The following is a 50,789-nucleotide window of genomic DNA, read 5'->3' on the forward strand; positions in this document are numbered from 1 at the left end:
GTCATTATATGTTTTAAAAAGATTATGCGTCTAACGTATCAATGCTACTACCGTGAACACTGAATTGACACTTGCGAGTATTTGACAGCTTTCATGTTTGACATGAAATCACGCGAACCTGTAGCCACGCCTCACTCCTGTGTTCGTCCAATCAGCGTTGAGCACAAATGCCAAGTTGTTCCTGGAACGTCATCAGTATTCTGATGACTGAAGATTACGTGGTGAAGTTAGTTAGCCAGTTGCTAACCCCGACAAAAACAGCACACACAGATGTAACGCCTGGAGAAATAACGTTATTTGCGTTAAACGTGCATTCTCATTACAATAAAAAACAGCTATTTCAGGGTATATGGAGTTTTTACGGTAGGTTTACGCTTGTCTGTTTGTTGGTTTAGGAAGGAAGGTGCACGACAGCTAACATCAGCTAGCTCTTGTTTACAAAATATCTTATATTTCTCCGCTTTACGTTTTTTATTTGACAGTTTTGTTTAGATGTTGTCATGCACTGTCAGCATGTGATAGAGAAATGGTTTTGACATCAAGCTTACGTGTCATTATCAAACCTGACACTGGTTAGCTTACTACAGTGTAGCATATCAAGCAATGTCAACATTGAGACTTTTTGTCCTGTAGTATATTATAAAGCATCGAAACGCATTAGAATTTTGTTTGAAGTTGAAGTTGATATTTCTGGATAACGCTACTGTATTGCCAATGTCTTGCGTGAAAACAGTGCACCTGCTTTAAATAAAGTATACGTTAAGTATTAATATAAGTGTAATACTCTTTTGAAATGCCACTTCCACTACTACATAAACAGGAGTACCCTCATAATACACAGGCACAGATGTATACTATACAGTGTTGTGTACTAAGCAATTCAGTCTTCTTGGGATGCAGGTTTCTCATTTTATTCAGAAAAGTATCTTCTGGTTAAAAGCCTTATTTGATTGTATTCCTTTGACGACTGGACCAAGTAAATTTCTTCTGCTAAAGTAATTCTAGTGTTGTGACTGTCTCCACAGAGTCAAAGCAGCAGAGAGTAAGCCCAGAATGAGATGTGCGCATGCCGTGGATATAACCCGTTCTGCATTACGAAGACCCTAAAGTGTCTCAGAGCGTCTTTCAAACCATTGCTTCTCACACACGGATATAGGCTACATTAACACTAGGGAAATGTTTGCAAAGTTGAAGAAGAAGCTGGCAGAGGAGGCCGCCACTGCCCCTCGTACAGGCCGCATCCCTCGCTCCATGAGTAAAGAGTCCATCACTTCTGTGGGTGCAGATTCAGGCGATGACTTTGTGAGTAGACCTTTCTACTTTCTACTTTTGTGTAACTCTTGGTTCTTTGTGATCTTCATATCTTCAGTCTTCAATGTCTTCATCATGCAATTTTTGCATTATTTGCATTATTATATTAGATCTTTGTGGCGTTTAGACCAATTAAGTTAATTGATCTGTTGCAAAAAAAGAAGAAAAGATGATGATATCTGAGTCACACTGATATATTACTGCATAATGTCTAATTACTACCAAACAATAATGTATTAAACTTTGATAAGATTTATAATGTTGATTAAGATTTTTTAAATAATTTTGTAAGAAGTCCCTTATGCTCATCAAGGATACATTTATTTGTTAAATGTTTATTTTATTTTTAGTGTAACTTTTTTTGTAAAACAAAACAAAAACTATATACAGTAAAGTTTTATAATTTTACTGAATTTTATAAGATACAGTAAAAGCGGTTATATTGTAAAATATTATTACAAATATTTCTCAACAGTTAACATTTAATTTGTTCTAAAATGTAATTTATTCCTGTGATGGCAAATCTGATTTTTCAACATCATTACTCCAATCTTCAGTGTCACGTTATCTCAGAAATAATTCTAATACCAAAATTCTAATAACTATTTTTATCAATGTTTATAATTGTTTATAGCTGCTTATTTTTATTGTGAAAATGGATGCTTTTTTAGGGTACTTTCATGAGTAGAAATTTTAAAACAACAGCATTTATTTGAAATAGAAAATCATTTTTGATCAATATAAATGGGATGCATTCAAAAAAAAAAAAAAAAAAAAAAAAAAAAATATATATATATATATATATATATATATATATATATATATATATAATATATATTAATAATCTAACGCTACAGTATGTTTCTCTTAGGCTTGTCTGAATGACTGATTTTTGAAATATTATTCTAATCCAAAACCTTCCGAGTCTACTTCCAAGTCAAGTAAAGTACCAGCTGACATGTTTTGATTGGTGGACATAGTAAATACCTAAATATTTCCTATTGCAAAAGTAGAATGGCCTAGTAAAACAGTATGATAGTTATTTCTGTTTCAAATGTCTAGCTTATCTACAGTATCCATTCTAGAGAAAGTCGTATGACTGTGTACTGGCTTTGTTTACACAGTGCTCCACTTGAGTAACCTGCTAGTATGTCTAAGGCCCTGTTGACACCTGGTATTAAGATGCGTTTTGGTCGATCAGGTCACAAGTAGGCGAGGGAGGCAAACCTAGTTTTCTAATTTGTCTCTTTTGTCCACGTTTGTTCACTTCTGTCCTGATTTATTTGAGGGGAGGGTCTACGGGTGGGTAAATCTATGGGATTCTATGGGATTATTCAGATCTTTCGATCTAATGGGCAAAATAGGCTTGCGCTATTTACATTTGAACGCATACAGAGACAACGGCAATACAGAGCGCAGCAACTTTCTGTTTATGCTCTGATAGTGTGTGTGTTAGAAATCAAGAATGTTGAAAGAAAATGCTTGGTATGCTTTTTTGTCTTTAAACCAAATTTGGGTCTTCAGCTGGCAAAGTTTAAATCCCATCTGGGTGCTAGCCAGGAAAGTAGGTGGTCTTTTGTGGCTGTTTGACTTTCTTCTTTCTGCTGAACGCAATCTGAGTTATATTAAAGGGTGAACTAACAAACAAAAATGAAAATGCTGTCATTAATTACTTACCCTCATGTTATTCGACACCTGTCAGGCCTCTGTTCATCTTTGGAACACAAATGAAGATATTTTTGTTGAAATTTGATGGCTCAGACAGGCCTTCATTGACACCAATGTAATTTCCTCTCTTAAGACCTATAAAAGGCACTAAATATATTGTTACGAAACCTGTCTCACTACAGTGACTCTACAATAATTTGTGATTTTAAAGCAAAGTTTTGAACGTTATGAATCAGCGTATCTTCATTTATGTTATGAAGATTAACGGAGGTCTTACGGACCGAACGACATGAGGGTAAGTAATTAATGACAGAATTTTCATTTTTGAGTGAACTAACCCTTTAATAAATATATCCTAATGCTTCCAACATCCATCAATAATTAACATACTCCAATAATATCAGAATCAATGGGGTTTTGTAATCCATATTTAAAACTTTATAAAGTAAAATATCTAGCTTTTACCAGACATCCTTCCGTATTCAACTTACGAAGAAAGTGTAATGCATCTCGCATAAAACTCTTACGCTACGTTCTAGTGATGCATTGTGCAAGTTCGCTTTTTTTGTAAGTTAAATATGGAAGGCAGTTTGCCGGCAGCTAGATACTGCCTCAGAAAGCCTATATTAACCTCCGGGAGCCATGTGGAGTATGTTTATTATGGATGGATGTGCTTTTTGAGCTTCAAACTCACTGCCATTATAAAGCAAGGAAGCATCAGGATGTTTATTAATATAACTCAGATTGTGTTCATCAGAAAGAAGGTCATATACACCTAGGGTGGCTTGAGGGTGAGTAAATCTGGGATAATTTTCATTTTAAAATGAACTAATCCTTTAAAACCAGGTGTAAAAAGGGCCTAAGGTTATTACTAAAGGGCTATGCTATGCTGCTTTAGAAACCAGCAGTGATATTTTAGAAAATGCTAAATAATACCACATGCTTTGACAAACCAGTGTAACCTGACACTCTTGTCCTCTAGCAATTAATTGCAACACACTCAGGGTTAGGTTCAGGTTGTCTTTCGGCCTAAATAATTAAAGCCTTGAGGCTTGATGGAGAATGACAGTATCAGTAACAGGTCTAAATCAAAGCCACCCTTATAGGCGTTTTATGGAGAGGAACTGATGTGTTTGGACCCCAGGGACAATGTAAATGTTTTAATTGTTAAAGTAAAACCCTAAGTGACTTACATGCGTGCAGTTTAACTTTTGGGTATGTCTCCCTTCTGTGTTTTATAGTTCTTATGAAGGATGTGCATATTGGTAATTTCTCGAATAATATTGTTTTGTGTTTTTTCATTTCATCAAATTTGTGTGTCAAATTTAATTGCTCATGCTCATTTCTACAGTTTTTACAATTTTACATGATCCTTGCTTTCCTCTCATGCTCTGAGTTCATTTTAAAAACTCTTAATGTAGTTTTTAGCAAATCTCATAATAAATATCCATTGTTCTTACAGTCAATCAATCAACTTTATTTATATAGCGCTTTTACATTGACGATTGTTTCAAAGCAGCTTCACAGTGTTAAACAAGACAATATTGTTACAAAATTTGATTTGGCTGTATAGTCGTTCCGGAGAAAACGGTGATGTTATTAGCTTATTTTAATTTATCATATAGCAACAACATCTCGATGTGGGTCTGGCTTGTCAGGCTAACTGGCCAGAGTTTTGGGACCGCAATAGATGTGATAGAGTATAATGTGTTTAGAGCTCGCTCAAGTACTGGGGAGCTTAACCATTTATTGCTTTGTAAGTAATAACTTAAGTCAAGTAAATACTATACAATGTGTATATTTTTTTTGCTGTATAGCCTACATTCTTACATTTTAAAACCGTTGATTTTATTTTTACACAGCATTATACAATTTTAGTATTAGTCACTTATCAGTTATTGTCCATAACATTTAAAATAATTAATACAACAACAACAAAGAACTATAAATAATATATAATTCAGTATTAAATGGTAATGGGTGTATTCCTATTTTTTTCTATGGTGCTTTTAGGATGATGTGTCTTCATCTGTATCTTTCGCTTTCAGGCGTCCGATGGCAGCAGCTCCAGAGATGACGTCTCTTCTCAGATTCAGCGCAGAAACGATCAGATTCGAAAGCTGGAGGCCAAACTCTCAGGTATCGCCAATATAATACAGTGAAACTCATGTAAACGCATCAAGAGAAAGAGACTGAAAGAGGGGGAAAATATGAAAGGCCACCGTGACGAAATCAGTGAGAAAAGGAAAAACTAGATGCAGGCTGTTATTTGTACACCCTTCTCACTTGCCTCTTACGTGGTGGATCTATTTCAGTCTGTAGCATTTGCCACAATTGAAATGTATAAAGCACATAGCATTTGATTTGCCACATTCATCGCAGAGTAAACCAGGCATGAATGCAAATGACTCCACTGTAACAGCCTGGAAAAATCAGCATAAATAATAGATAACTGGCTCTCACTATCAGCCTGCCATGGTATGCAGTTACACATAGCCTGATCTAGAAACGTCTTTAACCCTAAATGAGAAGTGCTAGATAAGATGATTGCATAATTGACCTGCTGATGTATTTAAGTTTAAAGGTCAGAGGTCAGCAGTGACAGGTAGCTGTCATTATACAGCCTCACAATCAGTCTGGTTTTCTCATCTCAGAAAATCATTCTGTTTTTCCCTCCATTTGTTTATCTTCTCAATCATGTTTATCCCTTTGTTTTCTCGTCCCTGTTTTTTGTCCCTCCTCCTGCCCTACCCGTGATCCTCCCCCTCATCCTCCTCTGCCTCCCTCCGGTCGTGTGTTTGTGTGTGTCGGTATCCCATTCCCCAACCCTAGACTACGCTGAGCAGCTTCGGCTAATGCAGAAGACCAAGGAGAAGCTTGAGATTGCATTAGAGAAGTATCAGGATTGTACGTACCGTTCTTTTCCTCCCATTTTCACCTCTTCCTTCTTTTGGCTTTCTCTCCTCTGCTCTGTTTCCCATTCGTTTGTCTGATTCTTTTACACAAACATGCATTCTAGCTGCATATGATCAAGGTTGTAAGGTTGTTTCTTGATCATAAACCCCCCAAAAAGAAGTTAAATGGTTTATTCACCTTTATTCAATCATTTCATCACAAACCTCTTGGTCTGTGTGGTAAGTTAAGCTCTATCAACAGCATTTCCAATCATGAATATTACAACAGAAAATTATTTCTTCCCTCATTTGTTTAAATTAAACTGACAAGTGCAGGTTCACACATTAGAGGTGGGCAAAGATATTGTTTTTTTAATCTAGATTAATTTTGAAATTAATCTAGATTAATTTAGATTAAAATGGTTCATCTGAATTCTGCCGAAGGCTTTCAGAATGTGTGTGCTACCCAAATAATAGGTGCATTTTCATGGAGCACTGTAATCGGTTTAAAAGTCCAGTCCGAATGAAAATGCACCATATAAACACATCAATCGGAATTAAAATGACCAAACCGAATGAAATTGTTATCAGTCTGAGAGGGGCGGGATAAACCTTTTCATAAACCGATCAAATGGAAAAAAAATCACCATGTAAATGACCTGACCTGATTACTTTTGAGTGTGCGTCCTTATGTGACGTAATACACAGCGCACGCCTTCACGTCTGAAGATGTCAAGACGGACATGTTGACATACTTTTTGTGTGAGTTTGTCCGTTCAAGTGCAAGACTTGAAAGATAACTCAATATTTGCGCACTGAGACACAAGATAAATCTTCTCGCAGTGAGTTCTCACTCGTGTCTTCTGGCTCTACACCCGGGTGATGATGGTGAAATAACTGGTCATATTCGAACATACGGCAGCACTTGCATGCACTGAACAGTTTACAAAGAGAGACCACTTTGCCCACGTTTTTCTTTTATTATCGCTGTTGTTGTAGTGTATCACTGAGAAGCCAGCATGTGTATCCATCGACAGAAACATACATAAAGCATTATTTTCAAGTTACAACCCATATTAAAGATGCGTCATCAGATGTGAGATGAACTGCGGTGCAAGTGCGTGCCGGCACCTTTTACACGGCACCCCTGCTCACGTCAGATGGCACCACAGGGTTGGGAAACTTTGGTATAGACCCAGCTCCCAACACAACTTTGATAATAGATTAATGGCGTTATTTTTTTTATCGCCAGATAAGAGTCTCACGTTAACGCAGCATGTTAACGCTAATAACGGCCCACCACTGAGATATATATATATATACACACACAGACATGCATGCATATACAGTGAGGAAAATAATTGTTTGAGCACCCTGCTATTTTGCACTTAGATATCATGGAGGGGTCTGAAATTGTCATTGTATGTTCATGTCCACTGTGAGAGACTTAATCTATAAAAAAAATCCAGAAATCACAATGTATGATTTTTTTCAACTATTTCTTTGTATGAAACTGCTGCAAATAAGTATTTGAAAACCTGAGAAAATCAATGTTAATATTTGGTACAGTAGCCTTTGTTTGCAATTACAGAGGTCAAACCTTTCGTGTAGTTTTTCACCAGGTTTGCACACACTGCAGAAGGGATTTTGGCCCACTTCTCCACACAGATCTTCTTTAGATCAGTCATGTTTCTGGCCTGTCGCTGAGTAACACGGAGTTTGAGCTCCCTCCAAAGATTCTCTATTGGGTTTAGGTCTGGAGACTGGCTAGGCCACGCCAGAACCTTGATATGCTTCTTACAGAGCCACTCCTTGGTTGTCCTGGCTGTGTGCTTTGGGTCATTGTCATGTTGGAAGACTCAGCCTCGACCCATCTTCAATGCTCTAACTGAGGGAAGGATGTTGTTCCCCAAAATCTCGCAATACATGGCCCTGTTCATCCTCTCCTTAATACAGTGCAGTCGCCCTGTCCCATGTGCAGAAAAACACCCCCAAAGCATGATTCTACCACAATTTTGTCTGTAGTGTCTTTGGACAGCTCTTTGGTCTTGGCCATGTTAGTAGTTGGATTCTTACTGATTATATGGGGTGGACAGGTGTCTTTATGCAGCTAACGACCTCAAACGGGTACATCTAATTTAGGATAATAAATAAAGTGGAGGTGGACATTTCAAAGGCAGACTAACAGGTCTTTGAGGGTTAGAAATCTAGCTGATAGACAGGTGTTCAAATACTTTTTTTGCCGCTGTATCATACTAATAAATAGTTAAAAATCATATATTGTGATATCTGGATTAAAAACATTTTTTTTTTTTTGATTATTTCTCTCACAGTGGACATGCACCTACGATGACAATTTCAGACCCCTCCATGATTTCCAAGTGGGAGAACTTGCAAAATAGCAGGGTGTTCAAATACTTTGATAGTTTTCCTTTTCAAATAGTTTTCATCACTGTTTATATATATATATATATATACACATACACACACACACACACACACACACATTGCGAATTGCAACCGCCCACCCCTCACCCCTCCGATTTTGAAGCACATAGAGAACTTGTCTGTTTATGGCTGCTGTAGAAACATGGCGGTGCAAAATGGCGATTTCACTGTAAGTGTATCCGCAGTGTATGTAGATAGTAATAGCTCATTCTAAGGTAATAAAAACGTAACGGTTCATTATGTAAGGTTTTCATACTCAACTGAAAACATTATGTATATTATATTGCATTTCTGTCAATAGAGCCGCATAAATATTACACACTGCACCTTTAAGTGAAATTGATTATTTGGGTAGTTAAATATCTGATTCACCTTTACAAAGATAAGGTCAGTAATTGATTCTATCACACTAGCTGTTAATAATAATTATTAAAACAATTTAATAAACTGTAACAACACTATATTAATAAAATGCCATTTGATACTGTTACCATGCACATCACATGTTTTTTTATGCTTAAAAAAGGGATGAGTCAAGGACTCTTTTTGGTAAATTAATCAATAATATGCCAATAATAATAATAATAATAATAATAATAAATGCTGTTGGTGGAGCTTGACTTGATCCTGAAACATTATTCTTACCTCTTGCTTTGGGAGTTTTCAGTGCCTGGGAAAGATGTATTGTTGGGGTCATGGCATATAGAGAAAAGTCCTCAAAAGTTCTTTGCCACTTTTGATGACATTTTATTTCTTCAACAGATTGTGCCTATAACAAGGTACATTGTCATGATCCGAAAGCACTGACATTTCTAGACCCAAATTTAGAGGATAAATGCAGCTTACAATTGAAATGCATAAATGCATGTACTAACAATGTGTTTTACAGCTTTACTACCAAGGACATCTGGAAATTAAGCAATGTTGTTGTTCTTTTCATTTAATTTAATGAAAATGTGCTAACATTAATGCAACACTAACAAAGATAAAAATTAATACATTATGTATTGATATTTAAAATATTTACATATATTAAGTCTAGCATTACCATCTGTGATAACACCTAACCGTGGAGGTATACTGTTATGGCTGATTTAAGAGTTTCAGGAATATTCCCTGCTTACTTTTAAACATTTGAATTGCTGAATAATTCATTTATGTGCTTTAACAAACATATAAGCTGCAAATTTCTACTTTTAAACCCTAATGATCTCTTTTCTGCTAAGCTTTCATTATACAGTACGTGTACTATAAACATGTTTGGTGTTCATTTACACACACTGAGGGACGCATTTGGAGTATTGTCTGTGGAAACGGACTGTTTACCACAGATGCGGCCCATTGGGATTTTGTTGAAAATTATCCTGATCATTTGTCTCAGGAGGATTTCGGAAAGATTTTAGTTTTTTTTTTACTTATTTTTGTTTTCAATCAGCGTCCATGCGCAAACTTCAGGACCAGAATGAAGTTTTTCAGGCCAACAGAGCGAAGATGGCAGAAGGAATGGCCTTAGCGTTAGAGAAGAAAGACCAGGAGTGGATGGAAAAGCTGGCTTCACTGGAGCAGGTTAAAATGCTTTGTGACGTATTGGATAAAGTCGCATCTAATATCTTAATAATTCATAATTGCTTCGTCCTCTTTCTCTCAAACAGGAGAAGTTGTCACTGACCGCTCGGTTAGACGAGATGACAGAGCAGAGTTTAAGTCTGTTTCAGAAGAGAGATGATCTGGATGAGCTGGAGGGCTTTCAGCAGCAGGAACTGGCTAAAGTCAAACACATGGTCAGCAGAGTAAACCTTGAGTATCCTTTTATTAGTTGTTTATAGCAAAAACACATACTTTGAAAAAATTACCTTCCTACACATTTCAGCATTCAACAATAATTTTTACTCTGATACTTATCTAAGTTAAAGGAATATTTCATTTAACACCAAGCTGTGTCGGAAAACTTGAGTAGCTTATATTCATTGCAATATAGCCAACAAGAACAAATTCCTCCCAAACGATTTAATTAGCCTGATTGTAAGTGGGCATTTCTTCTGCAGCTCCTGAAGCGAGAGGAACAGCTGAGTCATCGGGAGAAAGAGCTCAAATTGAGAGGAGAGGAGCTCAACACAGCGAGACTGACCTTGAGCCGAACCCAAGACAAACTGTATGAACTGGGAGAGGAACACGAGGAGATGTGCAGGATCAACTCACAGCTACAGGCTCAAAGGTGTGTGAGGAAGTACAGAAGAACTTAACTTCCCTAATGCCAAGGGTGTTATATCTCAATTAGAGCTGCATGAATAAATTAAGAATCACGATTTTTTTAGTTAAAGGGGGAGTGAAATGCTGTTTCATGCATACTGATCTTTTTACACTGTTAAAGACTTGGAATCCCATACTAAACATAGACAAAGTTTCAAAAGTTAAGGTGGACGTTTGATGGGAGTATTTCTTTGTCAAAAATACTACTTCCGGTTAGTCATAAGTTTCGGCAAGTTTTTTGCGATCATGCGTCCCCTTTGACGTTAATGGGGGCGGAATTTCCTTGTATGGGCCGTACGGACAATTCTACCGGAAGCGCGTGAGAGAGAGCGAGGGAGAGAGAGAGAGAGAGGGAGAGAGCGAAAGCAACAGCCTACACCCATCAAAGCGCTGGCTCGTAGGCTGCTGCACAGGTGATGTGCACAATTACAATGTCACCAAAAAAGTGTGTTTTTGGTTGCCAGACCAAGACAGTCCTGCACAGATTCCCCAAAACCCCGCGTTAAGGCAACAGTGGATGTAATTTGCTTTTCCGGATCAGCAACTGAGTTGCGCGAATGTTTATATCTGTTCGCTGCATTTCGGTGCCGACTGTTTCATAAACAAGGCCCAGCTTGACGCCGGCTTTTCCAATCGCCTAATGCTGAATGATGGAGCAGTCCCAACGTTAGAACCGCAGGCGGTGAGTGAGACTGCTTCAAATGTTTGTGTCTTTGCCTATGCTCATCAAGTAGCCCAAACATGATCACGTATAGTTAATTGATCAATGGAGCATGCGATGTGTAGTGCGTGTACATTTGTTTAGCTGGCCACTATATGTGTAACTTTATGTTTGTGTATTGTAAAAGCACTCCAAACAACAATACACAAAGAGTGGGGAAATATGTTGAACTAAATAAGCGCGCTTCTTCATTCAAATGCGCTACTATTCCGTGTCTATCTATGTAAACACTAGCCTGCGGTGCAAAACCAGTCCGCTTGCTAACGTTACAATTGTCTACACAAACCACGCGTAAACACACAAACACACGTGCACAACTGCACTTCCCACATGTACACCTTCAAAGACAAAAATACGACGATATAATTCAAGTATAAATATGTAAATAACACAAGCCGCTAAGCATATTATATAGTTAGTGTATAACTTGTACCACATACAGACGTCCTGCTCTAGTCGTTTTTGCTGCTGCTCCTGTTCAACTGCAGCCTCTGGGTCTGATTCCGGATCATAGATGTATGGCTGTATCTGATTAAAAGCCATATTTTTATTTTGAATAAAGTTTTTTTCCCGCTGTTAGGGGGAACAGCTTTACGACACACTCGACTCAACTCACAGCGCGCTGCTGCACACGTCATTATTTAGCTCCGCTCACACGACACGCCCCCACCCGCTCTGCTTTTTTCGGAAAGACTCGGAACAGCGCATCTTTCTTATATAATTATAAAAAAAATAAAGACTTTTCGGAGATATGCAGGATGCAATGCTACTCTGTAGGTACTCAAGATTGACATGACACTGACTGAAACTGAGTGTTTCACCCCCCCTTTAAAGATTGGGATTATCAAGCGATTCTGTAGAAAAAACATTAGAAAACAAAATAATTTACTAGTGGTTCTGACAAAATTATTTGAATGTAGTAGTCATGTCTCATCCATAATGATTTGTTTCATTATTGGATGAATCAGCATTTGTGAATGAATCATTCAATGACACACTTTTTAAAACACTCATAGCCACCTCCTGTCCTGGCACAATAAGCAATGACTTGTCAAAACACTTTTTTTTTTTTTTTTTTTAAAGGTGATTTGCTCTATTTTGATCTCTCATAGATCTTGGATAGAAATTCTTCCTTCTGAAAAAGAGATTGCATTTAGATTGTGCTTATTTCATAATTTTGTCTCGCTGTCTCTCTCAGGGATGAGTTGTTGAGTGAGAGAGCGGAGGCCGAGAGGAGAGAGCAGGAGTTACAGCAGCTCATCCAGCAGGTCTCACAGGATTTCCAGAAGGTGGGCACTTGACAACTTTCAGCTCAACATCAGCACAGATGACACTCAGAAGCCAAGAAGGTTACTTTTGGGAGCATATAGTCACCACTCCCATATAAGTGTTTTCATTTCTTTCACTTTTATTTATACATGATTTTATGCATTTATAAGTGTTATAGCATTGCTCATGATGTATTATTATGAAGGAATCTTGTTTTATTATTATTCAAATCAATTATTTGCATTTCATTATTTAGTATAGTTTCATTATTTTATTTTTATTGCTTGTATTTTGTCTTTATTTTATTGCTGACGGTTTACATCTCTTGTACAATTGTTTTATCAAGCAATAATTGCATTGTGACAGTCCTTGACCATTTTTTACTAAAATTAAAGAAAAATGAAAAAGAAACTTTAAGATAATCTGTTGTATAAATATTTAAACCCTTTCTTTTGCTTCCTGAAGTAAAGTAAAATTGTTCCTGAAGTAACCATACACTCCAGATGAAACAGCCAATGTCTATTTAAAGAAACAAACTGGCATATGGTTTTAAATATGTTTTCATTTTTTTTTAATGGTATGATACAAATCATTCCCACATGTAATTGTTTCTTTTGCTTTCCAGGCACAAAGCAGTGCAAAAGCACTAGAGAAGTCAATGGAGCAACTCCAGTCTGAACACAATAAGCTAAAGCTACAGCATGAGCAGCACAAGAGCAAGGTCTGATTTACTCAGCAAAGAATTCAGTGATACTAATAATGTAAAGCGTTCACTCTCATTTGCAAGTGAAAATTACTGTCTGAGACTGACAAATTATTCAGGCGATCATGTGAGTGGCATCCAATCAAAACATGTAGGCTATGTAATTACATCAGAATAAACACTCCCTTATTTTATATATATATATATATATATATATATATATATATATATATATATATATATATATATATATATATTAATGAAAGGGAATATATTATTCCCTTTCATTGCTCTGCATATAGCTGTTTTTGTACCCATAAATGTGTCCTGTACCTATGCCCTGCTGTTAAATTATATGTTGAGTGCTTCTCATTTCTTATTGTGCATCCTCGTTTCCTATCCTCGTGTCTTAGCTCCACCCTCTTAGGAAGCGAGGGAAGGATATACCTGTGTGTCCTCGCTCATGACTCCCCAGAAAGCTTCCTCGCTACTCGTTTCTCTCCTCCTCGCGGTGCAATTAGAGAATTGATATGTCCTTCAAGATGGCTCAGTTCGATGTTTTTGGGTCACGGGCTTGAGGACAGAGGAGCGAGGAAACGAGGAAGCATCAGTTTGAGTATTGAGAAGCACCCATAGTGTGTTAATGGATTGACCTATATGCAATTCAGTTTCATTGACACTTCGGTATAACACTTTGTGTGATTGGTCAGGTTGCAGTGACCGAGGAGGAGCGAGAGCGTCTATTGGCTGATCTGCAGGAGAAGGCCGCCTCCTTAGAGAGAAGACTAGAAGCAAACTACTCTCAGGATGAACACCTACAAGAAATGCTCAAAGAGGTCAGAGGACACATGTTTATACATGCATTATACTGCAGTTTGAGTCATCTGAATAATATCTGCATGTTGTGTGTGTAGAAGTCTTTATTAGAGCAGAGGTTAGAAGAGGTCAGAGGACAGTTACTGGAGACGAGAACAAATCACACAACAGCAGTCAGTTCACTGGAGGCCCAGGTAAACAGCATCTAACCTTGTGTGCCTGCTCTACATCATTACATATTGTTTTTAAAATTTTGATTTTCAGGCCAGGAAAAGTAATGTAAATAAGTAAAATCTTAAATAAATAAATAAAACATTTAAATAGCCTGTATTTAATGTGTTTTTATTTCATGTTGCGTTTGGTTCAGTAAATCTTTTTTACACAAGACACATTATACTCTACCATTTAAAATGTTTTTCATTGAAGTCTCTTATACTCACTAAGGCTGCATTAATTTGATCAAAAAGTACAAATGAATGGCATTAATTTTGTGAAATATTTAATATTTATTTAATTGATTATTATTATTTAGTAATATTTTAATATATTTTAAATTGTAATTTATTCCTGTGATTTCAAAGCTGAATGTTCAGCATTATTACTCCAGTCTTCAGTGTCACATAATATAGCAACTCATAATGCTAAAACGGCACATAATGTAGTGTTACATATCTATTACATATTGCATATCTATTACATTATTATTTTAATTAAATATTCAAAATGTAATAATTAACGTAATAAAGTAATGTAATTGATATTTAATACATTATAAACTTACCAAAAATTGTCATATCGTCATAATTCTAGTAGCTTTTAAAACAAAAAAAATAGTATTCCCTTGGGAAAAAAATGTAAGTCTTAAAATTACCTGCGAAATACGAAATTATTATTACAATTATGTACAGGGGTTATCAAAAGTATACACATCCCTGTTAAAACTTGGTTTGGTGATGTGATTGCAAGAAAGAATATAATATCTATATATTTTTTGAAAACCATTTTTTAAAATTGTTTTCTTTGATCAATCAAAAGTTCAAAAGAAAAGCATTTATATGCAGTCTTAATAACATTTTAAACGTCTTCACTGTTATAATTTAATGTGCCACCTTTAAAGTATTAATGTCCTTTGAAAAAGTCTTACTGACCCCCACTTTTAAACGGTAATGTAGAAAGTATTCAAAGTATCCAGTAAATGCTTTTTTTTAATATTAATATATATATATATATATACAGAATCGAATCATTATTCAAATCATATTTCATTGTTAATTGAATCAAATTTAATTTAATTAGCAAAAACCCTTTGGAGTGGAATCAAAAATCTATGGATTGTGAATCAGACCGATTCACTGTACTGTATTGTTAATTTGTTTCCAGATCTCTCGGCAGACCGCCAACATCACAGATCTGCAGACTCTGATCAAGCACAAAGATGATTCGTCCAGGGCTTACAAAGAGAGGACAGACGCACAGGTCAGAGCACTGTGATTCTCCAGTTAACCCTCTCTTCACATGACCGTGGCTGTGTGATCTGAATGATGTCTGTGTTCTGTCAGATCTTAGAGCTGGAGCAGAGACTGTCTGACTGTGCTGAGAAGATAAAGAGTCTGCAACAGCAACTTGAAGACAGTGAAACGCACACAGAAAAACTGGTACATTATATCAGCCAAAGTCTCACCAAACGTCCAAATAGCCGGTTCAGTTCTGTTTATGGGTTTGTCGCACCTACCAACTGTTTTTGCTGAAATGTCGCCCTCTTCTGTCAGAGATCTGTCATACATACTGGGACGCCAGTATAAGACGAGGAAAATATATTCAGTCTCTGTTAAAAGTCAGCTTTATTGTTAATCCTTAAAATCCCTTAGAGTTTTGACCTTTGACCTTTGGTCCCATAGCAAGTGGAGTGGGCAGAGGAGAGAGAGCGACTACAACAGCAGGTCTCAACACAGAGACAGAGAGGCTTGGAGAAAACAGCCAGACTGGAGGAGGAACTTCTTGCACAACAGAGGGAGAGAGAAACCGAGGTCAACAAGCATCAGGACAACCTGGTTTGTAAAGCATCACTAGTGATTCTTTGACTAACAGAAACTTAACATGGGAAGAACATTATAAAACGTTTGTCTAATGTTTGTCTTTCTCTCAAGCGGTTACTGGAGGAGGAAAAGGCTTCACTGATGAAGAGCAAAGCTGAGGTTGAGAGTACTGTAGAGAGGCTGACAGCAGAACTCGAGCAGTCTAGAGTGAGAATCATCTGCATCTGCACACACAGATTCACATGTCTTCACAGATCCACTCTGTCACACTACCAATCCCAATGTTTCGGGTCAATAAGAATTTTCAAATGTTTTTGAAAGAAGTCTCTACTCTTATCCTCTCCAGGGCTGCATTTATTTGATAAAATGCAGTAAAAACAGTAACATTGTAAAATGTTTTTACAATTTAAAATAATGGTTTTCTTCATTAACTCTTACCCCACCGGGTTTTTTTTTTTTTTTTTTTTTTACAATTTTCACCAAAATGTTATAGTCCATAGAATATTTTGTTTTATAAATCTGAGTCTCTTCTTTTAAACAAAATTTTTTTTATTCTAGCTTCATGCATTCCTTTTTTATCAACACTTGAATATGGGTGAGTTTCATAAAAAAAAAGCAACATTTTGAACAAAAAAAAAAAAGATTTGAATGATACACAGAGTACTTACCCAACATGATCATCATTTTTGAGAGAAATTGTGAAGGTGAATGCATATACAAACAAGCTCTCCGTTTAGGATCCGAACAAATATAACCCAAGCCTCTTTGATGACGTGCATGATTACGTTACTGTTGATCATCTGTCCGTCATCGTCTAAAGCCCGCCCTGATGATTTCATTGGTCCGAACACTTTCTGTTCGGGGATAATTACTACCCTCTATGGATCGAGTCCAGACCGAACCGCCCAACCTAAAAATGTTGTGGGTGGTGCTGAAAAAGTTTGGCTGGCATCCAGTCTAGACAGTCTCATTTTTATCAAAAACTGCATTCAGCGTCAGATTCAGAGCGATGCTCAAACACAGATAGTGTAGATCGAGTTCATCAACACTCCAAATGCTTGCAGAGTCCTATAGCTCGTCCTGGGTCAACATTCCATTAAGTAACATTAGATAGTTTTGATGTATGATGTTAAATGTTGATGAACACGTTATTTTGCATATGCATCTGCTAACATACGATCGCTTGTTTTGCTTCCTCATGTGTGTTTTGCTCAGGAGAATCGGTCCTCATTCAGAAGACGATGATAATGATTCGTAATCGCGCCCTCTAGTATCTAACGGTGAAAACACGGAACCCAGAAAATTCTGTGTTTGGCCGGGAAGCTTTTTCTCACAAATAATGTAAAAAATTTGTTTTTTGGCGGGGAAAGAGTTACTATACATTTTAAAATGCTGCATTTTTAACATCAATACTTGTCTTCAGTGTCATATAATCCTTCAGGAATCATTCTAATATGCTTATATGGTGCTCAAGAATGTTGAAAAACATTTACAATGATATTTATTTTTATTTTATTTTATTTTCAGGATTATTTAATTAATAGAAAATTCAAAAGAACAGCATTTATTTGAATATATATAACTTTTGTAACATTATACATGTCTTCACTGTCACTTAAAATCAATTTAATGCATCTTTGCTAAATAAAAGTATTAATTTCTTTCAAAAAAGAATCTTATTGCCCCCAAACTTTTGAAAGGTAGTGTAAGTTAAAAAACGAAGCTCAGTACAGCTAATATTATAAAGCGATCCATCAAAATCCCTACTGGTTGACTGTCTGCCCAGCCATACTGCCCAGTCCTACTGTCCATGTTTTAAGAGGTATTTTGTGAGCTTGAGTCATGTTGCAGACCAGTATAGCATTTGTGTGACATTAATTTGTTTGTCACAGGCGGAATTGAGCAGCAGGCAGACAGTCAGTGTTGAAATTGCCAAAGCTCTGGAGGAAACCAGAAAACAGAGGGAAGAACTCCAACAGCAGGTTAATTCATTGGCATATTCAAATATGCATACTTGTTTCGCTCAAGTTTTGTAGCTGTTTTACATAATTTATTGCTTGTCTTTTATAGGTCAGCAAAATGACAGAGTCTCTCGAGAAGGCGGAACAGGAAGTGAGTCGTCTTTCTCAAGATTTAGGGGCAAAGGAGGAAGAGCTAAATGCATTGATGGAAGGTAAGGGGTCAGATGTGTTTTGGCACCAGGACAGGATTGGCCAGTTATTGCAAAAATAAATAAATAAAATGAAATAGGGCTGGGCGATATCTAAAAAAAATATATATCTTGATATTGTCACATTTTTTTTGGTGTTTTTTCAGCATCATTACTCCAGTCTTCAGTGTCACATGATCCTTCAGAAATCATTCTAATATGCTGATTTATTATCAGTGTTGGAAACAGTGCTGCTTAATATTGTTTTATAACCTGTGATACTTTTTTTCAGGATTCTTTGAATAAAAGTTTGGAGTCAGTATTTATTTGTTTTTGTCTTTTTAAGAAATGAATTATTTAATACTTGTAAGCAAGGAATCTCATTGCTGTAAATATTCTTTTTAACTTTTTATTCATCCCTGAATCCTGAAAAAAATATCACAGGTTCCAAAAAACATTAGGCAGCACAACTGTTTCCAACATTGATAATAACTGAGTATCAAATCAGAATATTAGAATGATTTCTGAAGGACAATGTGACACTGAAGACTGGAGTAATGCTGACAAATTAGCTTTGGATCACATAAATAAATTATAGTTTAATATTAAAATAGAAAAATATTATTTGAAAATAGTAATATTGTGAAGAATGATTACAATATTTTCTTTCTATATTTTTGATCAAATAAATGCAGGCTTGATGAGCATAAAATACTTCTTCTAAACTTTATATCTCAAAACATTTTTATATTTTCAACCAGTCAGTAACCTTACTGATTTTGACTAAACTTCTGATAATGATTATAGAGATTCTCAAACCTTAAAAACATAAAACATTTCATATTGAAATGTTTCATTTTATGTCTTGCTTTATTTCGATTCAGATATGACCAAAAGTAAGGTTGTTTAGTGAGTGAGTCAGATGTTAATTCAGTTACTGCTGATGTTTTAGTTAAAATATGTTAAAATTATTTAAACTGGTGCCCCTATTATACTATTTTTAAAGATTCCTAATTTAGTTTTGGAGGTCTCCAACAACAGGTTTACATCCATCAAAGGTTTCATTTTCTCATAATATACATTGCACATTCCATAATGTTCAATGATTCTCAAACAACTTAATAAATGAATCAGTCTCTCTAAATCCCTTCTTTCGTACTCTGCTCTGATTGTTCAAATGGCCCAGTATGTTGTTAATGAAAGTTAAACATCCATTACCATAACTGAACTCCAGCTCTGTCAGGAGGTTTCCAAAAGCTCAGCGATTGTATACACTGTGAAGACAGTAATGAGGCCTGATGTAACAGTTAAGTTTGCAAAACAAATCTTGCTCCATCTTTTATCTTTGCTCAAAGAAGTAAGAATGATAGAAAAGCTGCATTAATAGACACAGATTTAGGTAATATTGCAGCTCACAGCTGATTTACAGTAGTATTTCAGTAAGATAGTAATAACATGAGTTGGCCACTTAGCCAGAGACCTACACAATATGAAACACAAAGCCAGCTCAGTAAGTGGATGGACGTTATACTAATGTTTCTTCTTGACATCACAACAAAATGGTTTGCGTTTCGTTTGAAAAAACGTTTTGTTTATTTGATAGTCGGCTCTTACTTTTGAAAGACAATAACTTAATATACGGTGCACTTTCAGATTTAAAACTTAGCTAGATGTTTCATTCACTTAGAACTATGTTACAGACTACATGAAGGGTAATTGTCAAAAATCCATAATAGGGACACTTTAAAAGAACCATCTTCAGAACTTCAAGTATAATGCGCTCTATAATAGTTAGCATTAAAAAGCTTATGTTTCTTATTGTTTGTGCTTGTGTGTGTGTACAGAGCTGAAGGCAGCTTGTAGTAGTCTGTCTTCTCTTCAGTCCGAGTGTGAGTCTCGTCGTTTGGAGGCTGAGGAGAGAGCGCGAGAACACAACTCTCAGCTGACTTCACTGCAACAGGAAGTCCTCGCACAAACACAGCAACTTTCTTCGTACCAGTCACAGGTCAGTGTGTGTTCTTTTAACCGCCTGAGCTGCCTGTTGCGGTTAGACGCATTGTCTTGCGAATTTAATGTTTTTGTATTTACTCATCTCTTTGTGTGTGACAGGTGTCTGATCTCGAGGGTGAGGTGTTGAGATTAACAGCACATGTAGACGAGTGTGATGGCGAGCAGAACGGGACGATTACTGCAAGTGATCTTGACCAGTTGCAAAAGGTCAATAAAGATATGGAGCAACAACTGGCTGAAAAGAACAAGGTGAGAGCAAAGAAAACAACTGAAACAAAAGAATATAAGTTCTAAGAAGAGAGAAGAGATTTTAAAGTGCCCCTATTATTTGTTTTTGGATATTAGCTTTCATGTTTGATAAGGTAAAAGCTCTGCAAAGTTTTAAAGGTCAAAGTGCATACTATGTGAGTAGGAACCACATTTGAATTTGAACTTAATTTGTGACCATTAAAAAAAAAAGGGTTCTATATAGTATGAATGATTGTAGTATGAATGTAATTCTGGACATACTACATATGCCATGTTGTCATTATCATGTGACATAACAGCATCAGTTCTACTCTATTCACTTCTATTAAATCCTTTCCCATGGCCTCATGGGATAATAAAGTGTACACTGTATGCGCACTTCAGAATCTCGTAGAAGTAGTAGGCCATTCTGGGTACTTTTCAACTATTGTTTTTCGAATACAATGAAGTCGGACATGCTACTCTTTTGGTGTACTGTTTTTCATATACTATATAGTAGGGACGTATTCGATTTCAGACGCAGTTTTATTTATATGCATAGATAAATACATATATATAACGTATTTTCCAGACTATAAGTCGCTCCGGAGTCGCACTGGACTAGTATAAGTCGCATTATACTGGACTATAACGCCAGCTTCACACCGCACATGCAAGTGTCGGCAGGCTAGAAGCAGTGCGGAGAACGGGAGCCGTGCGCGCTGTGCATTCACACCGTCTATGATTTACACACTGGCAGCGTTTGTCTCATGCGGCTGAGCCTCTCCCGGCATCTGTGGACGCGTTCCTCCAGCTCTGGCCATCTTGCTTTCAGTCCGCAATTAGCATTTTCTGTTTTCTTCATTACATTTAAAGTAACTTCTGCTTTTTGCTAGTCTCTCACAAGTTTCTCAATCACTCCAAACTTTCTTTCTGCTGCTCGATTACCGTTAGCATATTTTACTAACTGCAGTTTGAAATTTGCAGAATAGGATTTTGTTAGTGTTCAGTAGGGATGCACCGAAATGAAATTCTTGGCCGAAGCCGAAACCGAATAATAATGAAATGCTTGGCCGAAGACCGAAGGCCGAATACCGAACGCGGTGTTTCGCATTTTTTCCATTTATTTGGCAATTTTTTTTTACCATTACAATAATTAAATAGTAAAAATTTCCTTTTTACTATTTTGTGTTGCTTTTCAGAGAAATAAATCAAATAACAAAAATACAATTTCAAAATATTTATTTAACACTGAATTTTTTTTAACATTCCAGCAGATATTATACAAACTAAGCACAACATAACTTAAAATAAATAATTAGTAAAATAAAAAACATATTTTTATTTGGCCATCTTAGAAGCCCCCCTTCTTGAATAGCCTATGTTAGGCCTATAACTGACTGCTGAAAGAATGTAACTCTGTATGTCTACAACAACTAATGTGCATTGAATAGTGCAAAAAATGTGGATGAACCCACAACAAATAAATAACTGTCTTAGACATAAGCCTACTTAGCCTACTTCTTCAGGAAAAGTGGCAGGTTCTTCTTTATGAAAAGTAGCTTCTCTGCTTTCTCACATGAAAGTCGGTTCCTCTTCTCATCGATGACATGAGATGCAGCACTAAACAGTGCTTCCACACTGCTGACATGTTTGCTGCATAAAGCACGCAGCTCTCACTCTACGTGGGTTACTTTTTGATCGCGTCATTAAAAATGTCATTGTTCGGCCAAAATTATTCGGCCTTTTTACTTATTCGGCCGAATGCCGAAAGTGCTTTTTTTGGCTATTTTCGGCCGAATAATTTCGGTTGCCGAATATTCGGTGCATCCCTAGTGTTCAGTCTTTCTCAGTTGTTGTCTTTAAGTTAACATTTCAGTTAACAGTTTTTTTCAGTTTTCATTTGTTTTCTCCAGGGGTAGGTTAAAGGAGAAACATAGAATGCCCTCTCGGGGCTGTAGACGTAGCTAAATGTTTATTCTTGTCAGTTAGTATGAATTAAATTTGATATACAAGTTGCAGGACCAGCCAAACTATTAAAAAAGTGAGACTTATAGTCCCTAAATATGGTATATGTATGTTATATATATATATATATATATATATATATATATATATATATATATATATATATATATATATATATATATATATATATATATATATATATATATATATATATATATATATATATATACAAATACAATGTGTGTTTGTATGTATGTATGTATATATATATATATATATATATATATATATATATATATATATATATATATATATATATATATATATATATATATATATATATATATATATATATATATATATACAAATACAATGTGTGTTTGTAACTATACACCTATGCAACGGTTCGGTTCATATCACGGTTTTGGAGCCACGGTTTGGTTCAGTTCTATTTACTGTGGAGTCATGGTTCATGACGGCACTACCAATAATAACACTAGGTTCAATTTTTAACTTAATAACAAAAACAATAATTAAAATGTATACATTGGCTTTACGTTTTCTTTAGAGCAGTTTGCATACCTGAGTAAGTACAGTCTTAGTACCGAGTACAGTCTCCACTGTAGACTTGTCAGAAATAATGTACTCATATATTTAAAAAAATCTTTTGTTTTTTTTCTTTCTTTTTTGTCAGACAATAAAGCAGCTACAGCAGAGGCTTGCAGAACTGAAGAGGACACTACAGAAAGAACTGGTACATGTGCATTTTCAGATGTATTATTTAATGTACTGCACATTTCATGTCAGCTGTCAGTAAACATTTCCTCATGTGTTTATGCAACAGAAACTGAAACCAGATCCTGACTCTGAGATGAAGGAGAGACTCCAGGAGGGAAGGCAGGAGAGACTGGCCGATAAGACGGTTTCAGAGACACAAATGCCCTCCACAGCTGCATCCCCAGCTACAGGACTCCTTCAAACCCCAGGCCTGCCTCCCATCACCCCTAACACCACAGTCACCAACAGTTCAGACCTCACGGACACAAGAGAGATCAACTTTGAGTATCTCAAGCACGTGGTGCTGAAGTTCATGTCATCCAGAGAAGCAGAGGTGAGGGCTTGATTGGTTTTAGATGACTTGAGAAAAACAATGTACACTACTACACTACCATTCTAAAGTTTAGGGTCAGTAGAAGGGCTGCAACAACTAATCAATTAAATCTATTAATCAATGATAATGGCAACGAAGTTTATTATCGGTTAGTTGCATCTGTTTACATAGGGAATAACCCATTTCTGTGGACAAAATGCATATGGGGTGGACACTAGGGATGGGAATTTTAGTCTTTCTCATTTCCATCATCGATAGGTCACCACCTATGATCATAGGGTGATATCATCACCCAATAATATCGGACACTGTATTTGAGCTGAAACTGTGAATACACCACCCTGCAGAGCTTTGCTTGCGGATTAATAAACTCAAACAAAGGCATCCTATATGAGTTAGCCTAAACAGCTAACAAAACCACAGATAATTTACAACGCTATTAGAATCATGTTCTCATTATAATGACATCCATGTACATGACAGGTTGGCGCTGCACGTAATTGTATTTTTCATGATCAAAGTGATCAGCGTTTTCGAATCCATAATGAGAAACAACTTTACATAAAAAGTTTTCTACTGTTTAAAAATATGAGAACAAAATACCACTGCAGCATTATTAATATCATCAATGATTTTTGAAAAAGAAATAGCCTAAAAAGAATATGACCGCCTCAAATAACCCAAAGTCGATAATGTCAGGCTGTTTGCATTTGAGCTGAAACTGAAGAGAATGTAGCCAATATAACGACAGCGTAGGGCTGGACAATAATTCAATATCAATATATATCGCGATATAATTTTTTTCAATAACGGTGATATGATTTTTAAACACATTTCCGATATTTCGATATATACATTACAGCATTCCTCACTGACTTAAGTTCAGGGCGCAGCCATCAGAAAGAGCAGAACATGATTGGCTTCTTGCGTGATGACGTACACCACAGAAACACAGTCAGTGCTCAGCAGTAGTAGGCTGATAGATCCAATCCTTCGTTATAGATATAGCTGTATGAAATCATAAACAGGCAACGATATCGTTTTGATTATTTTACAGTAGCTTAATAAATAAATATAATTTGTTCAGTTAGCGAACAGACGCCATGAACTGAGCTCAGACCAGTGGCAGGAATCAGATTTAATTTATCACGAGTGAGAAGCTGACAATATACGGCGGAAGATTCAGTTTCAAAACTAAGTGTTAAAGTGCCTATTTAAACAAGCTTGTCATTGTACTGTACTGTTCTGTTCTGTTTTTCATTAAGAACAGTATTGATATTAATATTGAACACACCATTCAATCAGATTACACCCAAATTGATACTCATTCTAAAGTGAAAGTATAATCCATGCGGCTGCACGGGAATTCATAACGGTGTGCATGATTATGAATGCTGACTTTATTCTTTGTGAAAGATAAAGATAGAAATGCTCACAGGAAGAAAAAAAGCTTGCAAAAATTATATACAATCCACCTAATCCTGACCAAATCACAGATGTCGATCCGCACGGAACTAATATTATCACAGGACCTCGTGTTCGGTGAAATATGGTAGGCAATTTGCGGGGGAATTTTTACTTTACAAATGACAGACATGGCCGATTCGCACAGGATTAAGATCACCGACAACCTCTGCAATTATTACAAATCACCAGAGGTCCCCAGATAATACTAGTCCCATGCGAATGGGTATTACTGATATTAAACTTCAGGTTTCAGTGTGCTGCAAAATGTGCCGGAGAGGTGCCGACTAGGGGTGTAACAATACATCGACATAGATGCATCAATCTAATGTCCAACAATACGATGCCAAGGGTTAAAAATAATCCTTGTAGACTATTTATGTAAGAGGCAAGTGGCACATTTGTTTTAATACTTTCCACATTTGCACACAATGTCATGTATTAACACCAACGCGTTCATTCTCGTTTAAATTACCTTTCAAAGCTTGTGAAAGACGGTCAGACATGGCTTCACGAAAATGTATCATTTGCTCGTGTTTAAAGCCTTGCAAAAAGCAGCGTGCACTCATCTCAAACAGAGCACAAATAGGCCACGGAATTTAGTTTGCTTTTATTTATTTTTTGTGCATCAGTAGATAAAGGTCTATAGTTTTGCATAAAAGGAGAATATAGCGCTATGAATCGTTCTTCACAATTTAAAACTTAAAAGAAAATGCTCAATAAACTGCGTCTGCGAAGTGAGAGTCTTATGTTTATTTGACGGTGATTTCACATTTCTTGTTCGTATAAAGGCTAAATACAAATAAAAGGTGAACATTAATTTATTTGTACCGTTTTTATTTCTAAAATATTATATCGTTTTATAGGAGGAGGTTTCATAGACTTGGCAAATTAATTTTTCAGAAGTTTGTAGGTACAGAAATCCCTTGTGGCAGTTCTTGTTGGTTTTTCTAAAGCTTTTATATAGTTCATATCAATATCGAAATTATATCGTATCGGCCAAAATTAAGAAATATATCGTGATGTAAATTTTGGCCATATCGTCCAGCCCTAGTTTTTCCCTTTTTTTGTAAAGGCTGTTTCACTTAGTCTTTGCAAGTTCGCTGTGTAAACACTGGGTAGGTACTTCCGCCTATCCAACATGACTACGTAATGCGTTTTTAGAAAAGGCCTACCATTTCCCTAGACCAGGGGAGGGGAACGTTGATCCAGAAGAAGGGCCACTCTCTTGCAGAGGTTAACTTCAACTCTAATCAAACAACTAAATCTAATCAAGGTCTTCAGGATTACTAAAGTTGCATGAAGGTGAGTGTTCTTTTCAGGGTTGGAGCTAAACTGCAAGAGAGTGGTCCTTCTGAACCAACGTTTCCCACCCCTACCCTAGACAATACTCCTATTCTTTTTCGACTGGGATCATGTAGAGCCCTTTGAAGCTGCTTTGAAACTGCAATTTGGACCTTCAACCCATTGGTTGCAGATGAAGTTCACTATATGGAGAAAAATCCTGGAATGTTTTCCTCAAAAATCTTAATTTCTTTTCAACTACAAAAGGAATACATGAACATCTTTGGATGATATGAGGATGAGTAAATTATCGGGACATTTTGAAGTGAACTAATCCTTTAAAAGAACTTCTTTTTCAAACTCAACTCAACTTTCAAAAAGTGTTTCTGAAGGGTCACGTGAGACTGAAGACAGGAGTAATGGCTGCTGAAAAATCATCTTTGCCATCAAAGAAATAAATTACATTTTAAAATATATTCAAATAGATGTTTTAATTGTAATTTCACACGATTAGTTTTTACTAAATTTTAGATCAAATTAATACAGCCTTGGGTGCGCATAAGAAACTTCAAAAAACTTAAAACATCCAACTGACCCAAAACTATTTTTACAGTACATTCAATCATGTTTTGATTTGTAATGTTGATTAATGAAGCCACAGTGTCCTATAAAAATGTTTTGGTCCATTTATTTGCCCTAATAATCCTCTTAAAACAATCCGGCTGGTATGCGCATCAGGGCTTTTTAAACTCCTGACTGGAGTACCTGTAAGGGATGCTTTAATGAATGAGATGTTCCCTCTCTCTCTGTGTTCAGGCTTTCCAGCTCATCCGAGCCGTTTCAGTGCTTCTGCATTTCACAAAAGATGAAGAGGACATGCTCAAACAGACACTGGAGTACAAGGTGTGTAAGAGAAACCAATCTTTAAGAGTGTATAAAGGTGCTTTCTTTTCGACCCTCCTCGTACCCGGCAGCGCTCTCCTCCGCACCCGTGAGCTAACTAGGCCGCTGTGCTAAGGGAGCTAACAATGTGGGTCAGGATATCTGGCTCACCGCTCTGAATCAAACCATTAGCACTCAGTGACACGGTCAGGAATAGCAGCTGGCAGGTATTTATAGCTCAACCCACAGCAGTGCTGGAGAGCAAAAAACACATTACACTCTCTCGCTGCCCCTTTTCAAAGGTACACTGGTGTGTGAAGGATTTCGGGATTTTTATATATTTATATATATATATATAAGTTTAACTTTTATTTGAAACAGGGTTATATGTCAGTAGGGATGTAGATATTATCAGGTTGGTTTTTTTTGTAGGTGATCAATTTAATGCATCCTTGATGAATAAAAGTATTAATTTCTTACATTTTTTTTTTTTTTTTACCAACCCCAAGCTTTTAAATGTTAGTGTAAACGGTACAAATAAAAAAAAAATCATTTTCAAGCATTTTTAAATGTCATTAATTTCAAGCATTTTAAATTAAAGCATTTTCATTTTTAAAATTAAACTAATCTTATATTGTTTATTACAAAAAGTAATGTCAACTATTTTACTATAATTTTTGAATTATAAGTACTCATCTCTGGATGGATCAATCAATCCATCCATTCATGTCTACATCCATCCATCCATGGCTCTTTCATCCATATGTCCATCCATCCATCAATGTCTCTATCTATCCATCCAAGGCATGTTATCTATCTATCTATCTATCTATCTATCGATCTATCTGTCTGTCCGTGTCTCATCCATCCATCCATCCATCCATCCATCCATCCATCCATCCATCCATCCATGTCTCTATTCATCTACCCATCCATACATACATGTCTCATCCATCCATCCATGTCTCTCTCCATCCAGCCACCCATCCATTCATGTGTCTATGCATCCATCCATGGCTTTCATTCATCCGTCCATCCATCCATCCATCCATCCATCCATCCATCCATCCATTCATTCATTCATTCATTCATTCATTCATGTGTCTATCATCCAACATTTTATCCATCTTCCCATACATAGCTCTTTCATACATCCATGTCTCTATCCATCCATCCATCCATCCATCCATCCATGGCTTTAATCCATTTGTCCATCCATGGCTCTTTCATCCATCCATCTATCTATCCATCCATTCATGTCTCTATCCATCAATCATTTCATCCTTCTGTCCATCCGTGGCTCTTTCATCCATCCATCCATCCATCCATCCATCCATCCATTCATGTCTCAATCCATCAATCATTTCATCCTTCTGTCCATCCGTGGCTCTTTCATCCATCCATCCATCCATCCATTCATGTCTCAATCCATCCATCATTTCATCCATCCATTCATGTCTCCATCCATCCATCATTTCATTCATCTGTTCATCCATGGCTCTTTCATCCATCCATCCATTGATGTCTCTATCCATCCATCCATTGATGTCTCTATTCATCCATCCATGGCTTTCCTCCATCTGTCCATCCATGGATCTTTCATCATCCATCATCCATCCATGTCTTTATCCATCCATCCATCCATCCATCCATCCATCCATCCATGTCTCTTTCATCTACCCATCCATTAATCCATCCATGTCTCTTTCATCCATCTGTAAAATGGAAAAATTGTGCACACATCCAGTGAAACTTTTGCAGGTGCTAGATTCAATAAAGCATAAATCAAAGTAAACAAAAAAATCGACACACTGCTATTTGCTGCTCCCAAAATTTATTAAAAAGGACACCGTTTCGACCCAAAGGGTCTTCGTCAGGCAAACAACAAGCACACAAACGTATTCTTTATATCTGTGTGAACCATTACACCTGACCTCATTAATCAACCAATTACCCAATCGTCCAATAGTGTCACAAAAAAGGGAGATTATAACAATCTTTCATCCATCTGTCCATCCATGGCTTTTTCATCCATCCATTCATCCATCTATGGCTCTTTCATCCATCTGTCCATCCATGGCTCTTTCATCCATCCATTCATCCATCTATGGCTCTTTCATCCATCTGTCTATCCATGGCTCTTTCATCCATCCATTCATCCATCTATGGGTCTTTCATCCATCTGTCCATCAATGGCTCTTTCATCCATCCATTCATCCATCTATGGCTCTTTCATCCATCTGTCCATCCATGGCTCTTTCATCCATCCATTCATCCATCTATGGCTCTTTCATCCATCTGTCTATCCATGGCTCTTTCATCCATCCATTCATCCATCTATGGCTCTTTCATCCATCTGTCCATCAATGGCTCTTTCATCCATCCATTCATCCATCTATGGCTCTTTCATCCATCTGTCCATCCATGGCTCTTTCATCCATCCATGTCTCCATCCATCAATGTAATTATCCATGTCTCCATCAATCCATGTCTCTTTCCATCCCTCTATAAATCCATCCATGTCTCTTTCGTCCACCCATCCATCCTGTAGCAGTTAATTCCTTATCACAATGTTCTGAAATACTTCTTGTTCACTGATAAAAGGAGGTGGTCAGGTGTTTGAATGGTGTGTTTGATTGATAGAAGCACTCTTTGAGTCTAAAGTTTTGTGTGTGTTTCAGATGTCGTGGTTTGGTTCCAAGCCCACACCCAAAGGTATCATACGGCCTTCCATCTCAGGAACCTCAAGTTGGAGCTGAGAGACAAAAACGTCTCAGAGACAAAGTGAAAGAGGGAACTGAATGATCTCGGTAGGAAACTACTGACGTCCGAAAGGAACGATTGCCGAACTCTGCAGTTTCAATCTCTGCCTCAGCAGTTCCTATGTAGCTCATGCCCTTTAAAGAATGGGACACAAAAACAACTAAGTCCATTTTTTAACTCAACTAATGCAGGGACTAAAAACAAATGTTTTATGGATGTTATCATTCTGTGACCTTGGAGTTTCATCTTTTAAGTAATGGTTAAATGACCCCCATCTCCACTGTAGTTTTATCTACTTACAAAAAACTACAACCTTCAACTGAAGATCCTTCAACACAATAATGATTTTTTTTTATTATTTACTTTTTTGTACCACCAGCCTAACCTTGAGCTGGTGTTCAATCATAACTTTCACTCACGAAGAAGATGATCATCTGCCCCTTTTCCTCCAGAAGTGGACGTCAGTGAAAATCAGGAATGGGATCAAGATATACTGTTGTGATTTTGAATATGTGGAAGCATCTTACTTCAATCTGCCTTGTTTATGTGTAAATTACAATAACGTACATTCCATACAAGTATTTATATATGAATACCTGTATATAAGTAATAAGAGGATTTCTAAATCAGTGGACACCTAAGTTATGTTTTTTTTGGTCGTCACACACATGCATTAGTCTCAATATTGTTCATGAGTGTGTATGAGATTCTTCACTGTGGGCTTGAAACTGTAATATAGAGGCATATATGCACAGACTGAGGAAACAAGCATGCATGCCTTATACTGAATGCTTCGATTGGACTTTGGTTTTGAGTGTATATTGAAGCATTTTGAGTACACTTGAAGCCTTAATGTTCAAGGCTAAAATACTATCAACTGCATTTATATTTCTCTGAGAATAAGTCGATAGAAACATCTTTCCATATTATCTGTGAAAACCAAGTCGTTTTTGGTCAGAGCCAGTGTTTTGCTGTCAGAACGATGTAATTTTGTGTGTTTTAACACTTCAAGGCCAGATCAGCAGTAAGGTTAACCACTCTAAATGACAGAGTCTTCTGGTAAAACAGCTGGATGCTCAACATGTGTTTCCTGTTTTTACAAAAAGAAACCCAAAGAATTTCTGTTTTATGTGAAGAGAATTTGCTGAGCTGTAAACGAAGGTTCACTAGGAATAAGATGGAAGATCCATATTCCATAATGCACTTTTCTACAACTGTATTCATGTTTGTTTTGATGTTATGATACTTAAGGCATCACGCCAGTGTCCATTGCCTCTGCTTTCAGCAAAATACCACTACATCCTTACTTTGGTTTCACTTTATGGTATGTCAGGATTATCAAAACTTGATAAATTCAAATCTTTCTCAGCGATTTAGTCTGAAGACTCATTTGTGCTTCTGTGTGGTCACCAGGGCTGACTTTAGCGTTTTTGTTCTAATAGCGGATCTGAAAGTGATGAGACAAAGCCTTTCTGAATCATTTTAGTGCAGAACTAACAGAACAATGATTAAGGATGAACATTAACATTCAGTTTCACTTGAGAGATTATAGATCAGAACTACTACACATACAGTCTTGTTCAAAATAATAGCAGTACAATGTGACTAACCAGAATAATCAAGGTTTTTCGTATATTTTTTTATTGCTACGTGGCAAACAAGTTACCAGTAGGTTCAGTAGATTGTCAGAAAACAAATGAGACCCAGCATTCATGATATGCACGCTCTTAAGGCTGTGCAATTGGGCAATTAGTTGAATTAGTTGAAAGGGGTGTGTTCAAAAAAATAGCAGTGTGGCATTCAATCACTGAGGTCATCAATTTTGTGAAGAAACAGGTGTGAATCAGGTGGCCCCTATTTAAGGATGAAGCCAACACTTGTTGAACATGCATTTGAAAGCTGAGGAAAATGGGTCGTTCAAGACATTGTTCAGAAGAACAGCGTACTTTGATTAAAAAGTTGATTAGAGAGGGGAAAACCTATAAAGAGGTGCAAAAAATGATAGGCTGTTCAGCTAAAATGATCTCCAATGCCTTAAAATGGAGAGCAAAACCAGAGAGACGTGGAAGAAAACGGAAGACAACCATCAAAATGGATAGAAGAATAACCAGAATGGCAAAGGCTCAGCCAATGATCACCTCCAGGATGATCAAAGACAGTCTGGAGTTACCTGTAAGTACTGTGACAGTTAGAAGACGTCTGTGTGAAGCTAATCTATTTTCAAGAATCCCCCGCAAAGTCCCTCTGTTAAAAAAAAGGCATGTGCAGAAGAGGTTACAATTTGCCAAAGAACACATCAACTGGCCTAAAGAGAAATGGAGGAACATTTTGTGGACTGATGAGAGTAAAATTGTTCTTTTTGGGTCCAAGGGCCACAGGCAGTTTGTGAGACTACCCCCAAACTCTGAATTTAAGCCACAGTACACAGTGAAGACAGTGAAGCATGGAGGTGCAAGCATCATGATATGGGCATGTTTCTCCTACTATGGTGTTGGGCCTATTTATCGCATACCAGGGATCATGGATCAGTTTGCATATGTTAAAATACTTGAAGAGGTCATGTTGCCCTATGCTGAAGAGGACATGCCCTTGAAACGGTTGTTTCAACAAGACAATGACCCAAAACACACTAGTAAACGGGCAAAGTCTTGGTTCCAAACCAACAAAATTAATGTTATGGAGTTGCCAACCCAATCTCCAGACCTTAATCCAATTGAGAACTTGTGGGGTAATATCAAAAATGCTGTTTCTGAAGCAAAACCAAGAAATGTGAATGAATTGTGGAATGTTGTTAAAGAATCATGGAGTGGAATAACAGCTGAGAGGTGCCACAAGTTGGTTGACTCCATGCCACACAGATGTCAAGCAGTTTTAAAAAACTGTGGTCATAAAACTAAATATTAGTTTAGTGATTCACAGGATTGCTAAATCCCAGAAAAAAAAAATGTTTGTACAAAATAGTTTTGAGTTTGTACAGTCAAAGGTAGACACTGCTATTTTTTTGAACACACCCCTTTCAACTAATTGCCCAATTGCACAGCCTTAAGAGCGTGCATATCATGAATGCTGGGTCTTGTTTGTTTTCTGACAATCTACTGAACCTACTGGTAACTTGTTTGCCACGTAGCAATAAAAAATATACTAAAAACCTTGATTATTCTGGTTAGTCACATTGTACTGCTATTATTTTGAACAATACTGTACACACTGGAGCTAAATTCATGTGTTAATTCAGCTTTTACTGAATCTCATTCTAAACACCAGTCAATCACAGGAGTAACAACTGGATTCTACAACCGAATTAAACCAAAATTATATGCATTGTGCACAGAACCAAAATGAACTACTTATTAATGACGCATTTAAATGCGCATCAGTCTCTCGTTTGTACGCTCAAGAAAATCACAGGAAAAGAGGTATGAGCCTTTACTTAGGTAATGTTTACACGTCAATGATGTACTAAAAACATTAAAAAAAAGTTTTTCATCCAGTCATTGTCAACAACATGGTTTTTTGAGTCATTTTCACTAATCTATGTAAAGGGATTACATAGATCAGTGAAAATGACTCAAAAAAACGTATTGTGCTGCCAGGCCAGTAATTGGTGATGTCACTTTGTAAAGACGCGTTATGCATCACTGTTTTCACAAATATGCATTTTTGTAGTTTACACAGAGATGATAACAGTACATGCCGTATTTCCTGAATTTTAGAATTAATTTTTAGAAATTTATTCAAAAAATATTGCAACTCACATTTGCCAATATTAATAATGCCATAAACTATATATATATATAAATATATATATATATATAAAGATGGAGCTTATAATAATATGGAACAGTATTGAGTATCACTATTCCTCGTATAGGATACAGGATTAAAACCTCTAACCCCATGTTTTAAACTTGATGTGTATCAATCCACATTCTGTGACATGAGGCCTAAAATTACTCTTTTTTTTTTCTGAGGAGATATATTACTCTTCTAACTGAACATACCAAAATAGGCAAAAAAGCCATAGGGGAATGATTTTAAAGAGACTTGTGTAGGCTATATGTTATTAATTATAAAAACTTATAAAAATCTAATTGCAATTGTAAAGTTAAAGGGTTAGTTCATCAAAAAATGAAAATCCTGTCATTAATTTCTCACCCTCACGTCGTTCCAAAACCCCTAAGACCTTCTTCAGAACACAAATGAAGATCTTTATGATGAAATCTGAGATCTCTGTCCCTCCATTGATAGCTACGCAAATGATAATTTGACGCATAAAAAGATAGTAAACCTAATCCTTATGAACTAAGCAGTTTAGTCCACTTTTTTTAAAGACTTGATCGCTTTATGTTATGAACAGATTATTATTATTCACATATAAATTAATCAACACACAACAGTTCTGGTAAACGGAAGCTCAAGCATGTTCGCTTGACATGCGAGAACCAATGAGGTTCATTCCCGTGTGTTAAGCATAACGTTTGCGCTTCCGCAAGAACCAATGAGGTTCATTCTTGTGTTACGCAACATGTTTGAGGTTCAGCAAGAACCAGAGAGGTTCATTCTTTGGGGATACACAGCACGTTTGAGCTTAATGTTTGGACTAAACCGCAAAATTCATAAGGATTAGTTTTATGATCTCTTTATGAACCCTTTGAAGCGTCAAATTGTCATTTGCATAGCTGTCAATGGAGGGACAGAAATCTCTGAGATTTCAGCGAAAAGATTTGTTCTGAAGATGAACAAAAGTCTTGCGGTTTGGAATGACATGAGGGTGAGTAAATAATGACAGAATTTTCATTTTTGGGTGAACTAACCCTTTAAGCGTTAAGGGTAAAGTTATAGCCATAAAATAAGAAAACAGACCAGACTGATATGCATCTTAGGACAGAATTATGTCCCTGAGAAGTATATCAGTATACTTCTATATGTAATGACCAAATAGTCAGATAATAAAAAGAAATACACTCTTAATGTTCTTTATTGCACCAGGCACTTCACAATAACCCTCCCGACGCCACACTACGAATGGACCCATAAATCCACCACCTAAATACTATATATTAAACATCATCTTTCTGTACAATAAGAAAAACTGAGAATTGGAACTAAAGAAATGCAAACTACACATCCGAGAGTGCCAACTAAGTAAAACAAGCAAATACAACTTTCATATTCGTCACAGTATGTAATGCCCTGAAACCGCTGCGCAGGGCTTATACAGCAAAGTCTCCTCATGAGACTCATTGTCCTTCTGTCCCCGTTCACAGACTGTCACAACCGCTCGCCTTCATTAGTCGAGGAATCATAGTCTTCCTTAATAACATATTTAAGAATCAATAATTTACATTAAATATCATACAATATCTCTGTTTTTGAGTGAAACAATCGATTGGCCTTGAGTGGTTTTCCCCCCCAGGATAAGATTGAGTTGTGAAAGAGGAAGTTGTCCACGTCTTAGAAAGAGAAGCAAATCCCGTGGCTGGTTGTCTCTCTGTTTCTTTCGGCTTCTCAGACAGATTTTCTCGCAGTCAACACCCGTACGATGGACCCCAGACCCCCTACACCGAAAGCCTGAGTGAGAATATGAAGACAAAAATAGAAAGAGACGTGAGATGGGGAAAAAAAAGGCTTAAAGGAGATCAAACCTCTTTATTTCAAGACCGACCTTTTCATGCCACTGGAGCAGGATGGCACTGCTGTTGTCTGAGGGCTTCTCGAAACCTCTGTAGATGTACTTCATCAGCAGGTCCACTCCGTTCTTGTCCAGAGATTTCACTGCCGGCTCAATATCGCTGCTCTTGAAAGCAGTCAGCACTCGTAACACCACTGCAAGGGCACGCTCCTGAGAGAGGAGGTGGACGAAGAACAGGAAACAAGTGTAGGTGGTGTTAAAAAAAGAAACAGTTTGGACCATTTATGGCCCTATTTACACTGCATGGTTTAAGTGACCCAATTCTGATTTTTTTCCTCTCATGCGGCACAGATCGGATATGACGTGACGTTTTAAGCAGGAAAAAAACATAAGACTGTAAAAAAATATGGACGTAGTGTCTGTCACGTCACCCATAGGATTCTGGAGAGCGTAGTTCTGAGACGAGCTGGCCGTTGCCATCTTGGCAGCGTGTCATCGCTCATCACTCCCGGTTAACTGACAATGGGCAAAGGGGCACGACGTGGGTGGAGCAGAGGTGACATTATTATGACTAACAGGCAGCAGACAAACGGCCAACCCCCTATCATTCAAAGTAAGCACACCCTTAATTATGCAGAACTTTAAGGCTTTACATAATGTAAAACAAATGAGTTATAAAAATAAAAATAAAATAAAAATCACCCCAAATCACAGTTGTCATAAAGTGCAAAATTAGCCATATAGACTAAATCCACAATTTGTACCAGGCTGTAATTTTTTTTTTCTGCTGTTAAATTGGGAATTTTAACATGGGGCTCAATGAGATTCTGCTCCCTTCTGGAGCCTGTCCCTAGTGGCCAGTCGAGGAATTACAGTTTAAGTCACTTCCTTATTGGCTTCAACAGAAACTGGGGGAGGTTGCCGTTTTTGTTTTTTTTTAACGCATGAATCCCGATATCCTGAGATCGGATGTTGATGATGCGCTTGATGATGTAAGCGGGTCGTTAAAAAAAAAATATATATATATATATATATATAGTCAACAAATCGGAATTGTGCATCAAGACCTGCAGTGTAAATGCAGCCTAAATGCATAACTAGAAAGGTCGAAATATTCAAATTTATGGGAATTAATGAGAACTAGACAGTTGTAAAATTGCAAGTTAACCCATACCAGGGAACTTAAAACATAACGGTTCATTGAGTAAGGTCTTTATACACCACTGAAAACATAAGTGGTATATTATATTGCATTTCTGCCAACAGTTCCTCATAAATATTACACACTGCGCCTTTACTGTGAATTTAGTTGAATTTCTACCCAGCGTATTTTCTGTTTCTTAATCTCATGCACACAGCACTACTTTCTGCTTTCATTTTTAATGGGACATTTTTTTGGGGTGGTTGGTAGGGGTGTCAACAATAATCGATTCGGCGATGCATCGCGATGCGGGGCATGAACGATTCAGCATCGATGCGGCAAAGTGCCATAATCGATTATGTGCAATTCCCCTTTATTCCACAAGGTGGCAATGTCTGATACCCAATGATGAAGTGACGTTTCACTCATAGTTACCTCTGACAGAAAACGAAACAATAATTATAATCTGCAAAACTTGAAATGGCTCAGTGATTTACTTCAGAGAGCAAGTACTAAACACAATCATATGTTAGTGTCACTGTCTCTTGATGATGGATGTGGTCAAGAAGCTGTCAGTGATCAAAATATTGATTTTGAAAACATTGAAAATGAGTTTGGAGAATATGCTGGAGATCGCGAATATGAGGCAGACGCTGAAAGTACTGGTAAATGAGCTCTGACGAGGACAGATGAGGATGGTATTAAACATCTGCTCAAACTGAATCCTTCCAAGCTCCAAAAGGTAACGAAATAGGTTTTATTTTATTCTTCTGTAGCTGTTACTCTAAAATCAGGAGTTTTATATATTATCACGACAGGTAGAGGTCTATCCATGTTAAATATAGATCTGGGTCGCTAACGACCTGAATATGTAAGAATGTTTGGTGAAACAGTCATGCATTTAAGGGGTAATTGCATTTTTTATTTTATTTTATTTAATTACATTTTATTTTATTTAATAACTTTTATGTCAAAGATACAGGAGACACATAGCAGCCAATACAACCTGTTGTTTAATATCTGCTTGTATTGCCTCATGACTGATGAAAAATTTGCTTTGTGTGCAGTAGAATTTTGATGCATCACAATGCATCGTAGAATCGAATTGAATCGAATCGTTACCTGGTGAATCGTAATCGAATCGAATCGTGAAGGCAGTGCCAATGCACACCCCTAGTGGTTGGGGATCACAGGGAATATGTTCAACATTCATGTTTTTTTGTTGTTCAATGAAAGAATAAAAAAGAATAATAATTTACAGTCAAATGAGCTTAACTTGTACTGAACCCGCAAGATTCCTTTTAACCATCCAGAGGACTGAATTTCACACCCCTCCAGGTAAAAGAACATTTAAGGCACACAGTGATCACAACCCATTATGCACAAATAGCCCCCCAGATAGAACAGTGCATCCAAAAATCACACTGTCCGAGTAGGTACTACATTTGAATTTACTTCACGACTGTTAAAATGTATATTCTATATAGTATGAATTTACACTCACCTAAAGGATTATTACGAACACCTGTTCAATTTCTCATTAATGCAATGATCTAATAAACCAATCACATGGCAGTTGCTTCAATGCATTTAGGGGTGTGGTCCTGGTCAACACAATCTCCTGAACTCCAAACTGAATGTCACAGCATGGCATGGTTGTTGGTGCCAGACAGGCTGGTCTGAGTATTTCTCAATCTGCTCAGTTACTGGGATTTTTACGCACAACCATTTCTAGGGTTTACAAAGAATGGTGTGAAAAGGGAAAAACATCCAGTATTCAGCCGTCCTGTGGGTGAAAATGCCTTGTTGATGCTAGAGGTCAGCAGGGGAATGGGCCGACTGATTCAAGCTGATAGAAGAGCAACTTTGACTGAAATAACCACTTGTTACAACCGAGGTATGCAGCTAAGCATTTGTGAAACCACAACACGCACAACCTTGAGGCGGATGGGCTACAACAGCAGAAGAACCCACCGGGTACCACTCATCTCCACTACAAATAGGAAAAAGAGGCTACAGTTTGCACAAGCTCACCAGAATTTGACAGTTGAAGACTGGACAATTTTTTGCCTGGTCTGATGAGTCAATTTCTGTTGAGACATTCAGATGGTAGAGTCAGAATTTGGCGTAAATAAGAATGAGAACAGACCCATCATGCCTTGTTACCACTGAGCAGGCTGGTGGTGGTGGTGTAATGGTGTGGGGGATGTTTTCTTGGCACATTTTAAGCCCCTTAGTGCCAATTGGGCATAATTTAAATGTCACAGCCTACCTGAGCATTGTTTCTGACCATGTCCATCCCTTTATGACCACCATGTACCCATCCTCTAATGGCTACTTCCAGTAGGATAATGCACCATGTCACAAAGCTCGAATCAATTCAAATTGGTTTCTTGAACATGACAATGAGTTCACTGTACTAAAATGGCCCCCAGTCACCAGATCTCAACCCAATAGAGCATCTTTGGGATGTGGTGGAACGGGAGCTTCGTGCCCTGGATGTGCATCCCACAAATCTCCATCAACTGCAACATGCTATCCTATCAATATGGGCCAACATTTCTAAAGAATGCTTTCAGCACCTTGTTGAATCAATGCCACGTAGAATTAAGGCAGTTGTGAAGGCGAAAGGGGGTCAAACACAGTATTAGTATGGTGTTCCTAATAATCCATTAGGTGAGTGTAGATAGTATGAATGAAATTAAGACGCATTACATCTGACATGTTGTTACTGTCAAGTCATAAATCATCATAGCTATTCATAAATCCTTTCCCAAAGCCTCATGGATAGTAGTGTCAGACGAACGTGCACTTCAAAATCTCAGCAGAAGTAGTAGGCCATTCGCATACTTTTAAATGCTGTGCACTGGGACATACATACCAGTTTTCTCATTCTATATAGGGAAGTAATCGCTTTTGAACACTGACACTAGGGATGGGTACCGAAAACCGGTATTAAACGGGCCCCGGGGGTGAATTTTGAAAGACCGTTGTATCGATAAGCTCGGACCTTATCGGTTCTTCTGTCGGTACTTTTGAAAATACACGTGTGGAGAAAGAGAGAGAGAGAGAGAGAGACCACGAGCAAAACGACAGAGGGCATAACTAGTCAAACATAGCCTGGTTACACTTTAGATCTGTGATAGTCTGATTTTATTTTAGATTTTGGCTTCCAAAGATTAAAATAATATTTATGTCTAGCGCAACTTATGTAGGCTAATTCCCTTTGCAGCAGTAGCCCACGCTGTCATTTCTCCATAAAACTCAAACGCAATGACAGAATCAGCACGATCAGGGATTGTTGTAAAATACAGTCTAGCTACTGTTGGTAAATTGTGGGGTGCGTTTTAATAATAAAAAGAGCGATTTGAAATTTGAAATGTGCGCAAGAGGATGTTCCCAAGTCGGCGCGCGCCCTCCGAAACAGCCCGCAACGAGACGAGCAAATTACACTTTCGGTTTCACACTCGCGTCTAAACGATCAAATGTACACAAACATCTATGTCAAAATCCCGGCTTGGAGAGTCTCTTAAACACAACAGTTTAACAGGTTTAGTTTGTGTCTAAAATGGACGTAGTTATATGGATAGTCAGGAGAAAATGTAGTGCATCTGCCTATTATCAGTCGCCTAGAGCTGCACATCTGTCTTAAAGAGGCAGTGGTGTTAATAAACATGCTGATGAATTACTGCGAATTAAACAACCAAATGCAAAGAGAAAAATCACTCACAGCTCTTGAATTAATAACTTCAGCTTTATTACGCATTATTTTGGCTATTTATGATAAACTATGCAGTGTTATTTTACTAGAATTCTTCCTGAAATTAAAGCACTGTATAGGCCTATATAATGTGTATTTTTGTTAATTGTGTGTGTGTGTGTGTGTATATATATATATATATATATATATATATATATATATATATATATATATATATATATATATATATATATATATATATATATATATATATATATATATATATCAAAAAGTACCGATAAGAATACCGTTAAAGTACCGGACCGATAAGCAGTATCGGTAAGAGTAGTAATACCGTTAAAATCTTAACGATACCCATCCCTAACTGACACAGTCTTCTTGAACATCTGAAAGTGATAGATCGAACTGTCTGACCAACAGAACTGGCTCTTACTTTCTCTGCTGGATTCTTGGAGTTGATTGGTGGATTCCTCAAGGCGATGTGAAATGCTGTCATCATGTCCCCTGTCCATCACAGTTAGTTAAGAAAAGCTGATCAACCAGTCAGTCGCTCTCAAAGAAACCCGAAGAGCATTCCTTTAAATGGAGAGTTAACCTTATTTGAAGTTTTTCTTTTGATGAGTATTAGAAAAGTTTACAGAGAAGTTGGTGTTCAGAAGTTTGGTTTGAACATATCTGGTGTCAATCTCACTGGCTAATCATGACTTATTTAAATCTGAGGGTAAAATATGTTGATTTTAAAATACTTTCTTCCATCACAGCTTGATATGAAGAGACAACTATAAATAAATCATTTGTGGGTTGATTTGGCAGAAAAATGTAAACTCTCTCGCTTTCTCTGTGGTGTATAAATGACTCAAAGTCCAACTCAAGACTTGCACCTAAAATAATAAATTGAAAACACGTAACCTGCTGCCAAGGCAAACCTTTAAACACTATTAGTACATACGCTGATGACATGAACATGCAAATCATGTCTTCAATTTATTAGTGAAGGAAAGTAAAGGAGGCCGGCGTCAGACTCAGACCTCTTTAAAGCTAGTCTAAAAATGTACCAAAAATGGATCATTCCAGTCACAAAGGCTGATGACCTGATTAAATAATGACATCACGCACAGTAGGAGGGAAAAAAGGGGGGAACTTTTTTTTTCTCAGAAACTAAATTACCGTTTACTCTCTGATTTGGCAACTCTTGGTGTGTCATTTAAAAACACATCCATCTAACACGTCAAACCTACATGACCAGGTCATATTCAAGGTTATTTAAAGTTGAATGTAAAAACAATAAACAAAACAAAAAAACATGCATGTGATTACAAAACCCGAAACAAAAATGTTCACGGATCCTAAATTAATGGCAGTGTGTTAAAAAAGTGCGTTAAAAATGCTCAGTCAATGTGTTAACATAGCTAAGGATATTAAACCTAAATATAATACATGATAAAATAATTTATAATTGATTAGGGGTGTAACAAAATATCCTGACACAATATATCACAATACAAAAATGCAACTATCGTGGCTATCGACAATCTGTATTGTGTATTAGTTCACAGGAAAAAAAATTAAAAAAAATCTGTGAGAAATTCAAGTTTACCGAGTTTTAGTGTCAGTAGTGGGTCCTGCGTGCAAGCATATTGATCTTAAATAAGCATTTTCAGCTTGATAATTATTAATATTTTTATTCAGGTGTCACCATAATGGTATATGCATAATGTGCATTTGGTACCCAGCAAGTCTAAAACTATTCATACTATTCACTATGCATTAATGTAATACCAAATTAAGCTTTTAAATCAACAGTACAATTATTAATATTATTATTATTATTATTTTTAGATTATTTTAAAATTTGTTAACATTTCTCCATATGTCTTGGAATATCGCAAAATTATATTGTATCGTGGGGTTAAGTCTATAGTGATGTCGAATCGTGACGTGAAGATATATAGGCTTCACCCCAAAAACGAACTAAACTAATTTGACGATAATTAAACTGAAGCTAGAAAAAATATATAATAAAATAGAAATAAAACCTAAATAAATCTACTTCAAGCAATTATGAATTAATAAAACAGAATAGGCATTCAGTAAAAGCAAAAACTCCACAAAATAACCTGTTACTTCAAATACAAAAAACACAGCATCAACACTTTTGAGTACACCTAAAATCATCCCACGTCACGTTCCTTGTTTGACTATTTGACAGGTTCATGAATATTAACATTGCTTCAATACCCAGAGAGCTGCCCACTCTGGACAGCATTTCTGGACACTGATGCCTAACGTTAGATACTAGACAGCTGACTGACTGGTGTAAATAATGTATGAATTACATCTAAACTAGGACGAGGTTGTTTTTTGGGTGCCGGAGATCAACTTTTCCCCTTTATGTTTTCTATAGATAATACATATGTATAATCGATGATAACAGTGAACAGAGCTGATCTGAAGGATATTGTCTGATGAGCTCGTCCACCTCGCACGCGTCCGGTCCCTGCTGCTCGCCCGCCTCGTCCTGGTCGTCCACGAATTTATTCTCGTCGTATTCATCGATGTCGACTCCCCGGAATCGTGAGGACAGGGTGTTTTTCGCCATGAGGAGGAGCAGCTTCAATTAATCATGCGCGCCCGGGAATGTGCGGTAACGGACAGGTCTGCAGCTGCACGAATGCGCGCGCGTCTCCGCTTCCCTCAGTGACAGCGACAGTGCAGAGAGCCGAAGGCACGGGCCGCCGTTAATGAGTTCATCTGTCAACAGGAAGGTGCGGCTGTTACCTCTCCCACAGCGAGAGCATCTCTTCCACACATTCCTGCAGAGCGGACAAAATCCCGACTGGAGCGGAAACGGAATTGCACACCATGGTTACGCCGTGACACGGTGTTTCCGTTTCCTGTGAGGAGACGATGGAACTCGAATTTATGCAGATTTTTTTACGGTCTATGATTAATACAGATTGTAACAAACAACACCAAGAGAAATATTCATTCCTTATCAAAGAACACTGTCACTTTATTAATTTATTTAAAAAAAATAATCAGCATCATCCTCATCATCGACATACACGCAAGCTTTAATATAATTGATTTGTTTTTATTTGATGCATGTATACAACAATCCTTTCAATAACTGTAGCCTATATTATGAATTTGGCTATTTAAATAATATAATCCTAATAATAGCATATGCTCTAATATCCTTTTTTATCGTTTTATTTTATATACAACATAGCCCATAATAATAATAATAATAATCATAACTGTACAACATGCCTTTTATAATTATATGTACATCTCCCAGTCTTTTTTCTTCATGAAATTGTCAATCCAAAACATATTTGCATGCTGAGCAGCAAATCACTATAGCCTATATTATATGATTTCTGAAGAGTCCTACACTTATATAACAGCTTTTTTATATTGTAATAATATTTCAAAATATTAGTAGGACTTCTTTGAAAACATTTAAAAATGTATTGTTTTACACTTTTGACCAGAAGAAAAATGTAGTAAATTGTTTTATGTGAAATGTTTTATCTGATGAACCTATATTATCTCCAAAGGTGTTTGGAAATATATCAAGTATGTGAAATCGGTGACAAAACTATTTAAATAATAAAAGACATTTTACATTACATATCTAAAAGTGTACTTGACTGATTTGGGGGAAAGAAATAAATTAGGTTAAATATTTTATATACAATTATGTTATAGCTTTCAATACAGTTTTCCACAGGTCACTTAAGTTTAAAGGGATAATTCACCCACAAATGAAAATTCTGTCACAATTCACTCATCCTCAAGTTGTATCAAACTTGTATAAAAGTATTTCTTCTGCTGAACGCACAAGAAGATATTCTGAAGAATGCTGGTAAACCAGACAGTTGATGGACCCCACTGACTTCCATAGTATTTTTTTCCTATGGAAGTCAATGGTCCATCAACTGTCTGGTTACCAGCATTCTTCAGAATATCTTCTTGTGCGTTCAGTAAAAGAATGCAGGTTTGGAACAACTTGAGGGTGAGTAAAGATGACAAAATGTTCTTATTTGGGTGAACTTTCCCTTTAAAGGAGCTTTTCAAAGTGTCCTGGCCAACAGCAGAAAGTGACCACTAGATGACAGCAAATGATTTCAACTACATGTCTATTAAATTTTACAGAAGGATCAAACCAGTATACCATCTTGAACAAATGTGTTTTATTTGTTTACAAGAATACTTTTGTTGTTTTTTATACTGTTTGACAAAAGACATGAGGCTTAATGATGCTATTGTCTTATAATAAAGAATTGCAATTACCGGTATTAAACTTTAAAGTAGTAAATGAATTTCTCAGGTTCATGTAAATAGAATCTAAAAAAAGATGCTAAACTCAGTTTGTACTTTAATGAAATGGTATGCAGATCACTGGGAGTGTCTGACCCAGTCTGTTCTCATTCATACACCATCATCATTTTCATGAACATCACTTTTATTGTTTTTCTTCTAATGAAAAAACAGCAGCGGTGCTTGCCTTGCAGCTAAGTAATGTGTATGTTCAGGCTTTATCAATACCCGGCTTACATCCTCTCTCTCTCATTTTCTGAGGGCAATACAAATATTTACTCTGAGTCTGAACTGGAAGGGAATGCTGGGAGACAGAGACCTCTGGGTATTCCACACATCCCGTCTGCTGCTTTATGAATGTAGTGTTCATTTTATCTGATAATCTGGCATTGATAAGAGTGTCAAGTTACACTCTTTGAACATATTCAGAATTTGAATAATTCATTCAACATATATGGATTAAATGGAAGAGTATAAAGAATGACTGTGAGTTAGAAAACTGTGAGCATGTCCTTGTGTTCTTTACTGTCTTAAAAATGAACTGATTCTTATGAAGTGTATTTTATTTTTAATACAATAAAATGGACAAAAAGTCTTTACAATTGTAATGAGGTCATTTTCTTCTATAGTATAAAAAATATATCCCCCCCCCCCCCCCCCCCCCAAAAAAATACTATGGAAGTCAATGGTGCCCCACAACTATTTGGTTACGAACTTTCTTCATAATATCTTCCTTTGAGTTCAGCAGAACAAAGAAATGAACCCTTAAATGCAGGAACGTTTCCCAAATCATTATTACATATTGGGGTCTTTAGCGACCCAGATCTATATCTACCGATGGATTCTGTACCGATGGAGACCTGTTGTGATAATATAAAACTCTCCTGATATTAGAGTAACAATTACAGAAGAATAAAATAAAGCATATTTCGTTAACTTTTGGAGCTTGGAAGGGTTCAGTTTGAGCAGATGGTTTTACACCATCATCACTGTCCTCATCAGGCTGATATCTGGTTCATATTCGTTAACATTTTCAAAATCAATATTTTGATAGCTGACAGCTTCTTCCTTAGATCCACCATCAAGTGACAGCGACAGTAATATTTGCTCTGCAGTAAATCACTGAGCCATTTCAAGTTTCGCTGATGATGCTTTATTCTTTTGTTTTCTGCCTGTTTTCCACAGGTCACTTAAGTTTAAAGGGATAATTCACCCACAAATGTTTTTTTAATCCTCAAATTGTTCCAAACCTGTATAAATGTATTTCTTCTGCTGAACACAAAAGAAGATATTTTGAAGAAGGCTGGTAACCAGATGCCACTCATTGACTTTCAATGTATTTTATTCCTACTACGGAAGTCAATGGGTGCTGTCAACTACTTCCTATTCTTTTGTTTTCTGCCTGAAGTAACTAGCTGCGTCTGAAAACCTAGACAGCTGACTCGTTGCTTCGCTGCCTTATGAGACAATGGCTTGTAAGGTAGTGTTTTGTGCATGAAGGCACCTCACTAAACTGATTTCGGACAGACTTCTAAGGCAGTGTAACAATTTAATGATCTACAGCAAACTAGCAAGCTTTGGTGGGAACTAAACCAATATTTAATTACTACATTAATAATTTCTTGCTAGAAATGACATCAGAAGTGGAAAATATTGGTAAAAAAACATACATTTACACACAAACTGATCTTTTTTTTTTCCAGCTCAACTGTCATTGAATGAAAAGCACAGGGTTGTGGGATAGCAAAGGCAGCAAAGGATACATGTGTGCTGCCTTCAAAAATCGATTAGGAAGTGAAGCTAATATTAGATTCGGAAGTGGCTTGATGCCTTCCTGCCTTGGAATGTGTCCTCCGAAGGCAGCATTTTCCAGGTTTCGGACGCAGCCTATGAGTGAAAACATCCCTTCATCACTGTGTGTCAGACATTGCCACCTTGTGGAATAAAGGTGAACTGCACTTATTCAGTCATCAAAAATGTAATTACTATTGTGCAGAAAAAAAAATACTTGCACTGTTACACGCCTCGGGTCGTTGGCGACCCTATACAATTTTTACAAAAAATTAATGGGAAAACAAATAATCTATAACCCATGTCACTAAAGACCAAGCCTAAAAATCTAGACGCACCCTAGCGGCAACAAATTTAATCTGCCCGCGAGTGTCGTCTAGCAACTCTCAATACGCTTCTGAGTTGTATTCGCCTAACTCTTACCGGGCCAATCCCATCGTGTATAGAGTCGGTGGGCGGGGCCATAATGACGACGGCCGAGTTGCGTTTGCGTGCTTCTAGTAAACACAGAAACTGGTGAACGGCGGCGGTCTTTCGAATCAGCTTTGACCACGACTCTGGAAGACTTGGAGTTAAAGGGGTACTTCAGCGCTGGGAAGATGAATCTGTATTTATACTGGGTCATCAATGCAGTAGAAATGTGAAATTATTTTTGAATTTGGTGTCTTCTAGACTGAGAAAAGACAGAAAATGTATTTTTGTCCCATGGGGATGAAAAACTACAATTCCCAGAATGCTTCGCTGCCCTGTGAGGCCATTCCCAATGCCACCAACTTAATTACTGTGACTGAGTTAGAGAACAGAGAAGACACTACAATTAAAAACTAAACGTGTCTGTCCAATATAATGAGTGAGTCACCGCGCGAGTATTACAGCACTGAGCACTAACTGCAGGAGTGATGAGAAGTGAGGTAATCGCGACTACACTCGCGGCATACATTCACAATGCGAGTTCAGTCTGGCGCGTTTCAGTTCATGCCTTTGCAAGCTTAACTTTCATAGAAATTAATTTGAGAAGTTAAAAGACTTACATTGCTCACCATAGCTCCGTTTAAATGAGTGCCTGCAGCTGCTGAGCTCTCCCTGCAAGCTGAGTGTTATCTCCCATCCCCCATGCGCGAATTCAAAACATGCGGAAATGGCTCCCTCTGCTGGCTGTAGTCTTTAGCCTCTGGGCAAACATTCCTCCTATGATGCAAAAATCGTCAATTTGCATCATAGGAGGAATTTTTCCAGAAATAAAATGCATAAATCTCTTGTCTCAGGGGGATATGAGGGGGGAAAGCACAATCATTTGAATATACTCCTGGGTTTCTACTGATACAACGCCATATGCTAATCGCTGAAGTAACCCTTTAAGCTTTTCTCTGAGAAAAGGAAAAAGAACTAGCCTGACGTGGTCATACTCAATTCTAGTCAGAATATGAGTCTGAAACTGCTCCATTGGGCTGTGATTATGAGGCATGTTTCAACCGAACCAGGAAAGACATCAATTGGATAGACCTACAACCAATCAGAGCAACGGAGCGACGCATTGTCAAATGTCAACAGAGCTCAACTGCACTGTGTTGCCATGTCTGCGTTTTTTTTCCCGCGGGTGGTGTTCTATGTCCGCAGGTTGAAGCGACTATTATGTGATATATAGACCCATGAGTGCAAATTTTAGCAGGCAACCTTGCCAAAATAAGACACATTTTACCCCCCAAACGCCATTTTTCCCTCGGAGAACCCCCGAGAAGCTATTGTTTAGGGTCTAATAGTTGGCGGGTTTTGTTGTAAAAACTTGGGAACCCTGTCTGCACACACGCTGAAATCAGGCTGGAATATACGATCTTTGCCGGTGTTGTAAAAAAATAATAATTTATTGATACACAGAGTACTAACCCAACATGATCATCATTTCTGAGAGAAATTGTGAAGGTGAATGCAGATACAAACAAGCTCTCCGTTTAGGATTCGAGTAAATATAATCCAAGCCCCTTTGATGACGTGATGATTACGTTACTGTTGATCATCTGTCCGTCATCGTCTAAAGCCCGCCCTGATGATTTCATTGGTCTGAACAGTTTCTGTTCGGGGATAATTACTCCTCTATGGAGCGAAGCCAGACCGAACTGCCCGTCCTAAAAAAATTGTGTTTAATCTATCAACGAGCTCTGTTTCACCTTCGTTGCTCTGGTTGGTTGTAGCGCTATCCTATTGCGTGCAGAGGGAGTTTGAAAGACAACCGTTTATCCCGCCCCTCGGATTGAGCCCTGTCTATGGTGAGTTTCCAGAAACATCTTGATGTGGGTCTGGTTTGTCAGGCTACTAAAGACCCAAAGTATGCGTTTAAGTGTTAAATGATGTTAATGATGACAGAATTTTCATTTTTGGGTGCACCATCCCTATTAGCACCAGAGCTGTTTTCAGCATTGATAATATTAAGACATTTTTGAGCAGTAAATCAGCACATCAGAATGATTTCTGGAGGATCATGTGACACTGAAGACTGGAGTAACGATGCTGAAAATTCAGCTTTGCATCTCAGAACTTTTTACTATATTTTTTGATCACATAAATGCAGCCGTGGTGAGCGTAAGAGACTCCTTTCAAAAACACTACAAAATCTTACCAACCCTAAATGTTTGATCAGTAAATTATATGGATAAATTATGTTCACAAAACAACTTATGGAACTGATTTCAAAGTATCTGTAATTGACCTGTTAGTGTGCACCATCTGTCACTTAAATGTGCCTTTATAGTTTGAAAATCAACAGCTGTTTTTGTTTTTGTTGCATATGAATACTTTTCTCTTTGACCTTTAAAAGTCTTATGTAATGCCTTTTTGTTGAAAAAAACGGTCGCCAGACATGATTTTTGGATGAAAAAGTTACATTTTTTTATTTTTATATCAAGTCAGAGAGAAATAAAAAGCACCAAAACCAGCATAGATTTAATTTTCAATTAAACATAATAATCAGTGTCAATACCATTCCCTGAGAAAGACCAGATGGCGGTCAGAAATACTAAAAAGTCTACCATTCTTCTATGATTGAAGGAAGGAACATTGCAGCTGGTGCTAAAACCCTTCTTATCAAAGCCATAGACATTTGAGTTTATTAAAGTGGTCCAACATGCCAGCCTGAACTGCTTTGATTCAATCAAACAGCTTTTAGCAGAGCAAATTTTCTGTATTGGAAAGGCATGAAAGGCCACACACAACTGTGCAGTCACATCGCTCTCAGACTTAATCCAGGCTTCTCCACCTGTTCACATGACTTTGTCGCTCACACACTGTCTTAGTCTCTTGGGGCCCCTCTGGTCCCCACAAAAACGTCTTGGTGGTTTTCATTTTATGAGGCTGGGACCCCCTGTCAGGGCTCATTATTTTGGGGTGGGGGCTGACTGGCAGTCCAGCTCTTGTTTTTAATGAGCAGGGGTTTCCTTTTATTTCTATGGTTCTGTCATTCATCGGCCGTGTAAATCTGTTGTCATCACAGGCTTTTCCGGCCCTTGTTTTGGATCGGCAGGGCTCGGACGTCGTTCTGATGCGATAGCCAAATGAAGTTCTATAAAACGATGGCAGGACGCTGACGGTGGGAGAGGCATTTCGGTTCGTCGGGGTGGACGGGAACATTAGAGCTGTAGCTGCGGCCGGGTAACGTGCTTTGGCATCATGCGCTTTGTAAAAACTTCTGTTTGATTTGGTTCTCCTGGCTTCAGTCTTCTCTGTGATGTCATGCTCCTGCTTGTCCTCTATGATATTAAAAGATCTGCCAATGTCACATTGACTCTCTATTATTTCTTGTTGTCTGTTGTCATCTTGTCGACGTCTTTCTTCCATCTCGTCACTCTCGAAGGTTTCCTCTGGAGTGTCGTTCTGCATGTCATTCTGCCAGGTAGCTGTAATCTCATATCGTGGGACATCTGCGTAATCATTTGGTTTTTCATCTTCTGTTTTGTTGATGGTGATGTCTTGTTTTTGGCTGTCCATGATGTCCTGTTCCTCTGTAACGTCTTGGTTCTTGTTCACCTCTGAGCTGCTTTTAAGGAAAACAAATTGTCAACAATTAAAGGAAAAATGGTAGAAAACAGACTGTTTACATCATATCTTGTTTAGCCTAAAAGAAAATGCTAGCCAACGCACGTGGACAATAAAGTTTACATATTTGTTCGCAGATTAAAAGACTGTTTGTCTGGAGGGCAAAATAATTTTACA

At 37.2% G+C, this 50,789-nt stretch overlaps 2 protein-coding genes across 3 annotated transcripts; one reads left to right on the forward strand and one right to left on the reverse strand.

The window, feature by feature from the left end:
• The first annotated feature begins 214 nt into the window (after nucleotides 1–214).
• On the forward strand, nucleotides 215–31,343 carry golga1 (golgin A1). 2 transcript variants are annotated; one of them, XM_067413323.1, is made up of 23 exons: nucleotides 215–363; nucleotides 1,026–1,302; nucleotides 5,028–5,118; nucleotides 5,812–5,886; nucleotides 9,757–9,887; nucleotides 9,974–10,102; nucleotides 10,367–10,536; nucleotides 12,491–12,581; nucleotides 13,187–13,282; nucleotides 13,975–14,100; nucleotides 14,179–14,274; nucleotides 15,461–15,556; nucleotides 15,640–15,735; nucleotides 15,979–16,131; nucleotides 16,228–16,323; nucleotides 18,009–18,098; nucleotides 18,187–18,289; nucleotides 20,110–20,270; nucleotides 20,375–20,524; nucleotides 23,166–23,225; nucleotides 23,316–23,582; nucleotides 27,147–27,233; nucleotides 29,894–31,343. In XM_067413323.1, the coding sequence occupies exons 2-23, from the start codon at nucleotides 1,177–1,179 to the stop codon at nucleotides 29,969–29,971; spliced, it is 2,568 nt and encodes an 855-aa protein (XP_067269424.1). In that variant the 5' UTR covers nucleotides 215–363; nucleotides 1,026–1,176; the 3' UTR covers nucleotides 29,972–31,343. The 2 variants fall into 2 exon arrangements, with proteins under 2 accessions (XP_067269424.1, XP_067269426.1); XM_067413325.1 differs by lacking the exon at nucleotides 5,812–5,886.
• Nucleotides 31,344–34,935: 3,592 nt separating this feature from the next.
• On the reverse strand, nucleotides 34,936–43,375 carry arpc5la (actin related protein 2/3 complex, subunit 5-like, a). The gene is made up of 4 exons (XM_067413339.1): nucleotides 42,928–43,375; nucleotides 40,903–40,974; nucleotides 35,641–35,817; nucleotides 34,936–35,546 (listed from the first exon to the last, which is right to left on the reverse strand). Exons 1-4 carry the CDS (start codon nucleotides 43,066–43,068, stop codon nucleotides 35,484–35,486), a joined length of 453 nt encoding a protein of 150 aa, XP_067269440.1. The 5' UTR covers nucleotides 43,069–43,375; the 3' UTR covers nucleotides 34,936–35,483.
• Nucleotides 43,376–50,789: the final 7,414 nt, after the last annotated feature.

Source organism: Pseudorasbora parva, chromosome 13, assembly GCF_024679245.1.
Source record: "Pseudorasbora parva isolate DD20220531a chromosome 13, ASM2467924v1, whole genome shotgun sequence".
Lineage (NCBI taxonomy): Eukaryota > Metazoa > Chordata > Actinopteri > Cypriniformes > Gobionidae > Pseudorasbora > Pseudorasbora parva.

Coding starts and splice junctions, on each gene's coding strand:
- arpc5la (XM_067413339.1), bottom strand. CDS start 43,068: ATGGCGAAAAACACCCTGTCCTCACGATTCCGGGGAGTCGACATCGAT. Junction 40,975..42,927: donor TGGACGAGCTCATCAGACAA/TATCCTTCAGAT, acceptor CTGTGATGGACA/GGGGACATGATGACAGCATT. Junction 35,547..35,640: donor TGCTCCAGTGGCATGAAAAG/GTCGGTCTTGAA, acceptor ATTCTCACTCAG/GCTTTCGGTGTAGGGGGTCT.
- golga1 (XM_067413323.1), top strand. CDS start 1,177: ATGTTTGCAAAGTTGAAGAAGAAGCTGGCAGAGGAGGCCGCCACTGCC. Junction 23,226..23,315: donor GGACACTACAGAAAGAACTG/GTACATGTGCAT, acceptor TTTATGCAACAG/AAACTGAAACCAGATCCTGA. Junction 23,583..27,146: donor TGTCATCCAGAGAAGCAGAG/GTGAGGGCTTGA, acceptor CTCTGTGTTCAG/GCTTTCCAGCTCATCCGAGC.